At 44.8% G+C, this 67839-nt stretch overlaps 1 protein-coding gene and 1 non-coding gene across 2 annotated transcripts; one reads left to right on the top strand and one right to left on the bottom strand.

The window, feature by feature from the left end:
- Nucleotides 1-39336: 39336 nt before the first annotated feature.
- On the bottom strand, nucleotides 39337-65503 carry VXN (vexin). Its single transcript, NM_001251906.1, has 6 exons — nucleotides 65332-65503; nucleotides 62552-62607; nucleotides 50109-50262; nucleotides 45490-45551; nucleotides 42013-42110; nucleotides 39337-39756 (listed from the first exon to the last, which is right to left on the bottom strand). Exons 1-6 carry the CDS (start codon nucleotides 65399-65401, stop codon nucleotides 39573-39575), a joined length of 624 nt encoding a protein of 207 aa, NP_001238835.1. The 5' UTR covers nucleotides 65402-65503; the 3' UTR covers nucleotides 39337-39572.
- LOC112204225 (U6 spliceosomal RNA) lies at nucleotides 54323-54429 on the top strand. Its single transcript, XR_002937804.3, has one exon. It is a non-coding gene; the product is annotated as a U6 spliceosomal RNA (small nuclear RNA).
- Nucleotides 65504-67839: the final 2336 nt, after the last annotated feature.

Genomic DNA, 67839 nt, shown 5'->3' with positions numbered 1-67839 from the left:
CAGAAGGATTTATAAAAACGAACAACATTTACTAGTCTAAAAATCCATTAAAAGTGACATAAGAAAGGAAGGCATAGATTGTTTGTTGAAAAATGACAATAATATAATGGAAAGAAGCTGGTCTCCATAAGAGCACTGCAGGGCTGGCATTAGGGGAATGATAAACGGCCTGGGTGATGCTCCGTGCTTTCCAGCACTAGTTTCTGCATGGTTTCATTTGGTCTTCACTGTAACTTCTGCAGGTAGCTATTAATATAATGATTCCATTTTACAGAGGAACAAACTGAAGACCAGAGAAGTTATTTGACCTGCCCAAGATCATACTGGCAGAGGTGGATTTATTGTAAAGCAAATGAAGCTTAAACATCAAGGCTTGTATGGACTCCTGTGAGCGCAGGGAGTCACACAGTGTGAGATATAGGAGGGGAAACCAGATTGCAATTGGAAAGCATTTCTATATAAGCATTTCTGGTAAATTGCCTAAAGAGCTCTTAGAAGAAAAGATCGAAATCTCCACATCTCCAGAAATGTGTTGTGATTTCCTTTTTAATTCCAAAGAAACAGTCAATTCTTCTAATTTTGTATTCTTAAAGAAAGGGTCCCCAAATTGTAAAAGCTTTGAGCCCCATAAAACCTGCATGTACTTTTGCAAACAGGTGGTAAGTCATAGAGCTGGGTTTTGAATTTCAGTCTTCTGATTCCAAGACCTATTCTATTTTCAGACTATGTTGAAACACAGAAAAGTATAAATAGGACATCAGAAAAGGCAGGGCATGAGAATTATAATTGTAATAGTGTAAAACCTTACATCTGATAAAAGACTCAAAGGAAACACTTTCAGGCTAAGAACTATGTATTAAAATGTGTAGATTAGTGATTTATCTTCTTTTTTTCCCTAAATTTTCTGAATGCTAAGGTATTTCAATAGTGTAAGATGAAACTGGACATACAGAAGAATTTAAAATTTTTACTGATTTAACAGATTATAATACTAGTTGTTCAAATTTTAAATGTTTATAAAGCAAGGCCAAGTTACCAACAATCAAACTTATAAATTCAGATAAATTCTGGCAAATAGTTTATTTTCTCTGAAGGCATTGATACATCATTTATATTTTCTTGATGGAAGAACTAAGATGGAATTTTATTTCCAAATACCACTAGCTTGCATTTATTTTGCAGTAGATCCTTGACATCCACTGTGCTTACATATTGTTTTTGTTTTGTTTTTTGTTTGTTTGTTTGTTTTGAGACACAGTCTCACTCTGTCCCCCGGGCTGTAGCGCAGTGGTATGATCTCGGCTCACTGCAACCTCTGCCTCCCGGGGTTCAAGCAATTCCACTGCCTCAGCCTCTTGAGTAGCTGGGATTATAGGTGGGCACCACCACGCCTGGCTAATTTTTGTATTTTTAGTAGAGACAGGGTTTCACCATGTTGGCCAGTGTGGTCTGAACTCCTGACCTCAAGTGACGGCCCGCCTTGGCCTCCCAGAGTGCTGGGATTACAGGTGTGAACCACTGTGCCCAGCCGGTTTTTACATACAAAGTAGAACTAATGTTGCTTATCCCTTCTCTAACACCTAGTTTCATTTGTATATAAAGGAGGTGTTGATATTGCACAAAGGGTCAGAAAGAAGGCCAGGATTCTCATCCTAGAGAGAGATCTCTAGAGGAATGATAGATCTGACAGTAGCCTATGTTGGCTACCTTAACCTCTCTGAATTTCAGTCTCCTCTTTTATAGAATGGGAACAGGTATATCTTTGTTACTAACCTCTGAGTTAGGATGAAATGAGCTAATGAGTGTGTATGTGCCTATCAACTACGGAATTGTCTGCAAAGATGAGGCATTTGTATTGGCCAAATGACCAAGTACTGTATTATTATATCAGGAAAACAAGTCATTGTAAATAGAAACCCTGCCTCAAATTTGCAGAAGAGACTGCCCAATTAGCAGAGGTATGGATGATTAAGAGGGCAGCAAATCATTTCTATCTCATTCAATACTGTAATTCAAGCACATAGTACAGTGCCTGGCATATAGTAGATGCTCAATAATTATTTGTGGAATAAATGTATACATGCATATATGCAAGAATGATTGAAATTTTGCCCTACTCCAATATTGGGCTCCAATATTAGAGGGTAATTTTAATCAATGGAGATGGAGGAATTGAATTTTAGGCAGAGAGAACAAAAATGAGCAAAAGGCTGGAGAATGGAAAATTAAGGACATACTTAAGGAATGCCAAGTGGCTCCACTTTGGTTGAAGAAATCATGTTGTAAAAATGCACACTGGGGCCAGACCCTAAGGGGCCTTTAAAATCCTGGTAAGAGATTGAACTTTTATACTGAAGGAGTTTGGGAGCCTATGAGTATGTGTTACAAACAGGAAAGTTTGTGCTGGCAATAGGCAAGACGGGCTACCAAGAAATGGCTCACATAGTGATCATTGGCCCCAAGCTTTAATACAGCTAGTGATTATAACTTATTCCCATCCAATCAATCAACAAGTATTTACTGAGTGCCTCTGTGTGCAAGAGCCTGTGTGGACCATGTGTGGCAATCACAGAAGTACAAGACAAAAGTGAAGATTAACATTGTTCACAGCTCCCCCAGAAAGATGGACATGTGCATGTGAAAAGTTTACCAAAAACACACGGCAGCTCCTGCTGTGGACCAAAGGAAGGGATAGGGACGGAGCGCTTCAAGAGTTTGGGGGAAGATCGGATGCTAGGCCAGAGCAAAAAATTGCCATAAAGGACATTATTGGGACCATGCTTGGGCTGCCATAATAAAATGTTATGAACTGGGTAGCTTAACAACAGACATTTATTTCTCACAGATCTGGAGGCTGGTAGTCCAAGATCAGGGTGCTGGCAAACTTGGTTTCTGGAGAGAGTTCTCTTCCTGCCTTGCAAACAGCCATCTTCTTGATGTGTCCTCACACGGCCTTTCTCCTATGCATGTGTGGACAGGCAGGAGAGAGCTCTGGTGTCTCTTCTTATAAAGATACCAGTCCTATCGGATCAGGGCCCCACGCTCAGGACCTCATTTCACCCTAATTACTTCGTTAGAGGCCCCATCTCCAAATATAGCCATGCTAGGGGTTAGGGTTTCAACATGTGAATTGTAGAAAGACAGATTCAGTCCATGCAATTAGCAACACTTAAATAAAATTAATATATTAGATAATGGTATTGTATCAGAATTAACTTTCATGATTTTGATCTTTGTAGTATGGTTATTTAAATGAATATTTTTGTTTCTAATAAAGGAGCAGTATTTAGGGATAAAGGAGTAACTCTCAGTTCAAGGGAAATGTGTGTGCCTGTGCATATGCATGTATGTGTGCACACGCATGTATGCATGTAAACATACAGAGAGAGAGGGAAAGAGGATAATAAAGCAAACATGGCTAAAACGTCAACAATTGGTGGACCTGGTTTGAAGAACGATTCAGAAATTTCTTGTATTGGCCAGGCACGGTGGCTCATACCTGTAAACTCAGCGTTTTGGGAGGCCAAGGTGGGTGTATCACCTGAGATCAGTTCAAGACCAGCCTGGCCAACATGGTGAAACCCCATCTCTACTAAAAATACAAAATTAGCCAGGTGTGGTGGCATGTGCCTGTAATCCCAGCTACTCAGGAGGCTGAGGCAGGAGAATCGCTTGAAGCCGGGAGGTGGAGGTTGCAGTGAGCCGAGATCACACCACTGCACTCCAGCCTAGGCAACAAGAGTGAAACTCCATCTCAAAAAAAAAAAAAAAAAAAAAAGAAAAGAAATTTCTTGTAGTATTCTTGTTACATTTAGTGTTGAATCATTTCAAAATGAAAAGTTAAACAGGAAATGTTTGAAGAAGCAAAAGAAGTCTGGAGTTCTGGAGGAGGTGGGAAAAAGACTTTCCTCCGTTCTTCCTGGACCTTGTGCCTCCAGCCTGGCCCCGCTACCCACGTCTTTGAAGGCTGCTTTTTGCGTCTGACCTCCCTTCTTTGAGACTAGCCAGTGGGTGATAAACCTCTGAGGTATTTAACCAATTTGAAGTAGTAAATGTAATTTATATATTTATTATTTTGTTTACTGTTCACTTTCCAAAGGAGAAACTATATGAATGGCACCAGGGAGTCATAGTGAGTCTGGGGAATAGATGTGATGATAACATCAAAATTTACCGCAATTTCTGAGCACTTTAGATTTAGTGGTAGCTTCTTTCTGTAGTTTGGGTCCTTTATTTATTGCAATTACCTTTGCACCAACCTAATAGTTTTCTCACTGTAACTTTTTATGATATGGTTTTTATTTTTTAAGACAGGGTCTTGCTGTGTCACCCAGATTGGAGTGTGTGGTGAAATCATGGCTCACTGCAGCCTCGACCTCCCAGGCTCAAGAGATTCTCCCACCTCAGCCTGCTGAGCAGCTTGAACCACAGATGCACACCACCAAGCCTGGCTAATTTTTTTTTTCTCTCTCTCTCTTTTTTTTTTTTTTTTTGTAGAGACAGGGTCTTGCTATGATGTGGTTTTAAAGGTAAATGTTTTCTCAAGCTTGCTGGTGGAGAAAGAATAGCATTGTTTCCCTAGAAAGAATAGCGTGTTTCCCTAGACCATAATACAAATTAAGGGTTGGGAGGTGGGCGAGATAGGAACATAGAGTGAATGGAATTCATTAGATCATTGCAATACCAAATATTGCCTGAATTCTAGAATTCAGTTTGAGATTTTTAAAAATCAATCTTTCAATCTGGGCAAATAATTAGAAATAAATGTTTTTCTTTGTTAAACCATAAATTGTATTGTATATATTTGAGGCTTAAAACATGATATTGGCTGGGCATGGTGGCTCATGCCTGTAATCCCAGCACTTTGGGAGGCTGAGGTGGCCAGATTGCTTGAGTCCAGGAGTTTGAGACTAGCCTGGGCAACATGGCGAAACCCTGTCTCTACTAAAAAAACAAAAAAATTAGCTGGGTGCCTGTAGTCCCAGCTACTCAGGAGGCTGAGGTGGGAGGATCACCTGAGGCCAGGCGGTTGAGACTACAGTGAGCTGAGATTGCGCCACACCACTGCTCTCCAGTGGGGGCTACAGGAGTGAGATCCTGTCTCAAAACAAAACAAAACAAAACAAAGCAAAACAAAACAAAACAAACCGTGATATTAAAGGATATGTATAGATAGTAAAATTGATACTATAGTAAAGCAAATTAACATATACATTATCTCACATAGTTCCTTTTTTGTGTGTGACAAGAGCAGCTAAAAATCTTATTTAACAAAAATTCCCAATACAGTACAATTGTATTAACTTTGGTCCTCACATTGTACTTGCTACATCTCCCTATTTTCTCTCCCTTCCCCTCCTCACTTGTCCCTGTTCTCTATCTTTGTGTATTTGGGTTTTTTTTTTTTTTTTTAAGATTCCACGTGTAAGTAAGATCATGCAGTATTTTTTCTTTCTGTGTCTGGCTTATTTCACTTAACAAGGTGTCATCCAGGTCCTTTCCATCCATGTTGTGGGAAATGGCAGGATCTCTCTCTCTCTCTCTTTTTTAAAGATGGAGTTTTGCTGGAGTGCAGTGGTGTGATCATAGCTCGCTGCAGCCTCAAACTCCTGGGCTCACGTCATGTTTGAACTTTAACCTCCTGAGTAGCTGGGACTACAGTCATGCACCACCACACTCAGCTAATTTTTTTTTTTTGGAAAGATGGGGATCTCGCTATGTTGCCCAGGCTGGTCTCAAACTCCTGGCTTAAAGTGTCTTCTTACCTTGGCCTCCCAAAGCGCTGGAATTATAGGCATGTGTCACCATGCCCATCCAGGATCTCCTTTCTGTAGCTGAGTACAAACAAGCATTTCAAAAATTTTGTTGTCTATATGAAAGGCAATTATATTTTGGGTGAAGCTATACTTTTATTTGAGAAAAGTTGGTGGGCATAATAAGTTTTTAAGTAAAACAAAAGTTAATTAACTTATAGAATGGTCATTCATTCTGAGAACACATTCTTTCTATTTTTGGGGTGTCTGCATAATAATCTTTCTTTCTGAAACAATGAGGATAGTCCTAATTTGGCGATATATGCCAAACCCCAAACCTATTCTCCAAACCCCCAATATTTTTGAAATCTTACAGGCACATGAAATCCAGAATTTGGGGAACCACTCCTGGGGTTCTTGAATAAGAAACCCCCATCCCTAGAAAGATCTCTTTCACTCTCTTCCAGCATTTCCTTGACTGTTCATGTTCTTGAATATGTTCGGTGGCCAGTGAACTATGACACGAAACTTGGTGGGAAGTAAGATTTAGCTCTCATTGCCATTGTTTTGTTGGCATGTTGATATCAGAAACTCTAGTCACGGTAGTTGAGTGGAGTAGTTGATTTTATATTAAATGGATAAGAGCACGGTTAATGGGTACATTTCAGTTAAACTGGGCATTGCAGCCATGATGGGGTCTCTTTGGGTTCTGTGATGAAAGACAGTGAATTAGCAGTTTCAAGCCTGGAATCCTCACACAGAATGTCAAGCCGTGGTAAAGAACAAAGGGGCCCATGGGAAAACAAGCCACTGCATTCTTAGCAGCTGCCTAGATTTTCTTCTCTTATTATAACCCAGTGGCAATGGTTTTAAATGACAACACAGGATATCTATTTAGTAATAACCACAAAAAGAAAGTAGCTGAGGAGGTAGAATGCTTGGTTGGGTGATAGTGATGAGAGGAACCCTGGAGGCAGAATGTCTGTGGGCCATGTAATTAAATCATCAGATGTCAGCTATCGACTTTCTCCCACATTGTAAGGACAGAGCTATCTTCTCACTTATGGTTATTTCTCCTCATTTTTGTGAAAACATAAAATGCAGTGTGTTCTGGAAAAAAAAATACTAAAGTACTATTACAGTGGATAGCTAGTCAGACACGAGCAGGGCAGGAAAGGCCCCCCGCCAACCCTGTGTTCACCAGAAATGTCAGGCAACCATGAGGTGATGGTCAGGTGGTTATTAAACTGTCTCTCTAAAATAATTGTGGCCAGGGGCAGTGGCTCACTCCTGTAATCCCAGCATTTTGAGAGGCCGAGGTGGGAGGATCACTGAGACCAGCCTGGGCAATATAGTGAGACCTCGTCTCTATAAAAAAAAAATTGGTCACAACCAGCACCACGCAAAGGCAGTCTCCCAATAGATAGAAACACCTGAAACTGGTGATTAGCAGCTTCCCAATAAGATCTTAGGAGTTGGGTGAGCAGGCTCCAGCATGAGCACTAAGAGGCAAAATGACGGAGTTTAAGTGCTGTATGACTTTCCTCCAGGAACACTTGACTGGTAAGGCAAAAATGCTTCAAGTAAGCATGTGCAACACCAGTAAACACTGCTCCTGGGGCTCCTCTCAACTGCTGGGAGTCCACTGAGCATGTGGACAGCCCACCCCAGGGGAAGAATCAGGGGAGAAGAGAGCAAAACCCCAGAAGCATGCCAATGTCTAAGACCCCAAGTCAAAGGTCAAACAGGGCACTTGAATCTGTGAAGTCACCACTTGGCCCTCTTCCAAGTGTACTTTACTTTCTTTCCTTCCTACTCCAAAATTTCTTAAAAAAACTTTCACTCCTGCTCTAAAACTTGCCTGGGTCTCTCACTCTGCCTTATGCCCCTCGGTTGAATTCTTCTGAGGAGGCAAGAATTGAGGTTGCTGCAGACCCTTATGGATTTGAGGCTGCTAACAGTACTATTATGCTCAAGAATATGGTCATTATTTTATAATCCCCACTTATTTTCCTAAGGCTTGAGAGGAAGTCATTTCCTGAGACAGATATAAGTTATTACAAAATTGAATTGTTGAGAAAAAGAAAGAGAGAGAGTTAGAGAATATATGTTTGGAGTTTTGTACATTAAATAACTCATATAATAGCTCAAGATATGCATGACTTCCATTATATAAATAAAAATAATCCAATTACTGTGGTGTTGGTTACACAACTCTGTGAGTCTATAAATTTTTTTTTTTTTTTGAGGCAGGGTCTCACTCTGTCTCCCAGGCTGGAGTGCAGTGGCACAATCACAGCTCGTTGCAGCCTTGATCTCCTGAGCTCAAGTCATCCTCCTGCCTCAGCCTCCCGAGCAGCTGGGACTATAGGTCTATACCACCATGCCTAGCTAATTTTTGTATATATTTTTTATAGCAGTGAGGTTTTGCCATGTCATCCAGGCTGGTCTTGAACTCCTGGGCTCAAGCAATTCACCGGCCTCCTAAAATGCTGGAATTATAGGCATGAGCCAGCATACCCAGCCTATCAAAAATTATTGAATTGAATACTCGAGTGAATTTAATGGTATGTAAATTATGCCTCAATAAAGCTGTTAAAAATTAATTGGTTTGTATGGCATGTATAACCAATAAAATGTAACAAAAGAAGATAGGAGCAAAACATTTTTAAAAAGCCATAACTTAGTTCACATCCATGTGTAATATTGTAGGCTATAGAGGGATGGTCAAAAGTGAGAATCTGATATTGAATCACATGAGAAATATGAAAAAATTTGCATTTTTAGTTTGAAGAGTGCTCTGAAAGCTTTGACCCGTGTAACCACCCCAGTTCTGTATTCAGTGTTCAGCAATGACTCCAACAGGTTCTGAGGTACTAACAGGAACCATGGACAAGAAAGAGTTTATGGGGGGGGGGGTGACTCAGAGGGTTTTTGTTGACTTAAGAGTAGCTGTGGCCAGTAATCTCAGCACTTCAGGAGGCTTAGGCAAGAGGATTGCTTGAACGCAGGAGTTTGAGACCAGCCTGGGCAAAAATGTGAGACCCTTTCTCTACAGAAATGTTTAAAAATCAGCCAGGTGTGGTGGTGCACACCTGTAGTCCCAGCTACTTGGGAGGCTGAGGTGGGAGGATTGCTTGAACCCAGGAGGTTGAGGCTGCTGTGAGCCATGATTGCACCACTGCACTCCAGCCTGGGTGATGGAGTAAGAACCTGTCTTAAAAAAAAAAAAAAAAAAAAAAAGAGGAAGAGTAGCTGTAACTGGAATGGTCATATAATTTACTATGTAAACTAAGGACAGTTTGGAACTTGAAATGTGATGCTATCCATAATCATACAGGAACAATAAACATAAGCAAGTCATATGCAAAGTCACTCTACCTCTAATCTTGTGTTTGATAATATAACAAATATTTGGCCCCAGAGAGTGGCTCATGCCTGTAGTCTCAGCACTTTGAGAGACTGAGGAAGGAAGGTCACTTGAGTCCAGGAGTTCAAGGCCAGACTGGGCAACAAGTGAGACTCTGTCTCTACAAAAAATAGAATAAATTACTAGGTGTGGTGGTGTGCACCTGTAGTCCCAGCTACTTAGCTGAGGTGGGAGGATCACTTGAGCCCAAGAGGTTGAGGCTGCAGTAAGCCACAACAACAAGAGGTTGAGGTGTGCAATAAGCACACCACTGCACTCCAGCCTAGGCTACAAAGCAAGACTTTGTCTCAAAAAAAAAAAATTCTATGTAACTCTTGATTGGTTTTATAGGTAGGATTTGGAATTGGAAGGCTTATATAGAAGACTTTCGGGGCTTTGATTTCCTCAATTCTAAAACAGAGAATCTTATTCCGTTTCCCTTCCTTCCTTCCTTCCTTCCCTCCCTCCCTCCCTCTCTCCCTCCCTCCCTCTTTCCTTCCCTCCTTCCTTCCTTCCTTCCATCCTTTCCTCCCTCCCTCTCTCCCTCCCTCCTTCCCTCCCTCCCTCCTTCCTTCCCTCCCTCCCTTCCTCCCTCCCTCCTTCCTTCCTTCCTTTCCTCCTTCCTTCCTTCCTTCCTTCCTTCCATCCTTTCCTCCCTCCCTCTCTCCCTCCCTCCCTCCTTCCCTCCCTCCCTCCTTCCTTCCCTCCCTCCCTTCCTCCCTCCCTCCTTCCTTCCTTCCTTTCCTCCTTCCTTTCCTTCCTTCCTTCCTTCCTTCCTTCCTTCCTTCCTTCCTTCCTTCCTTCCTTCCCTCCTTCCTTCCTTCCTTCCCTCCTTCCTTCCCTCCCTCCCTCCTTCCCTCCATCCCTCCTCTCCTTCCTTCCCTCCCTCCCTTCCTTCCTCCAACATGTATTTATTGAGCTCCTACTATATATTTTTAAAGTTCTGTGCTAGGGATTCAGGAGATAGAAATAATCATTTCTAGCCCCAGTAACTCCTAGTCTACTTTCAGAAACAGAGTCACTGGCTGAGTGCAGTGGCTCACAACTGTAATCCTAGCACTTTGAGAGGCTGAGGCAGGCGGCTCACATGAGGCCAGGAGTTTGAGACCAGCCTGGCCAACATGGGGAAACCCTGTCTCTACTAAAAATACAAAAATCAGCCAGGTGTGATGGCGTGCACCTCTAGTCCCAGCTACTTGGGTGGCTAAGGCAAGAGAATTGTTTGAACCAGGGAGGTGGAGGTTGCAGTGAGCTGAGATCTCACCATTGCACTTCAGTCCAGGTGACAGAACAAGACCTTGTTAAAAAAAAAAAAAAAGGAAGAAGAAGAAACAGAGTCAAAGATATAATTATAATTGATGTGCTTAGTGACAGCCCCTTCTTTAGCTTTTACGGGGTGTAACCCCTAAGTTAAGTCTTAAACTCAGAATAAGTCTAGGCATGGTGGCTCACACCTGTAATCTCAGCACTTTGAGAGGCTGAGGATGGTGGATCTCTTGAGGCCAGGAGTTCGAAACCAGCCTGGCCAACATGGTGTTACTCTGTCTCCACTAAAAATATGAAAATCAGCCTGGCTTGGTGGCACACACCAGTAATCCCAGCTACTTGGGAGGCTGAGGCACAAGAGTAGCTTGAATCGGGGAGGTGGAGGTTGCAGTCAACCGAGATCACACCACTGCACTCCAGCCTGGATGACAGAGCAAGATTCTATCTCAAAAATAAAAAAAATGAAAATAAAAAAGAGTCAGAATAGGCTTAGGCTTTAAGCTGGGGTTGGACAAGCTCTCTCCGGCAAGAGGCTTAAGAACATCACTATCCAATGTTCCAAGGTGACAAACTCTCTGCAGGGCAGCCATCCCCAGTGCCCCTTGTCATCTCTGACATCACCCTGGGCAGGTTTCCTCCATAGGGCTCACCATTCTCTCAGGAGCACCAGCAGGTTGCAAAAGCAAAATGCACAATGGTGCTGACTGGCCTTTTATGAAATGCACTTCATGCCCACAGACCTAAAGCAGTCCCTCAGCATGGCTGCACGATCCTACCCCGTGCCCGTGGGTGGTCAGCTCCTTCCCTCTCAGGAGGGACCTTTCCATCTTCTCCTCTCTCTTCAGATTTGCATTCACTCTTGGTCTCTGCTTTGTGTTTTAGACAAAATAGTGACAACCAGCCAGAAATACCTCATTGCCCCTGCCTGCCAGCACAACCCCCTACTTCCCGCTGGGCCTACACCCACCAAGTTCCCTGCAGAGGTGCCCACCTATACTCTCTACTCTGCTTCCTGAGGGTGCATCATCCATTGCTCTGAGGCCCACCCACCCTGTGAGCTGGACCCTGTCACCCACCGTGACTTGTTGCCCCTACATGCCTTCCTTCTCTCTCCAGCATCCCACACTAGCAGACTATTTCCCCCTCTTTACCTGATTGTGGTCATCATCTACAATAGGGTGGAAATATCTCTCACTTTGAATAAATAACCCTCCCGTGACCCAAGCCTGCTCTGTATCTCCCATTTATTACCCTGCTGCTCTTCACAGCAAAACTCCACTTTTTCACCTTCCCTCTTACTCTGATAAAATCACCTCTTGCCAAACCAGTGCCCAGTTTGCAGTCCTTCTCTTATCTGATCTCTTAGGGGCTCATGGCAGAGCCCACTTGACCCTTTCCTTCATTCGGCCTCTGGGATCTTTCTAGCTCTTCTCCGGTTCTCTGGCTGCCCTCTTGGTTTCCTTTCCTGTCTCCTCCTCGTTGGGTGCCTAACTTCTAAATACTGGAGTCCCCAGGGCTGAGCCAGGGCCCCCTTTTCTTCTCTGTGTATTTGTCCCCTCAGGTGACTTCATCCAGTCCATGGCTTTCAATAACATCTATATGTAAAAAGAGAGCTGTCTCCAGTGTTCATTTTTTTAAATTTCTTTTTTATTATACAAGTGACACATTTAGTTATAGAAAATATGTAAAAGTCAGAAAACGCAGATGATCAAAAATAGGAAGATAAAATCAGCCATAAACACACAACCCAGAAATAATCACTATTATCATCTTGGCGTATATACTTTTTCTTCATCCATTCACACATATGTAAGTATATATATATATATATATATATATATATATACACACACACATATAGTAACAAAATAGAATCATACTGTACATATTATTTTATAACTTGCTTTTTCAATTTAAGAATGTTTTTGTGGATGTCCTTTGATAGTAATATAAACCTGTCTTCAGCACCTTTAATCTTTTTTAAAACATTTATTTTTTATTTTTTTAATAAAAAAACTCTGTGGGTACATAGTAGGTGTATATATTTACGGGGTACATGATGTGTTTTGATACAGGCATGCAATGTGTAATAATCACATCATGGAGATGGGGTATTCATCCCCTCGAGGGTCTATCCTTTTGTTACAAACAATCCAATTACACTCTTAGTTATTTTAAAATGTACAATGAAGTTTTTTTGACTATAGTCACCCCTGCTGTGCTATCAAATACTAGGTCTTATTCTTAGCATCTTTAAATTGCTACATAATATTTTTATAGTATGTATGTTTCTACAATTTATGTAACCTAACTCTTTCTTGTCAGAGTTGTTTCTAAATGTTTTCTATTACACAAAAAAATAGTGGTGCTGGCACTTGGCTTGTCTTTGGACCATTCTGAGTGACACCCCAGGATGTACTTCTAGGAGAGGCGACTTGCTGAGTCGGAGGCGCACACTTTAATGTGCACTGTCAAGGCTTGCTGGGGTCCCAGGGCTCACGCATCCCTTTCTCTAGCTGAGGGCCAGTCCACCCACATCAGCCGTCAGTCCCGGTGCCAGCCCGGAGCGGGAGGGGCCCAAGCCCGCAGCACCCGGCGCCTTTTGTGTGGCCCGAGCCCTGGAGAGGCTGAGGGCGCGGCGGGCATGTAGCCTGCGGATGGCCCTGGCCCGCACCTGCCAGAAGTGTGTCGCGTCGGCCTGGTGCGGGGCGGCCGCTGCGCTGCATAAATGCACAACTCGCTGGAGCGGGCGGCCTTTGTGCACGCCAGACACCAGATGGGACGCGATTAGGGATGTGACAAGCAGGGCCGAGGGCAGGCTCCCCGTGGACCTGCTGCTGCTGCTACTACTACGGACATTTTGGCGGGAAGAGAAAATTATTTAAAAACGAAATAAATAAAAGAACGTCTTCCCTGTGACAGGCCCTTCGGACAAAGGTCTTTTTGACTTTGTGTGTGCTCGGGGGCGGGGTTGCCGCTCAGAACCGGCTCTTTCCTCTGGGATAAAAGGCTTTTGCTCTGTCAGATCTGAGCCAACAAATGACGGGGAGTTTCCATCTGGCCTTTGTGGGCAGAGACTAGAGCCATGTTTGCACTTGGGTGAGCGCGGCTGGCCCCGGGCCATTGTTAGGAGTCTTCAATGCAGGGTGTCAGCCAGGATGGATCTGCGCTGCATCCCTCTGTCCAGGGCCCGCCCCAGGAGCGCCCAGGGTGTGTGCATCTGCAGACAGACAGGACACCGGGACCCCCAGAGAGAGTCTCCCAAGGTACCTCTTGGCCCAGTGTTCCTGGCCAGAGAAAGACTTGGCAACTGGAGGACGTGGGCCGACCCCTGACCAGGTGTGGATGCGTGGTGTGTGTAGGGGAGGAGGGTAGGACACAGGCAAGCAGAGCCATGCTCCAGCTGTAGCCGCAAGTCGCCTGACCTCTGCCACCCCTGGTGGCCGTTTCTTCAGATCTGGCAGCAGAACTGATGATAGTAATCATGATTTATCTAGGGCTGCAGCTTGACCACCGTTTACACAGATTGGGAAATGCCCCGTTTGGATTTGAATGGGGTGTTCTGTTCTAGAACACCACTGTCCTGGGCCAGTAGATGTGAGGGAAGCTGTATGAAGGCCCCTTCTATGTTCTAAGCATCTGCTCCACTGACTTGTCCTCTTCAGGTCTAGGTGCTCTCTCCAGAAGGCCCTGGTTACATCTGTGGTGGTGACCCGAGTCTATTAGCTCACCTCATCCCTTTAGCAGGGACCAGTCATTACATGCAGGCAATGACTCTTGGCCCAAAAGTACACTGAGGCATGAAAATCGGGAGAGGTCTGCAGTTAGGATGAGAGAGAGAGAGGACAGGCAGACCTGGGTGAATGCTCAGCAGAGGGTCCCTGCTGTCAGGGGCGGGGCAAAGAGAGAAGACTCCACAAGGGAACCCCAAAAGCCCCTTCTGACATATTTGCCAACAGCCAGCCTGTTTGGATCTCACCTTCCCACCCAATCCTGCATTTCTAACACATCATCCTGGGTAGTATGCACAGATGTCCATCTGTGTTTGCATGGTGTGTTGTTGCTCTTCTAAAAAGAGAGTGATGGCCAGGTGCAGTGTTGAGCGTCTGTGGTCCCAGCTATTCAGGAGGCTGAGGCTGGTGGATTGCTTGAGCCCAGGAGTTCCAGGCTGCAGTGAGCTATGATCGCACCACTGCACTCCAGCCAGGGTGACAAAGTGAGATTCTGTCTCAAAAAAAAAAAAAAAGGAAACAAGGTAAATCTGCCAATGACCTTTATGCCTTATTTAACTGGCATTTCCTTTTTTCCTTTATATCAAAGCATAAGACAGTTAAGGCCTTAGGAGATATTTTGACATTGTGAGACCTGTGGCCACAACTTGGAGAAAGAGATGTCCTTCTTTCCCTCTTGAGCAAAGGTAAGCCCCAAATACTTCATTAGGAAGGATTTTACTGCCCTATACAGTGATTCTCCACCAGCATTCTGCAAAGAGAAGAATAACTCCTTCTCATGTCCCTGGGAAGCAACTGAGCATGTCTCACTTAGCTCCATTCCTCCCAAGAGAAAGCCATTTCACACCAATCTCTTTGTACTTTCGTGTAGGCCAAGCAGAAGAAGTTGCATTTTCTTAACACAAAGTTCTCTTCTGAACAGTTTAAAGTCCTGTTGCATTTCGGTTTTTATGAGTGAAAACAGGCATCTCAGAACACAGGATGGGAATCAGGATGGGGTGGGGACATCCAGGCTGGGTTGTGCAGGCAGGCGGCCTACTTGTGGTCAGAGGCACTCTCCCTCACCCCCGGTACCCTGTGTGGAGGCCCTTTACCCCTGGCCTGCAGCCCAGAATGAGGCTGGAAATGGCCCTCCCCAGCCTGCAGCAGTCTAGAGGGCATGTGTAACAGAGAAGCCCCCACTTTCAAGAATGGGAGGATGCCAGAGACGCTCCTCCAGCTTCATGTTTGATATGTTTTTTTATTTTTATTTTTCACAAAGGCCCTACTCTAGGCTTGGCCAACTGCAGAGCTAGACAAGTCATTTGGCTTCTCCATTAAATAGGGAAGCTGTGAGCAAAATGGATCCTATAGTTCCATCTAGTTCCCAAGTCTGTGTCTACCATGAGAAAGAAGAAGCAGCAGTGTCAGAGGAATCAGATTCCCAGAAAAGGGAACTGAATATTTCTTCCTAGAACAACACATACCCAGAAACAAACACAGGTACAAAGACACATTTGACTGTCAAATGAGGTTTCTTATCTGATCATCCTTTCCTTTTTGACAACTATGCCCAATGATAACCATTAAAACCCTGGACTTGAGTAAATCAGTGGCTTTCATACTTACCATCTTTCATACTTACCATCCTAGCTTCCCCGGTCTTCTTTGACTGTCTTCCTGGGAACCAAGCTCGGGTCACTTCCCAAGCCTCAGACAAGGCCTTAGTAGGGCCTGGACTCAACTCCAGCCCCTGGTAACTTGGATGCTGCGTACTTGCTGATCACATGGCTGGCAGGAAGGCGGAGGTTAGTGGGCTAGAAGAGAATAATAACTATGTCTTCAACTGGGAGTGGTAGGGGAGGATAGGAGAATTTTTTTTTTCTTTTTTTGAGATGGAGTCTCACTCTGTCACCCAGGCTGGAGTGCAGTGGCATGGTCTAGGCTCACTGCAACCTTCACCTCCAGGGTTCAAGTGATTCTCCTGCCTTAGCTTCCTGAGTAGCTGGGATTACAGACATGTGCCACCACGCCTAGCTAATTTTTGTATTTTTAGTAGATACGGGGTTTCACCCTGTTGACCAGGCTGGTCTCGAATACCTGATCTCCGGTGATCCACCTGCCTTGGCCTCCCAAAGTCCTGGAATTACATGTGTGAGCCACCGTGCCCAGCCAGAGGAGAATTCTTAACCATCCCACTTACTCCCTCACCTGCCAAGAACTCCTGGCATACAAGGCTCCAAAGTCCAGACAAGATCATGTCACTCCTCCACTCAAACTCTTCGGTGACTCCTGCTACTCACATTTGGGCACTTGGGGCCACCGTGAGCTAATCCCAAGCCTTCCTTTCTGGCTTGCTTCCTCACATTCCCCAATCAGATCCTTTCATCTCCTCAGAGAAACCCTTTGTCTTCTCACCTCCATTCTTTTTCTGAGCTAGATGCCCTTATAAAAATGCCCTAACCCCATAGCTTCCTCTTCAAATCCTAATTATCATGCAAGGCTCAAGGCTCAACTGGTTCTGCTGCCTCTTTCATGAAGTCTTCTTGGATCTCCTGAGCCAGAATTTTCTCTCCCTTATCTCAACATTCACAGTCTTTGGTTTGTACCTCTCTTTTGATACTACTTGCTTCCTACCTATTCTTATCATTATTTCTACTCATCTTTGATTATGCCTTTATGTACCTTGGAACATTTAGCTCATGCAATGTATTTAGTAAGTAACTGAACAAGTGTCCCTTGATTGACATATGAAAAGAAGCTGGCACAAACATGCCTGCCCTGATGTTGATGAAGCATGCAGCCGGACAGCTGTGAGGCAGGTGAAATGGAGATCTAAGAGCAAATGACTCCCCAACCACCTCAAAGCACATGGGCTTTATTTTCCAGAACTGAATCTGCTGCTAGCTTGCCAACCCTGTGTGCCTTCCAGAAAGGACCTATTTTCTTTCCTCTTCTCTTTTTTTTTCCTTCTTATTTGAGGCCCACACACCTGTATACCTCTCAGGTGGAACAACAGAAGAGTTGGAAATACAAGACGTATTTAAGGAAAAGAGGTACTAATTTTGAAAGATTATATTGTGGTTAGGTTAATCTCACAACACAAGGAGTGTAGTTTTGATCACTTTCTGCTTATCATTTATTTTTTTTCTTAGACTATTTAAAGCAAGCTTTAAGGCCTCATGGGCTGCAAACCAGTGCTTCTCAAACTTGAATGTGCATATACACCACCAGAGGATCTTATTAAAATGCAGATCCACATTCAAAGTCTGTAATTTTGCATTTCTAATGAGCTCCGGGGTGGTGCCTTTGCTTTGGTTCCATGGGCCATACGTCAAAAAGCAAGGATCTAGAGATAATTTTCCAATTAGTAACTAAGGTTCTCAAATCACCTTTCTCACTTTGAATTCCCTTAATATCTTGTTTGTGTTGTTCTAAAGGCCCATGTAGCAGATTTCATTTTATTATAGCCATGCCATACATTAGAAGTAACCTCCTTGAAGACAGGAGCAATCCCTTTCTTATGTCTCCACATTTCTCCTTACAGCCTTCATACTGCTGGCACAGAGCAGGTCTTCACAAATGTTTGTTAAATGAATGAACAAATGGGTGAATTAATGGGCAAAACAAAACTATAAGACTGTATTCCAAGCTGGGCGCAGTGACTCATGCCTGTAATCTTAGCACTTTGGGAGGCTGAGGCAGGAGGATTGCTTGAGCCCAGGAATTTGAGACCAGCCTGGGCAACATACTGAGATCCTGTCTCTATAAAAATTTAAGAAGTTAGGCTGGATACAGTCTGTAATCCCAGCACTTTGGTGGGAAGTTAGGCTGGACATGTCTGTAATCCCAGCACTTTGGGAGGCTGAGGCGGGCGGATCACCTGAGGTCAGGAGTTTGAGACCAGCTTGGCCAACATGGTGAAACCCTGTCTCTACTAAAAATACAAAAAAATTAGCTGGGCATGGTGGCATGTGCCTGTAGTTCCAGCTACTCAGGAGGCTGAAGCAGGAGAATTGCTTGAACCTGGGAAGCCGAGGTTGCAGTGAGCTGAGATGGTGCCACCGAACTCCAGCTTGGGTGACAGAGTGAGACTCCATCTCAAAAAAAAAAAAAAAAATTTAAGAAATTAGCTGGGTGTGATGGTGTGCATCAGTAATCCCAGCTACTTAGGAGGCTGAGGCAGGAGGATTGCTTGAGTCCAGGAGGTTGAGGCTGCAATGAATTGTGACTATGCCACTGCATTCCAGCCTGGGTGACAGAATAAGACCCTATCTTTAAAAAAAAGAAAAGAAAAAAAAGAAAGAAAAGACTGTATTCTTTATTCCAGGGCATGATTGTGCCCTTCAGAGAAAGCTAAGTCCAGGAAAAGAAAGCAAGATGTTCTATGGAAGCCTCCCTCCCTCAGGAGCTGACCTCACTGCCTAGGAAGAGAGTCCATTCTGGATGGACTGCACTGAATGCCCGTTTGGATGCTGTAGGTTCCTGGTCATACTTTGGAATGTGCCACCGGGGAGGACACATGAATTAGCATATGGCAGTCACCATATATAAGGGGCCTCTGGAGGCTTCTCCCTGTAATCCCTGTACATGGATTCATGTAATTATTCAAGTGCTAATTATAGAACCTATGGAGCATCCAGGCTCTTAGCATTTCTTTTGTTTTTCTCCCTCCTTGTTTTTTTCAGTCACTGTCAACATGTTGGCACTATCCATCATGTCATTCTCAGAGCTGCCAGTGAGGGCTTTTCTGAGAGATCTCCTCAGAGCACCTCACTTTTCTTGTGAGCGTCCTCTGATACCCCACTGCCAGCCAGAGTCAAAATCCTGGGCTTAGCATGGCATTCCAAACCCCTCCCCTTCTCAGGTTCGTCATCCACCCATCCCCATCATGCACTTTTCTCCTGTCAAATGGACCATTTTCCAATCCCTGAACACATTCTCTGTCGTCTGTGGTTTTGTTTATGCTCTTTGCTTTGCCTAAAACACATTTCCTTTGTCCAGCTAGTGACCTCTTACTCCTGGCCCTGCCCAAGCCCAGCTCCCCCGGGTCCTTCTGATGCCCCAGGCAGAACTCATCAGTTCTCCTCCCCAGCCCTGCCTCTTTGCTCCTCTTGGGTTTCTGCACTGATCACATTGCATCATCGCGGGAGCTCAATCCGTCTGCCCACCTGCCTTCTCCTTTGTGTCTTCGGCATTCAGTGAGCGCTCAACTTGTGGTTGTTGAAGAAATGAAGTCAAGAGGAGAGCACTTTAACTGACTGCTGTTTATTATGCTTCTTCCTTTCTCCTGGCAATCAGGAGTTCCCATTGTTCCAGTACCTACTGTGTGCCAATGTCATTACCTCCCTATCTTATTTTGTGCCTCACAATTTCTCTGTGCAGTAGGTGTTATCTTCATTTTACACAAAGACACCGAGAGTTAGGGAAGTTAAAGCACTTGCCCCAGAGGTTTCTGAAATGTTTGATTGCAGACTTGGGGCCCAGAAATCAACCATCCTCTAGAAGTTGGTACTCTGGAAGCCCAAGTTCCATTAAGTGCTCACTGATTGCCTGTGGCTTCTTCATAAGGGCCGGGAGCTGTCAGTGGCTTCTGAGTCACTCATTCCTGAAACAAGACTTCAGATGTTTAATGGAATTTCCCTTCCTTTCCTGTCGCTGGCATATTCATGACTCAAGTGGAGGGCACAGTTAGTAGGGAGCTTGCTGACTTGATAGGTACAGCATTGAGGGTGGGGCAATGTTTCTAAACCACAAGCGGCCAAATTATTTCCCCTTTCAAGAGAGGTTTTTGCTGGCCATGCTGATGTAGTCATCTGGTGCAAACATTTTCAAAAGGTTTTTTTTTTCTGTTAATTTTAAATACAAGTGATTTCATGCTTTCTTGTTTAGAGTTTCAGATAGATTGCAGCTATAGGGTATTGGACGGATACAGGATCAAAGCAGACAGAAACACACTTAGTGTCTGTGTGACCTTGAGCAAGTTATTGAACCTCTCTAAGCCTCCAATTTCTCATTTAGAAAATGAGGTTGCTGGGAGGACTACATGAGAATGTGTATTTGTGAAAACAGGGGATGAGCCGATACCAGCCACTCACAAATGTAAGGTCCCCAATCTTCTAGTTTTCCCTAATATGTATCTCTCATTGCAATCCTGCTCAAGCATTGACTGCTTCAACAATTCCAGAAACAGGCAAGATATAAATTACAAGTAAATATTCAATGATGTGTCTCACTACTTAAATAAGGCTGCCCTTTAGGATTCAGCTTCTTCTCCAGAAAAACATGGGCCATTGTGAAATGAAGTGAAAGTGTGAAATGAAGTGAAAGTGAAAGGAAGTCAAGTGAAACTCACTCACTCACTCACTGACAATTTAGGGCCAATTGGACTGATAGCATCTGAATTCCCTGTGGTTTTTTTTTTTCCTCCACCCTAACCTATGATAATCTAAGATAGGGACCCAGGAATTTGTATTTCTACAAACTCATCAGGTGATTCTTGTAAAGATTAAGGCTTTAGGGTGACTCAATTGCTTTTCCTAATCCTGAAAAACTCACTAACAAAAGGTGCTATAGGCTGGGCATGATGGCTCACATCTGTAATCCCAACACTTTGGGGGGCTGAAGTGGGAGGATTGCTTGAGCCCAGGAGTTTGAGACCAGCTTAGGCAACGTGGTGAGACCTGGCCTCAACAACAACAACAACAACACAAAATTAGCCGATTGTGATGGTTTGTGGCTGTATTTCAAGTTATTTGGGAGGCTGAGTTGAAAGTATTCCTTGAGCCCGAGAGTTCAGGGCTGCAGTGAGCTATGATTGCATCACTGCACTCCAGCCTGGGCAACAGAGCAAAACCCAGTCACACACACACACACACACACACACACACACGCGCGTGTACGCGCGCGCATTATTCCAGAGAGCCAATCTCCTTGTTCTGGTCATGTCACAGCCCTTTCTTTAGGAGACTCCAGACCCACATTTGGCACTTGTCATACCCCTTGCAGGTTTCTGGAGACAAACCTTTCAGTCCTGAAGGGAGTTAACTGACATGTGTTTTGATGGGAAGATCATGGAGCTGTAGAACTGATCTCTAATCACCACGGCTGCCTACAGCACCAGGGTTTTAAAGCACAGCATATAAGTAAAAGCAAGAAAAAGATTGAGTTTGATAATTCTGGTATTGATATCTGGTGTTGATTTTGATAATTCAGAAATTCTGATAGTCTCTAGAGGGAATGCATAATGAGTGAATCTGCTCTGTTGAGGTGAGCATTTAATCCTGTGTGTGTGTAAAATACGACACATATTATGGGGCCACAGTATAACTGAATGTTTGATCCCCTCTGCTGCACGCTGGCTTCCCCCTGTGAAAGGTCCTTCCCCCTGTGCATGCCTCTGTTCCCTCTCCTTGGAGTGACAGGTGGGCTAGCATCTCATTAAGTCTGGGAGGGCACCTGGCATTTTGACATTATCATTTTGGCATAAGCATATTTGATACAGCCTTTTAAAAGAAGCCTAAAAAAGTCATTAAAAAACCCCACACAACACTGATTTTTTCAACTGACTTTATCATCAATAAAGGAAGAGCTTCATCCATCCCAAGCTCCATTTGGTCGCTGAACCTCCCCTCCATGCCAGTGCCCTGGATGCCTCTGAGACAGGGATCGGGAAAGGCGGGGACCAGGGCTGTGTCAGGTCCCCGGGGCAGGCAGTCGCTGATGGAAAACCACGAATAACAACACCATGATTGTGTTTACCACATGCGGGCCCTCAGGAAGTGCATCATTATGCTTGGTGAGGGTTGCTTCTTTTCTGAGAATCTGCTTGAGTCCTGAGAATTCTACATCTCACGTCCTCTGATTTTGCTCTTTGAGTTGCAACACCCATATTTTATGACAGATTTGCAAATCTGTCTATTTTTTCTAAGTTTCTTGAATATGTCAGTGGAATTATTTTTCAGACGCTAGAGGGGGCAGGGGGTAGGAGGCGAGGATACTGGAGACAATGTGATCCTTTTTCCTTAGCAACAGGCTGCCCAGAGAATGCTCAATTACATTTCTAACAGTTTTCTCAACATATTTTGTATTGGCATTAGTTAATAGGTTACATTCCTTTATGATGACGGTTTGGAGGAGGGGCATCCCCTGAAAAGCTAACCTAGTTTGAATGGACTTTTCAAAAATATTCTTAAGATTAAAACAATTTTTTTTAATAAGTAAAAATGCACATGGTTAAAACAAAAATCAAAGGCAAAACTATGGAGACGATAAAAAGACCAGTTGTTACCAGGGGTCCAGTGGAGAGAGAGAGGAAGGGAGAGATGAACAGGCAGAGAGAGCACAGAGGGTATTTATGGCAGTGAAACTAGTCTGTCTGATCCTGAAATGGCAGATACATGTCATTACACATTTGTCGAAACCCACAGAATGTACAACATCAAAGGTGACATAATGTACATTATGGACTTTGTGTGTTTGTTTGTTTTTTGAGACAGGACCTTGCTCTGTTCCCCAGGATGGAGTGTAGTGGTGCTATCATGGCTCACTGCAGCCTCGACCTCTTGGGCTCAAGTGATCCCCCTACCTCAGCCTCCCCAGTAGCTGGGGCTACAGGCTTGTGCCACCACACCTGGCTAATTTTTTTGGTATTTTTTGGTAAATGTACATGTTGCCCAGGTTGTCCTCAAATCCCAATGCCTGCTTTGGCCTTCCAAAGTGTTGGGATTACAGGGGTGAGCGACCTGGCCTAGAGGACTTTAGTTATAATGTATCAATATTGGCTCATCAATTGTAACACATGTACTACACTAATATGCAAGATATTAATAATAGGGTGTGGAGGGGTGAGGGAGTATGTGAGAGCTCTGTGTTCTGCCCATTTTTTCTGTAAATCTAAAACTGCTCACAAATAAATTTTAAAACAAGATTAAAAATCAGATGCATTTGATACAAAAAATATTCAGAGTTCAAAAGGGTGTATCTTGAGCAATACTGTTCTCACTATACCTGTTCCCAAGTCCCTAAGATCCCACGCTAGAAGCAATGAATACTGCCAGTTTAGAAAACATCCGTCTGGGCCGGCCTGTAATCCCAGCATTTGGGAGGCCAAGAGGGGGCGGATCACCTGAGGTCAGGAGTTCGAGACCAGCCTGGCCAACATGGTGAAACCCCGTCTCTACTAAAAGTACAAAAATTAGCCAGGTGTGGTGGCACATGCCTGTAATCCCAGGGAGGCTGAGGCAGGAGAATTGCTTAAACCTGGGATGCGGAGGTTGCAGTGAGCCGAGATTGCGCCATTGCAGTCTGGGTGACAAGAGTAAAACTCTTGTCAAACTCTTGTCAAAAAAAAAAAAAAAAAAAAAAGAAAATATCCATCTAGGGAGTTTCTCTAAGTACACATCAGCATGATAGCCTACATTTTTTTCACACGAATGTTGCATGTTATTTATATATTTCATTAAGAATAAATAAATTAGATGACTAATACGGAACCGAAAGCAATAGAAGGAGCAAAAATTCCCTATAAACCATGGTGGCCAGAGGCAGAGCAAGCATCAGGGATGCTTACAGGGTTCTGTGATACCAGACAGAAGGAGGCTCCATTTCATGGAGCAGTTTCCATGAGGCTCTGCCAAAATAGCTGTCCTGTCAAAATAACTGCACCACAAACACTGTAAACAGCCTGCTCTGTCTCTGATTAGAGAGTCGTATGGGGATTGTATGAAACCTGTGGGGTCTAATGAGGGCTGTTCTCTTTAAAACCGTGGCAAGCAGTCCATTCATTCCGGTGACGTCATCTCCCAAATGTCTTTGGAACCTCTCCTTTGTAATCGCCCTTCAGAGTCTGCAGAACAATTTGTTTTCTTGCAGTTTTTTAAATAGCAAAGCCCTTTTAGACCCTAAGAACGCAAGCCCTGAGACACCTGGTAGATCTGCTTGTGCACCTGAATTTGCCAATGTGGTCATTCTGTTATTTGCTTTTCTTGTTACATAAAAAGCAAACAAATCAACCATCCTAGCCTACTCCCACCACCTGCAATGTGGTATGAAAAATGCAGATTCAGAGGATTGCTTTGCATTTGAGAAAATGAATACAAATATGTCAGCTTGATTTACTTGTGACATTTTTTCCAAATTAATTAAATGAAATCCAGGGAATGAAGACATTAGACCTGTGTTGTCCAATACTATTGCTACCAGTCATGTGAAGCTGTTGACTACACTTAGACAATAGACAATTTACTTATTTATTTGTTTATTAGTCATTATCCGTCTCTCCTTACCCCTACCCCAGCCCCCTACCCCACCCACTAAAATATAAGCTCCAAGAAGTCAGAGATCTTTGTTTTGTTTACTTATGTACTTAGAATAGCATTGGCACGTAGTAAATTCTCAATAAATACTAGTTGAATAAATGAATGAAAGGCCTCACCTCTGTGCATGAAGAGCTTTCATTTTGGTTGGGAAGGGAGTAAATGTACATCCATGAAACGTGCAGGGAAAAACTTGGAACATAAATAAAATTAGGCGGGGTGCGGTGGCTCACGCCTATAATCCCAGCACTTTGGGAGGCCAAGGCGGGTGGATCACTTGAGGTCAGGAGTTTGAGACCAGCCTGGGCAACATGGTGAAACACTGTCTCTACTAAAAATACAAAAATTAGTTGGGCATGGTGGCGGGTGTCTGTAATCCCAGCTACTCTGGAGGCTGAGGCGGGAGAATCGCTTGAACCCAGGAGGCGGAGGTTGCAGTGAGCTGAGATTGCGCCATTGCACTCCAGCCTGGAAGACAGAGTGAGACCCCATCTCAAAAAACTAAACAAACAAATAAAATTAAATTTCAGATTGCATGGTGTAGATTATAAACGCTATTAGAATTCATAGGAGGGAAATAGCGGTGAGGTCTGGAGACACACTTGAGCTGAAACTTGAAGAAAGTGTAAGACTTGAGTCTGGAGTTTGGGTGGGTGTCAAGTAAGGAGACGAAACTTGAGTTAGATAGAGGAAAGGTAGTGGTACAAGGGTTAATTCTCCAAGAGGGTGATTGTAATGCAGGAGGAACAGAGGGCTGAGGCCTCAGTTTTAGGGGGCACCTACAGTCACAGCCTGGAAGCAGGAAGAAACACCAGCCAAGGAGCCAGGAAAGAGGTCAAGGAGATGAGGGGGGACCCAGGAGTGCCCTGCAGCAAGAAGCATGGGAAGAAGAGTTTGAAGAAAGGGAATGTGTGTTCTCAAGGGTCCCATGCAGGAGCGTGCTGGAGTACAGATATTGACTTGAGGGGCAATTTTGACCAGAAGGGAGTTCCTATTTGTTATCACTTCATAGATTTTGGGTTGCCAGGCTGTTTCTTGGTGTAGCGATTACGATTTGGGTAGCGGCCAGTATAGGTGCTGCCTTGCTTATGTTTGATTGATGTATGAATAACAGAGATCACAGATCACCCTACAATTCAGACTCATAACGTTTTCTTCTAAAAATATATCTCTTTTATAAAATAGGCTATTTATGGTTGGGTGCGGTGGCTCATGTCTGTAACCCCAGCACTTTGGGAGGCCGAGGCAGGCAGATCATTTGAGGTCATGAGTTCAAAACCAGCCTGGCCAACATGGTGAAACCCCATCTCTGCTAAAAATACAAAAATTAGCCAGGTGTGGTGGTGGGCACCTGTAATCCCAGCTACTCAGGAGGCTTAAGCAGGAGTATCGCTTGAACCCGGGAGGTGGAGTTTGCAGTGAGCCGAAATGGTGCCACTGCACTCCAGCCTGGGCGACAGAGCGAGACTCCATCTCAAAATAATAAAATAAAATAAAATAAAATAAAATAGGCTATTTATGATTAATTTCTGCTTATAAACAAATACTACATAATTTAAAGTAACTCAACATTAGTTAAAATCCCATTGTTGTTAAACTCAATTATTATTAGTCACCGCTTAGCTAAATTTTGGCTTTCTTTCTAATTTAAAGGAAATGTTAAAATTTCTTTCACTTACTAAGGTAAGATTTTAGGTCCTGGTTTGCTTGGGACAGTCCCTGCTCTGCCTTTTATTCTAACATCCCATCCAGATTAGCCTTTGTCCCAGATTTTCTTTTTAAAAGATGTATTCTTATTACTGGCACAGAGATAAGCAGGGATGGGTTTGGTAGGTTCCTACTTCCAGCTGGTCTTGGCAAACAGTGTGTGAGATGGCATAGCAGCCAGAGCTCTCCCTTCAACGCATGGCTACATCTGAAAGGCAGCTGGGCATGCCTGTCCCTTTTCTTTTCTTTCTTTCTTTCTTTTTTCTTTTCCTTTTTACTCACCAAGCTTGCTCCATCTTTATTTATTTTTTAAAATTTGAGACAGGGTCTTGCTCTGTTGCCAAGGCTGGAGTGCAGTGGTACAATCACGGCTTACTACAGCCTCCAATTCTGGAGCTCAAACAATCCTCCTGCCTCAGCCTCCTCAGTAGCCAGGACTATAGGCATGTATCACCATGGCTGGCTAACTTTTTTTTTTTAGTAGAGATGGGGTCTCACTTTGTTGTCCAGGCTTGTCTTGAACCCCTGGGCTCAAGCAATCCTTCTACCTCAGCCTCCTGAAGTGCTGGGATTACAGGTGTGATCCACCATGCCCAGCCTTCATCCCCCCACCCCTTTTTTTTGAAGCTTTCTAGATGCAGCATAAGTAGCACCTCCTTTTCAAGGACAGCATGCAGGGTGTTTGTTGATGAAATAAAGTGCTTTTGGACAGGAGCTGCTAGGGACAACTAATTCCTTCTGGTCACAGGCAGTGGTAGTGGATGCAGTGGTAGTGGATGCTGCGGTACTGGCTGTTGATTGTTGTTGGTGACTCAGTGTACCAGTCAGTTGTGCTGTGACCCATATTTTGGCCTGTGTGATGCCATATGCTCAAAGTGCCAGGCTGCTAGTCAATGGGGTCAATGTGAAATCTGGAAAAATATAGGCTACGTGTACTTTCAATATGTTTGGGAAATAGAGGCCAAGCAGTTCTAGCTCAGAGTGTATAAGCAGTAGTCGGAAATCTGCTACATTGGTTGTGTCACTTATTGTATCATGTAAAACTACATCTAGTTTTTATATTGCTTATTGTGGTCAGCTGACTGATGCTCCACCATCTCCAATACCCAAAGATGTCCATGTCCTAATCCCTGGAACTTGTGAATACATTACCACACATGGCAAAAAGAATTTGCAGATGTGACTAAATTAAGGATCTTGAGATGAGTAGATTATTGCAGATTATCCACGTGGGCTTTATGTAATCAAGGGTCTTTATAAGAGGGAGACTACTGGAGTTCAGAGTCAGTGGTAGATGTTACAATTAAAGCAAGGGGTTGGAATGATGTGAAGAAGGAGCCATGAATCTAGGAATGCACATGGACTCCAGAAACTATAAGTGGCAAGGGAACAGATTCTTCACTTAGAGTCTCCGAAAGGAACCAGGTTGGCCAGCACCTTGACTTTAGCCTAGTAAGACTGATTTGGGGCTTCTGACCTCCAGAACTGTAACTGTAAGATAATAATTTTGCATTTTTTTTTCCACAGAGCTTCATTCTTGTTGCCCAGGCTAGAGTGCAATGACACAGTCTGGGCTCACTGCAACCTCTGCCTCCTGGGTTCAGGTGATTCTCCTGCCTCAGCCTCCCAAGTAGCCAGGATTACAGACACCACCACGCCTGGCTAATTTTTTTTTGTGTTTTCAGTAGAGACGGGGTTTCACCATGGTGGCCAGGCTGGTCTCGAACTGCTGACCTCGGGTGATCCACCCACTTCGGCCTCCCAAGGTGCTGGTATTACAGGCATGAGCCACTGCGCCCAGCCTGCATTGTTTTAAGCTACTAAATTGGTGGTAATTTGTTATAGCAGCAATGGGAAATGAATACACTTAATGCTTTTTAAATTTTGCAATAAGACTTTCTGCCAACAACCAGCTAAAAAAATAGAAAGTTCTTGTTTAATGAAAAATTAGATACCAGCTTTCCATGTCTCAAGATTGTTGGCAATGAACACGTAACTTGCACAACATTTTGTCAGCATTTATTGTCTGTCCACCATAGGGGAGGGTGGCATAGTGACATCACTGACCAGGAAAAGCAGACAACACCCATCAGCATCTACTTCAAAAGTTTGTTGTAATTTTAAGAAGACTGAGCAGAAAGATGATGCAGCTGCAGGAGCTGCATTTCCATGTGACTTAGTAAAGCATGACTTTTCATTTAGATCAAGTATTATTTCTTCTAAATTAATCTCACTCATTTTTATTTCTAAGTTTTGTTGTTTATATACAAAAAGTAAAGCAATTGATGTTAATGTGATGGTTTCATTATAAGCACAAGAGACTTTTTTTAAAAAACAAGTTCTCAGGCTGCATTTAGGTTAAAATTAGTTGTAAATGTTCTCAGCCTCAGCCTCCCAAAGTTCTGGGATTACAGTCATGAGTCACCATGCCTGGCCAAGTATTTTCATTTTGTTGTGCAAAAGACCTCTAGAACTTTTTCATCTGGTAAAACTGAAACTCTATACCCATTGAATAACAACTCTCCATTTCACCACTTCCCCAGCCCCTGGCTACCACCATTCTATTTTGTGTTTCTATGAGTTTGACTGCTTAAGATACCTCAACCATATGTATATTCTTACTCTAACTTTGCAGAAGGGCAATTATTATCCACATTTTATGGGTGAGTAATCTAAGATGAGAGCCTATATGCAAAGTACAGTCAAAACCATTCTCTCTCTCTTCCCTGGCCCACATCCCCTTGAGTTCTGGCTGACCTGTATTGCCATTTCGCAAGCCCCTTGCCAAAGGGCCCAGGCATTTTGCCCAGGGATGCTCCCTGTTCTCACAGTAAGAGAAATCTTCCCAAACTGGGTTGTTGTCACCTTTTCTTCTAGTGCTTGCTTTCTTTCTTCTTTTTTTTTTTTTTTGTTTTGGTTGAGATGGAGTCTCGCTGTGTTGCCCAGGCTGGAGTGCAGTGGTGCGATCTCAGCTCACTGCAAGCTCCGCTTCTCAGGTTCACGCCGTTCTCCTGCCTCAGCCTCCTGAGTAGCTGGGACTATAGGCGCCTGCCACCGCATCTGGCTAATTTTTTGTATTCTTAGTAGAGATGGGGTTTCACTGTGTTAGCCAGGATGGTCTCGAACTCCTGACCTCGTGAACCTCCCACCTCAGCCTCCCAAAGTGCTGGGATTACAGGTGTGAGCCACTGTGCCCGGCCTCTTCTAGTGCTTTCTAAGTGACTTGTCTTTGGAATGCCCTTAGGCCCTTGCCCTTTCTTTTCTTGGCAAAACTTATACTTATCTTTCAATACCTAGCTCAAATATCCCTGAATCTCCCAGTCAGATACTTACTGTATTTTCCCTTTGCAAGGTAAACATGTCTAACACAGATCATGTGGTTTTCTTGTTTGTTTCTGTCAGTATCTTCCATTAGACTGTTACACTGGCCAGGAGCAGGAGCATTTCATGTTTACATTCCCAATGTGCAGCATGGTTTACTGAATAATGAGTTAATTGTGTCTGAAATCATCTAAGCTGCTTCAAGCTCTTCCCTTTTCTCTTTTTCTTTCTGATTGCCAACTCAAATTCCCACATCTAATTCCCAGCTCACTTCTTCTAGTACATAACTTCCTCTTCCTTTTGGCTGCCCCATAAGTCCAACTTAGGCACTGCTGAATTCTGTGTTTCCTGAGGATGACTTTTGCTTTTTGTTGTAGGAAACACAGGGTTTGCATTTCAAAACACAATATTAAATTGTGGAGGAGGGTGTGTTTCTTAAATCCTTGTCATAAATCTAGGTTTCATGGTGGGGGAAAGGACCTCTCATTGGGGAGGTTCCCAGGACTAAAATAATCACTTGGGTGGGAATTAGGCTCATGGTTTTATTGACTGCACTTTCAGGCAGAGGAAAGAGACTAGAAATGCCCCCAGGCTGGAGAAACTTTCTCACATCAAGAAGCCTACCTGTTTTTTTCCCCTGTGCCCTGCCCCTCCCACTGCACAGGCCGGGGAGATTTTATGTTGGGGAGGCCAGGGCGCTGACCTGTATGGCTCTGCACTGTTGTGCTGTTGCCCCGGACACTGGGATGACAAGTGAGCTACTGTCTTTCGCAAGCAGCTCACCTGCCGAGTAAGGGGCTGGCTGAGGGCCTGCCTGGTCCTCCTGCCTCCCTGAAGCCACAGGCAGCATTTCCTCCTTCTGAACATGAGCTGTAGTTCTGGTCAGGAACACTGAAGTCTCCACCCTTCTTTTGGTCCTTAGAATGAAAAATTGTGCAATAGTAACAGATCATTGAAAATGGGGAAAATATTTGTGGCCTTTGTCCTGAGTCAAGAGAGACCTAAAACAATTCAAGAGCAGGTAGGCACAACCTTCATGATGTGGAAGTTGTGCAGGGACCACACTCTGATAGCCTGGACATTCTTGGGCTGGGGATGCCGCTGTTGGACTTGGCACGTTCTCACCCCTCTATCCCTGCCACATTTCTCCACCACTATTAACCAAGGCCAGAAAAGCCCCTGCATTATGGACAGGGAACCCAGAGTACAGAACCAGTTCTTTTTTAGAGTGGTTTTCTATTGCAATCAATAAAATGTGATGAGACCCTGGCAGGCATTTTTGCCTGGGGGATGATGTGTGGGTGCAGGGCGGTGAGTGTCTAGGAGGTAGAGAATCTGCAGTTGGAACTTCAAGGTGCAGGGCTGGGGGAGGAAGGAGACCTGGGGGTGGACCCCACCACTCCCAGGGAGCTCAGAGCATAAATAGGGATTGGAGCGTTTCCAGGCAGCTTGGCTTGGGCACACTTCCCACACATTTTTACTTTAGTGCCTCTAACAGCAGAGAAGATATACCCTGGAGGGTTCAACCTAGGAGCAACTTTTCTTTGAAGACTTTTTTTTTTTTCTGATTTGTTTTCTTGTTAACTTAAAAAAAAGGCTAACTTTGAAGCAATCCTAAGCTTACAGATAAATTGAAAGTATAGTTCAAATAACTTTTTCCCATCTGAACCATTTGAAAGTCAATCATATACGTGTTTGTATTCTATAAAAATACCACTTTGATAGTAGCGGTGACCTTTGAGAAAGGGGCTGAAATTGAAGGCGTTAACACAAAAACTTTAGACAAATTCAATTTAACAGAGTTTAATTGAGCAAAAAACTGTTTGTGAATCGGGCAGTCCTCCACACCAGAATAGGTTTGGAGAGACTCTATTGGTATTGCCGTGTGGTCGGAGGGCATTTATGGAGAGAAAAAAGGAAAGTGATATACAGAAAGTGGGAGTGAGGACCAGACACAGCTGGATTCTTGCCTGGTATAGCTGCACAGGGTACAGCTGGGCTTTTGCCTTACTTGAACACAGTACGAACAGTTGGCCATCTGTGACTGGCTGAAACAAGAGTAGGTTACAGTCTGTTTATACGTCCAGTTTAGGGTACAGTTCACTGTGTAGGGAGAAACCTTTAGGAAGATGTAAAGAGGCAGCTTTAGGCTAAACTCAATTTAACTCAATTTAACAGAATATTAAATTAGTACCAAGACACCAATAACTATATGTAATTATATGACTACATAACAATTACATATAGTTATAGAGTGTATGTATATAACTAGTTACATATAGTTACATAGTTACATATAGCTATTGGTGTTTCGGTACTAACACTGCCAAAGAGAACTCAACCTTTAACTGAAATATTCAAGTAAAGTTTGCCACTTTAGGAAGCTGACCCCTCGAAGCAAGTGGACAGTGCTGTCTTTGAGTGGAGGCAGTGCCCATGCACACAGCACTTGTCGCTAGCAGGGCACCTTCGGGCAGTGTACAAATTGGACATCTACCTGCAGTGGGCTCTGCAGTCCAACTGCCTGAGTCCATCTCTGGGCCGCCACCCATAGCTATGTGACCTCAAGCAACCTCATGAACTCTCTAAGCCTCTGTAAACCAATAGGGTAAATGAAAGAGCCATCCCATGGCGTTGTTAGGAGGATTGCATGAGCTAAGGCACTTGATGCACTTAGCACAGTGTGCGGCACATGTAAAGCATAAATGTTAGCTTCTGTTAATATAGTTGTATTTGTCTTAATGTGATAAAGTCCACCACGGCCCAACTGGAGGGCCCAGGAAAATGTGTGGGTTTAGCCTGTAGCTTCAAGTAGCCTCCAGCACACAGGTGGGTACCTGGGGGGTGCATTTACCTAGGTTCAGAGACAGGGTGGCTTTCTGCCCTCTCTCTTCTCAGGGTGGAGGATCAGGGAATAAACAGCCAGGACTTCCAGGCCTCTCTTCTTCCTACTTCCTTCCCCAGTCTCCACCTCTCACCACATCCTGAGGAAGAACAAAGCAGCAGATGGGGGAAATGAAACAGGACCAGGCTGAGTGGTTTCACAACAGGGCCCAGCGCTTAGCTCCCAGCTCCCAGCTCCAGCTCCAGCTCCCAGTGGCTGCCGAGGCAGCATGCTGTCACAGAGCCTGGCCAGGACCTGAAAGAGCCAAAATGACAAATAGTTTCGGCTTTGTTCTGCTTTCTTTCTGTGGTGGCAAGAGGGCAGGACCCACAGAGGGCAGAGACCCTCTGCACTGCCCACTCCTTGCTCCTGGGATGGTGGTATCTCTAGGCAGCTGGAAAAAAGCTCCCTCCCTGCTCCCAGCCTGCTTCTCAACTGGCTACCTGCTCCCTTTACAGGGGAGTGCCTCTTGGGGATTTTTCATGACACACTGAGTCCGGGATATATGGGGATGTGGGATTTGTGTGTGAGACGGAGGAGCCTGCTTTCCTGGTGAGGTCACTGTTCCTTGAGTTATTACCTTGCTTTCCTTGGCCTGAGCTAGCAGCAGAAATGCCTTGAAGGAATGTTTGTTTATGAAACATCAAGTCTGTGCCTAGTTACACCCACACAGGCCAGCTTGCCCCGGACCTTGATGGCTTAGTAGTGCTTAGTCCTGTGGGTACCGGCCCTGTTACCTGCCTCAAAATAGGAGGGCTGGGGCTCAGCTGAGGCAGGATGGGCAGGGGACACTTCCCTCATGGGGCTGGAGCATGCAGGCAGGGCCTCTGGTCTCCTGGGCCAATGTGCTTTGTAGGTTTCATCCGTGGGCTAATTTTGCTGGTAGGAATGCAGGCAAGAAGCCAAAAGCTGCACTTGGCAGCAGGCAGGCGGCTCCAGGAGAGAGAGTCATTTGAATTCAAAAAACTGGTCCTCATCCTCCACTTCTTGCTTGTGAGCAGAGGTCGCTGGACTGCACTGACCAGGTGGGGCGTCTGGCCACCTCGGGCTGCAGCACTGGGGAGCAGGTAGCTGAGGCCTGGCCAGCCTGGAGCCCCTGCCTGCCAGCTGCTGGCGAGCCTGGTCCCAGGAACCTGGCACGGGAGCTCTGAAAACGGTTCTATTTTCAGTCACCGCCTAGCTTTTCAGCCCTCACTCCTGTCTTGAGCTGCCTGAGTCACTTCTCCCCACGCCCAGCTCTGCTTCTTTCTGAATGGAGTGGATTAGCATAACACCATATGTTAGAAGTGCAATTCACAATTTACAAAGTCCTTTTATACACCAGCTCTCTTCTGATCTTTCATCAGCCTGTGAGGTTGGCTGGGCAGGTAATTTAATCCACATTTCACAGATGAGGGGAAATAGAGACTCAAAGAAACTCAGGCAGCTTGACCAATGACACACACACACACACACACACACACACACACACACTCTCTCTCTCTCTCTCTCTCTCCAGTAAGTGTGGGGCTGAGTCTTGGGGCCAGGCATTCTGCCTTGAATCTGGTGCTCCTTCACCATCCAGGGTCCACTGTCCCACCCGTCTACACTGCCCTGGGTGTCCGTGGTGTCTGTGGCTGGCGAGTGGGACTCTGCAGCACCACCTGTGGGGCCCATTTCCCTTCTTCTTCATGGAGTACATCTGCTTCCAGGGAGTATTGCACCTTGAATCCAAGGAATTTAAAATGCTGGTGGGGAACATGTAGGGCTTGGAGGATAAGTAGGGCTCTAGGCAGTGAGGAGAAATAGCCTGAAGTTGTTTCCCCATTTGGGCTCCTAACACTTCCTTCCCTTGGTATTACACCTCCTTCCTTTCACCTTACCTGCCAGTCCCTACAAAAACCTCCGCTCCATTCCTTCATTCACTTACTCTAAGGTATAAATGACTGATGACAGTTTAAGGGGTGATCCCTCTCTACCTTAGCCTGCCTGTTACTTATGTGGTCTATAATTCAACTTACAAGACAGGTGCACCCAAATGCATTGCTTCCAGAGGACAGTCCAAATTTTTAACAGGAAGAGCATGGACAAACGACCAATGAGGATAAATGCCAGCCACCATGCTGGGCAGGTCCTGAAACCACCCTCACCCTGCTGCTGCCCACCCCCCCAATATTGTGTCAGGCATTACCCACAGCTGCTGATCCCTGGGGAGGTCAGCGAAGAGTCCTGGGGAGGGCTTGGGTAATCAGGCCAATAGGGGACAGGGGATGCTTCAGGGAGCTCTGGGATTGGCTGGTACCAGACAGTGTTGAGGCATACGGACATTTTCACACATGTGCAGTTGTCCTGGTGCATACCAGCTGCATGTCAGCATTGATTATTTTATTTAATCTTTCCTAGGACATTTAGAGAAAGATACAACATTTTCTTTTCAACACCTGAGGGCTGGGTGTGGTGGCTCACACCTGTAATCCCAGCACTTTGGGATGCCAAGGCGGACGGATCACTTGAAGCCAGGAGTTCAAGACCAGCCTGGTCAACATGGTGAAACCCCGTCTCTACTAAAAATATAAAAATTAACTGGGCATGGTGGCGGGCACCTATAATTCCAGTTACTCAGGAGGCTGGAGCAGGAGAATCGCTTGAACCTGGGAGGTGGAGGTTGCAGCGAGCTGAGATAACGCCATTGCACTCCAGCATGGGTGACAGAGTGAGACACCGTCTCAAAAAAAAAAAAAAAATCATTCTTTTCAACTACTGAGGAAACTGGGTTTCCATGAGGTTCAACAGCATCTGAACCTCTTAGAGCCAGTGAGTGTTTCTGGCAGTTGGAAGAAAGGTCAGAGCCTGGGGCACCCAGGACGGAGGCCCCGAGTGGGAAGGAGGAGGTGGGAGCCCTGGCAGGCAGAGGACATGGTGAGGGCTCAGGCCCTGCCAGAGGTCAAGGAGCAGAATATGGGGGAAACCAGGGAAAGGAACAGAAAGAAAAGGGGTGTGTGTGTGTTTTGAACAGGGAAGATGGGGGACTGTGGGGTGTGGGTGAAGACACTGAGAAACTGAGAGCAAGCCTACCCTCAACAGGGTTTGTTGTGGCCAAACTAGTCCTGGCGAGGCAATAAAACCATTCCCACTGTTTGCTTTCCTGCTTGCCTTTATCTGAATGTTGTCACCTGGGAAGTGTGGTCACACTTGGAACAGTCACTGGGGCATTTGTGATTTTAGAAATAGCTGTGTCTTGTCCACTGGGGGCTGCTGATTAACTCCTGATGTCCCCAGACCCTGTGCCAATCATTCAATTGCCTGACTGAGGTGAATCCTGAGCTCGGAGGAGTCTGGTTGAAGATGAACTGGGGCCTCTCTCTGAAGAATGCCCAGGGCTCAGGCAGCTGAATAGAAAACTCTGTGCTTCTCTGTGGATCCAGTCCAAAGCGTTGGTCAGCATTTGCTCAGAACTCTGGGTACTCCTGCCTAATTGGGGCCAGGCAGGGTCCAGATCCTGGTCCTTCCTGGAAAAGTGAGGCCCCTCCTATCCCCCTTTGGGCTCCTCTGGGCAACTTTTCTGGGGAAGGCAGATGAGCCTTATGGCAACTGTGCTCCAAGGGGCCAGCCCAGGCCTGGGGAGATGGCACTTGGATCTCCAGAACTGCCCAGGTCCTGAGAAGTCTGAGGGGTGTGGGAAGGGCCCACAATGGGGGCAGTGGGATCCTCTTGGCTTGGCTCCCTGACGAGGACATAGGGACGTGGCTGGTGCAGCTCGGCTACCCAACGGATGACCTGCTGCATGTCAGGCTCCTTCTGCTGCCATTTCTCACCCTCCCTGCTCCCTCCCGACCAAGGGTATTAAAAGGTATGAATTTTGTCCCAGGTCCAAAGTAACAAAAATTTTAAATAAATTTCTAGGCTTGTGGCCTGGTCTGCAGAACGAGAGCCTTCTTGCTGTGCATTGTGGTGATGGATTCAATCACAAAGCTCTCAGTGGTTTGCAAAACTCAATGCAAATTCTAATCCTTAGGAGAGTCATCTTTCTGCCTGTGTTTTTTCCTTGCTTGTCCTTCGGTCTCTGCCAATTTCAAGGCGACAACATGTCACATGATTCCTTTTAAAGTCAGGCTCTGGCTGGTGCTGCTTTTCCTACCCACTGCCCATCTGCCAGCTCAAAAGACAACCTGAGTGCTGGGTGGGGTGGGGGAACCGCCACAGTGAGTGCTCAAGAACAGAAATATTTGACTGGACTGGGTCCTAACAGAGGCGATTTTATTACCCTAAATGTCCTGGAAACCCTGTTGCCTCTGGCTCGAGAAGACTCCAGGCTTGGTCATTCCCGGATGGCCTGCTGCAGCGAGCCTTGGCGTCCTTCTGCAAGTGGCTGTGACATGAGTCATGGGGGCAGTCTCTAGCGAGGCTGAACAAGAGGTGGGCACAGAGCAGGAAGGTTGCATCTTCCTCCCATCAAGGGTGAGAGACTAGCAGGCTGGCAATAACCACTGGATCCCCTGGGGCTTATGGTGGGGACCAAGGAGTCAGCATCAGCAGGAGGAGGTTGAGCCCAGGGGGGACAGGTCAGGCCAGTCCAGGCCCTGACAGAAGTGACCCTCCTGTTAACTGCTGAGCAGTGCCCGTAATATCAAAACCAGACTTTGCCTTAGGATGGAAAAAACACGCTGGGTTCTTTCTTACCATCCCTCTCATTTAAAGGAGCAGTGAGGTACAGGCTCCTAATTCTTTCCCTTCGTGAAAGTCGCCTCTTTTATTCAACAAGGGAGCCTCAGGCATGCTCTTACGGTGGTGCATGAATGTCACAAACAAAGCTGACTTTATTTTTATTTGAATTGGCCAAGTAAAATGTTCCATACAAGGCAAACAGTTCAACATGAAATATTTAAATTAAAAATAAATTACTTCCATCCTATATAAATCTCTAGCTGCCACATACAAATGAAAGATACCAGTTATAAATGAAATAAGTTAAAATAAATGGTTGTAAGGAGCTAGGTGTGGTGGCATGTGCCTGTCATCCCAGCTTTCAGGAGACTGAGGTGGGAGGATGGATCTCCTGAACCCAGGAGTTTGAGACCAGTCTGGGCAACACAGCAAAATCCTGTCTTAAAAACAAACATAATTCTAGGATCCTCTGTTACGACCAGCATAGGTTACTGGTTTGCTCCCTAACTTTGTTCTGGACTCCAACATCTCTATTGAATAAGACGTTTGAACAGTCCTCTGGGATAGCCCCTTCTTAAAAGAGCACTTGATGCCCAGGTCTCCAAATCACTTTCAGATATGAGGATCTGGTGTTCAGAGTCTAAAACAATGGTTGAAGAGCAGAGATAGCAAGGTGGAATCCCAGAGGCCCAGGCCTCTCAGCCACCCTCTGCCTTCTTATGGTTCACCTGGAGATATGGAAACAGGGAACTCAGCAAAAAAGCAAGACATAGGCACAGAGCGGCAGTCACACATAGCAGTTGAGTCTGAGACCTGTAATGTGGCCAAACACTTCTTTGTATCAACATATGGCAATTTCCAGCACTGTCTTAGGCTAAATTTCCCATAGGATCTCTGGTTTTATTAAGTGGGCTAGATTAATTTAAACCTCTGAATTAGAAAACAAACCTTCAGGGGCAGAGTTTAGGCCACAGATGACAAATATACAAGGCATGTGTCACTAATCCCTCCATGGGCAAGCATTACTAATTGACCACTGCATTCTTCTATCTCAGATTCCATCTTTACACAGTACTTCGGGCAGCCTCTACCCATCAATCATGTTTAGTGTTTGGGATGAAAATCATTTATTAACCTTGGTCCTTCTCTATGTTCTGGACTATTTTGTGTGAATGAGTAGCTCTAACACAGGCATTGAAGCCTGACACTCACATAAGTTAGGTGCCTTAGTCTAATCATTTAACCTCTTTGAATTGGCATCTATTAAGTGGATAGGGCCACCTAATAGAGTTTTTAGAAAGATTAGGGTGATATATGTAAATTGCCTAGTATCATGCCTGAAACATAGGCATTTAATAGATGATAGCTATAAGTATCATTATCATCATTATTATTATGTTATTGTTTTAAGGCTACTAATGTTGACAATGGAATTGATGATGACATTTTCATTGATAGAAGAAAAGCATAGTATCATATATGAGGTTGAACCATATGAAATTGATGCTCAATTGTTTTTGACCTACAAAAATGTCAACTTTTTCTGGTTCAAGCTAACATATAAGATATAATAGTGTATTTCATTCAAATCCCTTACTTGTTCCAACATATCAGAGTCTTCTTTTCAATGGTTGCCCCCAGAGACACACTCTCACCATTTAAAAACTTCCCCAAGTCAGTTGCTAGAGAGTAGGCAAAGCAGGGAGTCCACTGGAGAGAAGTTAAGGACCTGCTGTCTGGTTCCACTACCTGGTATCTGGTCCTGTAATCTCTGAAGGCCTCCATTTCCCCCTCTGCAGATTGGGAATAATTGTGCTTTCTTCCACAGGGGTTTTGTGAAGATAAGAGATAACGGATGAGAAAGCACTTTCAAAAGTTCAAATTATTATACCAAAGCAAGGGATTATTTATTCCACTAGACTATGCCACTTCAGAAAACATTAGCAGTCAACATTTAACTTTTAATGTTTTTCTATAGAAAAACTGCACATAAAAGAATAGAGAATTCATGCAATCATGCCAAATGGCCATGAAAATCAATCTTGAGTATACTCTCAAGTGGATATTAGAACTACTAACTTTATATATAGTGCTTTGTCCTTGAAAATTGTACCTTGTCAAGGTGAAGTAAATGCAGTAATGGAAACAGTAAGAACCATTGTGTTTACAAGTGCCTCAAAGTCAATTTACACTAGAAAATCACACACTTTAGAGCAACTCACAAGGAAGACAGAGGAATTGCTTTTTTCCTTCCTTGGAGGTCTTTAAAATGAGCTGGGAAAGTTTAATTTTTTGCTTAAAGATAGAGATACCAACTTTATGACCTCCCAAAGTCACTTTCAGACCAATCGCTTTAGCAATTCTAAGAAGGGGCAGTTTTATATTGCCTTCGAGGGACATTTCTTTCCTGTGCCCTATCCCAGGGTAATCAATGAGTGAGGGAGGATAATGGGTTTGGACCAGCTACTAGCAGAGGTGCGTGTGGCTCAGTTTCAATCCTGAAGGTTTTTCCTCTTGTCCGGGGAACCTTGGCCAACACACGGCACTTGAAGAGGGTCACCTTTAGTCGGCCTCAAAGGCGCTGTTGGTGGCTCCCACATATTCAGACTTCTTCTTGTGCCTTGTCCACATTTTCCGGAGGATGCCGGGGACGCCGCAGGAAGCACTGCCCGTCAGTGGTAGAGAGGCTTCCGCTCCTTGGGGAAGGGCTGGATACTCTTCAGTCATCTTCTTGAGATGTCTGGATCTAAAGAAAAGCCAGGAGTGGGTGGGGAGGGTGGTCCGCTCACAAGCCAAACTTCATTTTTGCCCTCGAGAAGAGTGGCCAGAGCTCTCTCTCCTCTGCTCCTCCTCCGTGACCGGGATCCACATAGCTGTCAGGTCACTGTTGGGACCCTCACAGGAATGTCTTCCCTTGGGCAAAGCTTCCCATGGCATGAATGGAGGAGGTGACCCTGAACACACTGGTTCATGGGATTTCAAGTTCTGCTCCTGTCCCCCTGCTCTGGGTCTGGTCTTGCCAAAGGCTCTGCATCCCTACCCCTTCAGCCTCTATGTGAACAAACTTGCTGGAAAGGACAGGTCCCCAAACAGTAGCTATTGAAAGAGCATGAGGTCTGGGATGGAATCCTGCTTCCCATCTGCTGTGTGACCTCAGGCAAATGACTTAACCTTTACCAGCCTCAGTTTCTTCATGTGCAAAATGGGGATAATCTCATCTAACTCATGGGGCTTTTTGGAGGAGGAAAATGAGAGAGTGAAGCATCTGGCACATTGTGGGCCTCGACATGTGTTCATGCCTTAACCCCTGCTCCCCTTAGGTGAAAGAAATGGTGGGCTTAATTTTCTTTTCTGTAACTAGGGTCCAGGAACAAATTGAAATGACAATGACTGAGTTTAGAGAGAAGGGAGCCATTTAGAACCCTTTGCAACGCAGCCACGTGGACTGAAAGGTTGGCCTCTGTCACGGCACAGTGAAGTTTTTGCTGGTTTACACCGGCAGCCAGCAACAGCTATTGCCACTTAAAAATTGTACCTCATCAAGGTAAAATAAATATGATCCAATCTTTTTGGATATTTATTGGATATAATAGAATCAAAGAAAATTTTTTTTGTTTGTTTTCTTCAATTAAGTCCCCATACATTGAGTAACACATGACTTGGTTTTTATAATTCTTTCTAGCCAATCTTCTGTCATTCAGAAGTGCTCCCCACTAGCCTGTTCTTGCTCTGACCTCCCAGTGCTTTCAAAGTGTGCAGCGCTCAGGCTGACAGTGTAGTCTGGAGCCCCGCCTGCTTGCATCCAACATGTTCCCAAGTGCATAGCTTCCCAACTACTAGGTAAGTCTCCTGAAACACGTTGACAACAGCTTGTGCTAAGCTCTCCACATATTATCTCTTTCAATTCTCAGGCCAGGTGTGGAGGCTCATGCCTGTAATCCCAGCACTTTGGGAGGTCAAGGCAGGCGGATCACTTGAGGTCAGGAGTTTGAGACCAGCCTGTCCAACATGGCAAAAACCCATCTCTACTAAAAATACAAAAATTGGCTGGGCGTGGTGGCGGGCGCCTATAGCTCCAGCTACTTGGGAGGCTGGATAATTGTTTGAACCCCGGAGGAAGAGGTTGCAGTGAGCCAAAATTGCGCCACTGCACTCCAGCCTGGTGACAGAGTGAGACCCCCTCTCAAAACAAAACAAAACAAAAACAAAAAAATGAATTCTCACCACAACCCCCTAAGATGGGTACCCCCTGTGATTCCTGTTTTACCTTTTTGTTTTTGAACAGATGGGGACAGGAAGGCTGAATAACTTGCCTGAAGTCATGGTGGGTTGGTGGCAGTTCCAGGCTAGAAAGCAGATCTGAGAAAATAACCCAACCCTTCGCCACCCTGAAACGCCTTTTCTGCTGCCTGCGGTGTGGAGGATGTAGTCCGGGGCATACAGGTATGTGCTGAATCGAGTTGAAGACTCACTGTCTTGGTACAAGGCAGAAGGCAGTGTCACTGAGGGGTGTCGGGGGTTATCCGCTCCTGCCTCCCTAGCTGCCGGTTCTGGATGAAAGCGAGCAGTCACACTGCAGTTTCAAGTGTGGTTTGAAACCTTTGTACTTGACACACTTCTTAACCGGTGGGCAGGGGATCTTGAACTTACTCAAGAGATATTTCTGACACCTGCATGCCTATGGGAGGTTCTGAATATGGCTCGTGATTACATTCATCTAATTAACCAAAAAACCTCCCAAATGACTTCTCCAAGCCTAAAGAGTGGCGTTAATGAAGTGGAAACCATGAAAAACCCTCCTGCTTAATCCTAGGGAAACAGTTGATGAGGTGCTGCAGAGACCCAGGATTATTGGCCTCATTAAAAGATAATTTGCAGCTGGCATGGGTTTGTGTTGGCCTCTCGAGGGTCTGTCAACCAGGCGGCCTGGTGCTCTTCTGGGGAAGGAAGGATCAGGACAGTGGGAGGCCACAGGCGGTGGGGCCAGAGACGCAGCACTTACCCTCTCATCAGAACAGCTCCCTTCTCTGTGCCCATGGCTGTCGCCTCCAATGAGGCAGAGGCCGAAGTTTTCACTGAGATCCGGGGCACTGGCGGTATCTGTCATGAGGAAGCGGGAGGGAGTGTGAGGATGCATCTGCCTTCCCACTCTGGCTCTGACTGAGGCTGTCTGCAAGTGGGGGTGACTGAATGGAACCACCACCACCTGGGCATAGTTCTCATCATTCAGCAGGTGTGGGACTGCCCTGGAGGGCTTGATAAACAGTGCCAGGCCCCACCCCAGCTTCTGAGTCCGCGGGTCTGCTGTGGGCCTGAGAATCTGCATTGCTAACAATTCCCCAGGTGTGCTGGTGCTGCTAGCCCTGGGACTCCACTTTGAGCCACTGACCTAGAGAAACTCAGGAGAGAGAAACGAGAAACTGGAGACCGCGCAGCTCAGTCTTATATGGCCACTGCCACCCTCACACCTCCATCATCACTGGTGTCCAGTTTGTTACTAAATCCTGCAGACTCTTGCTTTGATTAGGCTACGTAGGGTAGGGCCAGCCCAGCCTCTCCATTTCCTCCGCTGCAGCCTTCAAGGGACAGTGACCTCGGACATCCTTGCTTCCGACCAGATCCACCACATTCCTCATGCCCCTCCTTGGACTGTAGAAGCATAAGGTACTCCAACCCCGCCCACCCACCTTGCAGGGCAGATTGACTCTGCAGCTGCTCCTCCAGGCTCCTCAGCACAGGACGCCCTCTATCTATGCAGCTCGGCCTCCCATTGGTCCCGTGTGTGTCAGTAGCTCCACTCCCAGAAGCGGGTGCTCCCTTCTCTGATGCTGGCACAGCAACATCTCCTCCTTCACCCTCTGACTTGAGGCCTCATCTGTCTCCCCTTCAAGGCTGTTTCCTCTAGGAAGCCTTCCCTGAGGCTGGTGGCCCAAGTTGATCTTTCTCTGTCCTCAGGTCCCCACAGCACTGAGTGTCTATGTGGGTAACAGGGTCTGGGACTGGACCCCTTGGCAGCCCTCCTCAGCCCTCCCAAAGGAGTGACAAGTACTCAGGAACATGGAGAGTTAACTGAAAATTAACCAATGGCCTAAACAGGGCTAAGTCCAGAGGCCGCTTAGACAATAGACACACTCTGTGCTGTGTTCTTCCCCCTAAGCCCTATCCAAGGCTTCAAGTCACCACATTCCTAAAATTGCTGGAAATTCCCGGTCAAGGGCACCTTCTTCACCCCTCCTCCCACCCCAAGCTGGCCGACTGTGGGCAGAGCTGCTGTGCCACCTTGTGGTCCGTCCAAACGCTTCCTTCCCATTATGCCATGGGCCGGTGAACTCTTGCACCCCCTTATCTCTGGGTGAAAGGACTTGTTCCCACTCTTTTCCCCTTTCCTTAGGCCAATCTCACCCAGCACACTTCGCACTGACTTGGATTTAGCTGTGTGGGCCCTGGATTGCTCTCCCATGCTGGGGTCACAGATTTCTGATAAGCTGTGAGACCCTAGCCCCACTGTCTCCAGGCCTGAGGAAGGGTCTGTTGTGCTGCCTCCTCTTCCTCTTCATTCTTTTTTTTTTTTGAAACTGAGTTTCGCTCTTGTTGCCCAGGCTGGAGTGCAGTGGCAGATTTTGGCTCACTGCAAACTCTGCCTCCTGTGTTCAAGTGATTCTCTTGCCTCAGCCTCCCGAGTAGCTGGGATCACAGGCATGGCTCACCACGCCCGGCTAATTTTTGTATTTTTAGTAGAGATGGGGTTTCGCCATGTTGGCCAGGCTGGTCTCAAACTCTTGACCTCAGGTGACCACCTGCCTCTGCCTCCCAAAGTGCTGGGATTACAGCTGTGAGCCACTGTGCCTGGCCTCTTCCTCTTCATTCTTATTCCCCCCCTTTGTAACTACATCCCCATCACCACCCTATCCCCTCCCAGCTTCCTCTGGACTCCTGCTGTCACTGCCTGTCTGCCAAGGGCACTGTCTGAGGCCAGCTTAAGGGCTGGGGCCAGGCAGTCAAAGATCATAAGCTACCTGCCTCCTCTTGACCTTGCTTTTTCTCTGGCTCAGGTGAGGGCAGCTGTTGGAGCTGTCATAGCCTGATAATCTTCCCTTGACATCAACTGCCCAGACCTCCTGGTTTCCCCTAAGTACCAGGTTGGGGAAGGGGAAACAGCCCTGTGTGTGGTTTTCCTAGAATAGTGATGACCTAAATGAGATTCCCTGGATTAGGTCTCCTGCCCAGACCAGGAGCGAAGCACCCATATCTCTGTCCAATTTGTTTGTGACGATGAGGGCCTGGCACAATAACTTGGGTCTCTTCCGGTTCTCACATTGCACCACCTATGGATCTTGACAGCGGATACTCAAAGAGTCTAGGATGCCTGAGCTGACCTCACCTCCAGCCACTGCTGACTCTGCTAACCGAGAGGGAACCCGACATTCCTGCCCAGAGATGAGGGAGATGTACTGATAGGCCTGAAAATGTGCCACCCCATCCCCTTCAAGGAAGGACAGCTGCCCAGCTGTGGGAGGGAGGACAGCAGGGTGGGTAGCAGAAAGCTCTTAGGTCCTTCAGGTGGGCTTGGCTGTAGAGGGCCACCTTGTCAAGCTCACACCCTTCCTGGGACAGCCCACATGCCTTGATGGAGTGAGAAGGGAACATAAAAGCTTGGTCATTTCGGCCTGACTCAGACCAGTCTGAGTGGGTAATGCTTGTTCCGGAGCCCCCTACAAGGTGTTGAAACCCTAGTCCTGGATGTATGGTATTGGGAGCAGGGCCTTTGGGAGGTGATTAGGTTTAGATGAGGTCACGATGGTGGAGACTCTATGATAAGATCAGTGCCCTTATAAGAAAAGGAAGAGATGCCAGGTATCTCCCTCTCCCCACATGCACAGAGGGAAGGCCATGTGAACCCACAGTGAGAAGGTGGTCATCTGCAAGCCAGAAAGAGAGCCGTCGCCAGTCACTGAATCTGCTGGCACCTTGATCTTGGACTTCCCAGCCTCCAGAACTGTGAGAAATTGTTGTTTTAGCCACCCAGTCTATGGTATTTTCTTACAGCAGCCTGTGCTAACTAAGACACTGGTGTTTTGTGTTTCATAGTGCTTGAGAACCTCACCTCTCTTTTCCCCTGTGGCTGTGCCTGGGAATTAGTCAGGCATTTCCACCTGGCGGGGTCCTGTGATAGAAACCACTCCCTCCTGCCCCCACCCCTCACCATGTATAAGATGTCTATTGGATAATAGCTTCTTTTGTTTGCCTAAGAGCGGAATTTCTCACAAGAAAGAGAGAAGCAGCCAGGGATATTCCACAAGGGTACAAATTAGGGCCAACCGAGAGCTTTTGGGAGCAAAGAACTGCCAGTTATGCTTTTCTAATAATCCTCAGGCCTGGAACAAAGAACACTGAGTCTCTCTTCATGGCACAGGAGAATCAGACATGACCAGAAGTTTAATGCACAACAGATACAACTAAGCAGGCTTATTTTACTTACCAGAGATTTTCCATATGCTCGATTCCCACACAGATTTGATGTTTTGGGTTCAGAAATCCCCACTGCAATGTTGAACAGAGGAGATATTACTCAGTGGTACTCTGTGTTCTGCCTCCCACTGGCCCTGCATCAATTACCTTGTTAGCCAATCAACCACGCCAGGGAATTTCTAAAGGCCTTTGTACCAAGCAGCAAAACCAGGCAGGAGGGTCAGGCCACAAGGCAACTGTCACTCTTCTAGGGGAGCTGGAACTAAGGCCTAAATAAGATCAGTGTGTCTATGTAGTTTCATTGACTATCACAAACATATCCCTCTGGTAGGGGATGTTGATGGGGGGAGGCTGTGCTTGTGTGTGGGGGCAGGAGATATATGGGAAACCTCTGTACCTTCAGCTCAATTTTGCTGTATACCTAAAACTGCTCTAAAAATAAAGTCTATTTAAAAATAAGATCACACATGTGGATCATTTAGCACTGTGTCTGCATGCAGTAGGTGCTCAGAATGTGCCTTCAGCTCTTCCTTCCTTCCCAAGGCCTCAGATCACAAGAGGTTAAACAGGTTCTTGGAATTAAGTCTTTATAGCTGGGATCAGTTATTTAACACGGTGCTGTGGAGACCTCTCTAAAAATGAGCAGAGAAGTCATGCCTGTGCTGGGAAGGAAGTGCAGCCCCATAACATGGAAGGACTGGAGTGTATCAGATCAGAATCCTGGGACACTGGCTTTACGAGATGTATGGGTGGAGAACCTTAGAGAACTTTCTTTCTAATGCCTTTATTCCTGATGCCCCAACCTAATTCTGGGTACTTTTTACTCTGAAGCTTCTAAGGATTCAAGTGTTGAGCTGAGGTAGCTGATAAAACGTAGGGGAAAGCTGGCTTTCAGCACAGGTCTCTCTGGGGGCAGATGTCCCAGGACAAGCCCCATCTGATTGTACTACAGCATCTAGAAATAACTCCCCTTCCACAAGAAAACACCTCAATGCAAATAAAATCAAGTATTACAAGACTACCAAGATTAAACTATAATGAATGGAGCCCTGGCGTAACTAATAATAATAGCAGCTCACATTTTTGTCTGTACGCCAGGCACTGTGCTGAGCATAAACCGTAAAAGTATTATCTCATTTAATCCTCACCACAATCTTTCTTTTCTTTTGAGATGGGGTCTCACTCTGTCATTCAGGCTGGAGTGCAGTGGCATGCGTAATCTCTGGCTCACTGCAGCCTTGACCTCCTGAGCTCAATCAATTCTCCTACCTCAGCTTTCAGAGTAGCTGGGACCACAGGTGCACACCACCACGCCTGGCTAATTTTTGTTTGTGGAGATAGGGTTTCGCCATGTTGCCCAGGCTGGTTTGGAATAGTCTGCACTTTCTAGTCAAGGAAACGAGGCTTTAGAGATACATAACAGTTATGATGAAGCCAGGTAAGGGTGATTTAGGGAGTAGCGAACTGACTTTGGGTGGTCTTGCAGGGTTAAGGAGGCTTGACTGAGTAACCCTCTACCCCGGCTAGGAGAAGGTGGAGTTTGCCAGGTGGAGAGACACAGGGAAGGCAATCTGCTGAGAGAACAGTGTCAGGGAAAGTGCTGGGAAGCAGGATATCATGGAGCTGTCACAGAACTACCCCCAGCTCAGGGCTGTTCTACGTGATAGAACGGTGGGGACAGGGGTGTCATAGGAGGTAGCCTTGGAGAGGTCAGTGTGGTCTGGAGGGCAGGGGCCAGGAACGGACACAGCACTTAAAGCTGAGGGAGCACAGGGGCAGATTTCTGCTCCAAGTGGACCTCTCTGGTAGCCTGGTGGGAGGGGCTGGAGGCTGGGCCCTTCACTGACGATGTTCTCTACACAGCTGAGATGAAGGGAGTGGGAGCCAGGGTGGCTCAAGGTAGGTACCAAGAGGGCTAGGAGAGAAATACCTAGGAGTGGATGCCATCAGTGTTTCATGTCGAAGGTGTGGGGAGGACAAGGAGGCATTAGGGGAAACATCCCGGGGACTTGCTGGGACGGTGGATAATGGCCCCCACTGAGAAAAGAGGAAAGGCTTGAACAAGTTGGTTCTGAGGTGCCTGAGGACATCTCTGAAGAAGTCCTGGAGGCAGCCACTTCTCCCAGGCCCAGGACTGGGGACTGCCCCATTTCCAGGCACCTGAGAGTTTCTCAGTCAGGTCTCTGCATTTAGAGTTCCTACAATTCCCAAGATTCCCCAGGGCATCTTTCTCCCAGGTGAGACGGCTACTGCGTCCAGGTGCCTTCTATGGCCCAGGAAAAAAGCAGTTCCAAAATCTGAGCTCCCTGGAAACAGGCACCTTTCTTGACAGGAGGATGGTCTGGCTTTGACTCAGAAACATTCCCTCCCTCCCACCCACTCTGGAATCTATCAGATTGGAGGAGGTGAAGGAATTGAACCAATCCCCAGCTCAGTCTCTCTCTCTCTCTTTTTTTGAAACCTCGCTGGCATATTTCCTGCATGAGCTGACTGTCACGTGCTGGGCAGATTCTCTCCATATCATAACTTATTGCTCTTGTCTTTCAGAATAAAAGACTGACTCAGGCAGCCCAAGCTTCCACAAACTACTTAGAAAGGAATGAAAGTGATCCTTAAAACTAGACAGTTGGAAAGACATTCCCTGTGGGGAAGAGGCACTAGCTAGGGAATCAAAAGACCTGAGATTCAATCTTGGCTCTGTTGCTCACAAGCAATGCGACCTTGGGTAGGTCAAACAGTTTCTATGGTTTCGGTTTCTTCTGGAAATTGGCAGAGGGGCAGTTACAGTAAATCAGAGGCTCTCTACGTTCAGGGTGCATTAGAATCACGTGGGGCGGAGGCAGTGCGGGATGGTGGGGAGAGGGTTGTTAAAATACAGATTAATGTTCCCTAAACCTGGAGTTTCTAATTCAATAAAATTTGCATTTCCAACAATTTTCCAGAGACTGCTGCTGCTGCTCCTGGGACTCCACTTTGAGAACCACCACATTAGATCCTCTCTAAATCCTTGCTGCTCAATATGTTGTGCCCAGAGCAGCAGCATCTGGAAGCTTGTTAGAAACATAAAATCTTGGGGCCTACCCAGTCCTACTAAATTTGAATCTGCATAAAAATAAGATTCCTAGGTGATTCTTTTGCATATTAAAATTTGAGAAGCATGGCTCTAAATTCACTTTATGATTTTATAGAAAAGATAAATATTCTGTCTCTTCTTTCCACACACACATGCACCCACCCACCCACCCACCCACCTATATATAGACACAGAGAAAAATCTATCTCGTCTTAATTTGCAAGGCAGATTGTGGTTTTCCTAATGCTTTCAAACTCTGCATACATATACGTGTATGTAACCACTTAATAGAGAATATAGCTTGATGTATGAGTTCTTACGCAAAGGATCAGAGGAGCAGGATTAGGTTCTTAGCAATCAAAGAAATCTTGGTGGCCTGGTCTAGCATCTACAAATGGAAAACTCAAAGATGGATGGAGGAAGGGACTATACGCAGTAGAGTCTTATTTCAGTCCTTATAATATGCAAAGTTGCCAACGCCCGAAGGCTTTCAGAAGGACACCCTGGACTTTCTATTGTGTATTTTTGGAGTTAAAATATGAATAACTTTAGGTTGTGGGCATAATAGAAATAACCTAAACCAGCAATTAAAGGCACAATACCACCATAGACTTGGGTGGGCTGGAGGCAGATTCCTGGTTATCTGCTTGGGGTGGAAGCCATTAAAAAAAAATAGCATCCAAGGTAAAACTATAATGTTTCCAGTTTTCAAGACAAACTTACTTCTACATTCTTGTTATAGATTGTTGTTTAGGTTATTCAAATTTAGAATGGTAAGATTTTATGATGGCAGTTTATGAAGAGCCTGTACAATTTTACACACACACACACACACACACACACACACACACACACACACACACACAGTCTCTCTCTGTTAAATAAATCATGTGATCCTCCTTTGCTTCATGGGTCATGATTTTCTCTCCCCCACAGCATTCTGATTTACACTCTCTCTAGAATACAGTAGGGCCTCTTGTGGAGCAAGACAGCAGATAAGAGCCCATCTCAGTGGGTCATGCCTGTAATCCCAGCACTTTGGGAGGCCTCAGCCAGTGGATCACTTGTGTTCAGAAGTTCGAGACCAGCCTGGGCAACACAGCAAGACCCCGTCTTTTAAAGATAAAAAAAAATTGGTTGGCCATGGTGGCTGTGCACCTATAGTCCCAGGGAGGCTAAGGCGGGAGGATGGCTTGAGCCCAGGGCAGTGAGCCGTGATTGCTGCCACTGCACTCCAGCCTAGGTAACACAGTGAGACCCTGTCTCAATGAAAGAAAAGAAAAAAAAGATTAGATAAGAGCATCTTTGCTCATTACGCACACCTAGGAGTGACTGTTTTATAGGTGGAAGATGCTGTGTGAGGCTAAGGTGAGGCCTGAGAGCAGGTGCTTTTGTGGTGGAAACAGCATTTACTTGGGAAAGCACAGGTGCTTGGTCACCTGGCGCGATTGAGGCCGCAGCCACCGCCAACGCTGCCCTGACCTGGGCTTGTGGTGGCTCTGAGTGGGTCTCTGCGCCCAGGGAGGTGCGGGGAGCTGGGGCCGGGACTCACGTACCGGGTCTGGCAGAGGCTTTGGCCGGGTGGGCTGTGGGCGGCCGCGCGGTCTGGAGCCGCCCAAACCTGCGGCGGTCGCCAGGGTCCCTGCGGTCTCCGCGGTGGGGCAGCAGCTCCAGGGGCTGGTGCGTGTACAGGTCCGACTCGATCACCACCTGCCGGGCGGGGGAAACGCGGTTAGCCCACTCCTCTGCTCGGGCCTAGGGACCCATGGAACCCCAGGGCAGGAGCTTTGCAGATGGAGCTCGCGTCGAGGGAGTTTCTGGATCCTTCCTGATTCCAGTGAATTCTAGGAACAGCGACAAAATCTGGGCAGGAAACCGGCCAGAAGTGACTGTTTTATTTGACTTCAGACTGCCAAATGGTGCCATGGGGCAAGCAAATGAGGGTTCTGGAGCGGGCAGGGGTGTTCCTCAACAGCAGGCCCTTCACAGGGTCAGGAGCCTGGGCCATCAGGCCAGAGATACGGGCAGGCCAGCTGCCCGGTCGCCTGACGTGTTTTGACAACAGGACAGGCAATGAAACAGGACAGTTCTGGAGATCGAGGTCTTACAGTCTTTGTAGCTGAGTGGACAACGCCCTTGTTCATGCAGAGGACAACTTTTTGGATGCTCTAGCAGAGCGAAGACCTAGGGAGAGGGCTCAGGCCCAACTTAGTCTCAGATTTTTAAAAATAAAGAAGCTGCTGGCAAAATGGAGCAGGGGGCACGGGGTGCTCTCCTACCCGCGTCCCCACTTCCCAGTGTAGAGTGCCTGGGTCAGGGTGGGGCTGGGAGATGAATTTCCACTGTGTGTGGTTCTGTGCACGGAAATCTTGATAAGCCGGAACAAAGGTCCCAATGCTAAAATGTTTTCAGTCATCACCACCTGCTGAGTAGTTATACTGGGAAATTACTCTGTTAGAGTCCACCAAAATGGGCCTTAAAAATGGTATTTTTTGGAAAAAATTGTAATAAAAATACTTAAATCATTGAGATAATTTAAGTGTAAAAACTTGAGACAAATAGTAGCCATTTTATCTTACTATGGAGAGTCGTGAAGGGGAATCTTGGTAGTTTGGGCTTCGATCCTGCATGTTTATACATAGGCAGGACACTGGGTCATTCATTCTGGGGGTGGGGGGGCGGTGGTGGGCAGCCCTTTCATCACAGCTGTTCCTGATTTTATTTTCATTCTCTCAGCATCGCTCTCGGAGAGGAGGAGTGAGGGCTGCTGTGGAGTTTTCAGACCCACTTTGTAGAAGGAGGAAGTAAGGCAGGATGTGAAGCCTGGAGTCCACAGGAAGACTGCCGCTGCCTTCCAATATTTCCTTCTCTGAAAGGGAGACAAATGTTCCCTTTCAGGAACAAGAACCACCACCTCCCCATCTCTTCTCTGCACAGTGGGGAGGGAGAATGGGGAGGGAGAGAGTGGAGTGGCATTAGCTGCTCAGCCCAGCAGCCAGATGGATGTAGGAGGTTTCCTGGGGGTGGCAAGGAGGCCAGTTATTTCCCAGGTCGCGACTGGGGACAGTGCCTCCTCTTCTCCAGCCCACCAAAGGATGCCAGTAGCAGGAAATGAAAGAGGAGAAGAGCCCAGCTCTGAGCCTTCCTGTTTCTTAGCTGGGCCTGATACTTGGTTCTCATTTTCCACAATAATGGAGGCTCTGAGATGGTTGCAGCTCAGTGTGTTAGGCCCGTCCCAGGGAACAGACAGCTGAATGGATGGGATGTGGCCTCCTGAGAGGCTCCTGACAGCCTGGTTTATTTTCTGGTCTATAGGACACAGTCTGGGCTTGCTGCTGATGGTCTTAGAACACACTGGTCTGAGTAGAGGCTCTTTAGCATCCTGAGTATAGGAGCAAGATTAGAGAATTAGGATGGTGGTATGGGATGTTAATGAGCAGGGAGGAGGAGAGATAAGGGTTGAATGCTGGAATTTTCCTTTCTTAGGTCAGCAAACTGCCAGCTGAAGTTGGGGAATGTATTAGAGTAACAAGCATTACCACAATAAAGTAATACTTCCTTGCTGGTCATAGAGAGGTCAAGATAGGAAAAGCAGAAGACACGGGCTAACACACAAGCCTCAGGATCCCATCTGCTGACGTCATTGATTCACACTTCTCCTTATTTGTCACCTAGATCGCTGATAGACAGTTAGAAAGACAGTCAAGAAGACGGAGATAATAGAGAATCACAATGCTTTGGGGCTGAGGGGATTCACAGAAATGTTCTAGCCCAATTCTAGCCTAATTTTATACATAGGGAAACTGAGGCCAAGAGAGGCCATGTGTCTTACTCAAGACCACAGAACTGTAAGGGACAGAGCCAGGATGAGAACCATGGTTTCATGCCTCCTAAGTGGGTGCTCTTGGTAAACCTGAATATAGAAGTGCCTACATTCAGGCTGGGCGCAGTGGCTTATGCCTGTAATCCCAGCACTTTGGGAGGATGAGGTGGTGGATCATTGAACCCAGGAGTTCAAGACCAGCCTGGGCAACATGGCAAAACCCTGTCTCTACAAAAAAATACAAAAACTAGCTGGGTGTGGTGCCACATGCCTGTAGTCCCACCTACTTGGGAGGCTGAAATGGGAGGATCACCTGAGCCCAGGAGGTGGGGGCTGTAGTGAGCTTTGATCATGCCACTGCACTCCAGCATGGGGGACAGAGTGAGACCCCGTCTTAAAAAAAAAAAGGAAGAAGAACAGCCTACATCCAGATAGGAATTTACAAGTGCAAGTGCAATTGGTTGCTCTGTGCATTTCTTTTCTTTTTCTTTTTCTTTTTTTGTTTATTTTGAGATGGAGTCTCACTCTGTCGCCCAGGCTGGAGTGCAGTGTGGCATGATCTTGGCTCACCACAACCTCTGCCTCCTGGGTTCAGGCAATTCTCCTGCCTCAGCCTCTCAAGTAGCTGGGACTACAGGCGCCTGCCACCACGCCTGGCTAATTTTTGTATTTTTAGTAGAGATGGGGTTTCACTATGTTGGTCAGGCTGATCTCAAACTCTGACCTCAGGCAATCCACCTGCCTCGGCCTCCCAAAGTGCTAGGATTACAGGTGCGAGCCACTGTGCACGGCGCTCTGTGCATTTCAAAAAATCAGGAGAACCCCACATATATTCCTCCTTACAAGCTTGAAATCTGAGAAGAATGTGACCTTTGCAATCTCATTTATCCATCTTTTCTAATGGCTGACCGCCTGCTTATTCTGAAGGGGCCACGAATCTTCATTGTCGTGGCTCCATGCCAGAAGGCTTAACTGACCCACACCTTTGTGTAAGTTTATCCCCTTGAGTTACTCCTATGATAGTGGGCATCAGGATGGTCAAAATGTCCATAAAATTGTCTAAGAATTAAAAAAATTAAAGACTGGAGAGGCCGTCTAGAGAAGGAACAGTGTGAGGCTTTGCCTTGAATTTGGAAGAAATACAATTCAAGAGGAGTCAGAGAGGAAGGAAAGCTGACATTAAGGATTGCTCAGGGAGGAAAGAGGTATTTGAGAAGAAGGAAGCTGACATCCATTCACATGGTAGTCTAAGGGATAAGAAGAGATAGAAATACAAATTTGAGGACATAGGAAGTTGTAAATATGGTACAGTTGCAAAATAAGAATTATTTTCCTCACCAAGATAATCAATCACAATTGCTTTTAGATCACCAAGTTGGAGAAGACAAAGACTCAAAGGGAAGCCAAGGGTCAGTTGGTTGGGGACACAAGAGACCAGAGACAATTCTTTCCTTTTTGGGACTCACTTTTACCATCTGCAAAAGTAGGAGGTGGACTAAGAGACCTTGCCTCTCTTCTAATTTGAATGGTCTGTGTGGCTGGGGCTGAGTTTTACAAGCAGAGGCTGGGCTAAGCTAAACTGTTAGGGGAAATTAGAAATTCAGAGGAAAGTGCAAAAAGCCAGAGAGCACTCCTGTGCTGTCCACCTGGAGGAAGACTGAATATGGGAAGACAAGAGCCAAACTTCTTGACCAAAAGACTGAAAGATCTGTGGTGAAACTTTCTTAAACTCCAAATTACCCACAGACAACCCCTTCTCTTTCCATTTTTGAGAACACCTCACCCATTGCTCCTTGAAAGTTGGGAGCATTTTCCTTCTGGACTCTGGGATTGAGTTTTCAGGGACCATGAGAAGGATCAGAATCAGTTGCCCTACAATCAAATTTTCCATCCATTAAAAACCCTTCTCTTTCTTAACATACAAAAGGTTCTCGAAAAAGGCATACAGTGCTTGCCTCAGCAACACATACACTAAAATTGAAATGATACAGAGAAGATTAGCATGGCCACTGTGCAAGGGTAACACGCAAATTCACGAAGTATTCTGTATTTTTACTACACGGCCATAAAAAAGAACAAAATTGGCTGGGTGTGGTGGCTCACACCTGTAATACCAGCACTTTGGGAGGTAGAGGCGGGCGGATCATTTGAGGTCAGGAGTTTGGGACCAGCCTGACCAACATGGTGAAACCCCGTCTCTACTAAAAATACAAAAAAAATTAGCCGGGCCTGATGGCGGGCACCTGTAGTCCCAGCTACTCGGAGGCTGAGGCAGGAGAATCGCTTGAACCTAGGAGGCGGAGGTTGCAGTGAGCTGAGATCACGCCATGGCACTCCAGCCTGGGCAATGAAGTGAGACTCTGTTTCAAAAAAAAAAAAAAAAATCATGTCCTTTGCATCAACATGGATGCAATGCAGCTGGAGGATATTATCCTAAGCAAATTAACACAGAACAGAAACTGAAAACTGTATACTACATGCTCTCACTTATAAGTGGGAGCTAAATATTGGGTACAGGCAGACACAAAGATGGGACTAATAGTCACTGGGGACTCCGAAAAGGAGGAGGAAGGGAAGAGGGAAAGGGTGGAAACACTACCTATTGGGTATGATGTTCACTACTTGGGCGATGCTATCATTAGAAGCCCAAACCTCAGCATCATGCAATATACTCATCTAAAAAACCTGCACACATACCCCCTAAATCTAAAATAAGAAAAAGGCATATAACTGAGAGAAATATAGGCAAAAGTCATGAGTAAGAAACCGTAGGGGAAAAAAATGTTGAAATGATCAATACATCTATGAAAAGATGAAGAATCACATCAATAATTATAGAAATAAAATTAAACAGGATATGTTTACCTATCTGATTGTCAAAGACTAACAACAATGATGCCACACAGTATAGGCTCAGCTGTTCTGGAAAAGGTATTTTAAAATGTAATTGCTAGGAATTTGTCAGTGGCTATAAAATTGTTTCAACGTGTATCTCCTTTGGCCTAGGATTTTCATATCTATGAATTTATCCTTGGAATCATTTCAGAACATAAAAATATGTTCAAGAATTTGTTGTGGCATTGTTTAATAGAAAAAGTGGGGAACCCTATTTATCGATAATTTGGTTAAATAATGAATCTAAGACACAACATACCAGAATCTCTGGGACGCATTCAAAGCAGTGTGCAGAGGGAAATTTATAGCACTAAATGCCCACAAGAGAAAGCAGGAAAGATCCAAAATTGACACCCTAACATCACAATTAAAAGAACTAGAAAAGCAAGAGCAAACACATTCAAAAGCTAGCAGAAGGCAAGAAATAACTAAAATCAGAGCAGAACTGAAGGAAATAGAGACACAAAAAACCCTTCAAAAAATTAATGAATCCAGGAGCTGGTTTTTTGAAAGGATCAACAAAATTGATAGACCGCTAGCAAGACTAATAAAGAAAAAAAGAGAGAAGAATCAAATAGACGCAATAAAAAATGATAAAGGGGATATCACCACCGATCCCACAGAAATACAAACTACCATCAGAGAATACTACAAACACCTCTACGCAAATAAACTAGAAAATCTAGAAGAAATGGATACATTCCTCGACACATACACTCTCCCAAGACTAAACCAGGAAGAAGTTGAATCTCTGAATAGACCAATAACAGGAGCTGAAATTGTGGCAATAATCAATAGTTTACCAACCAAAAAGAGTCCAGGACCAGATGGATTCACAGCCGAATTCTACCAGAGGTACAAGGAGGAACTGGTACCATTCCTTCTGAAACTATTCCAATCAATAGAAAAAGAGGGAATCCTCCCTAACTCATTTTATGAGGCCAGCATCATTCTGATACCAAAGCCTGGCAGAGACACAACCAAAAAAGAGAATTTTAGACCAATATCCTTGATGAACATTGATGCAAAAATCCTCAATAAAATACTGGCAAACCGAATCCAGCAGCACATCAAAAAGCTTATCCACCATGATCAAGTGGGCTTCATCCCTGGGATGCAAGGCTGGTTCAACATACGCAAATCAATAAATGTAATCCAGCATATAAACAGAGCCAAAGACAACAACCACATGATTATCTCAATAGATGCAGAAAAAGCCTTTGACAAAATTCAACAACCCTTCATGCTAAAAACTCTCAATAAATTAGGTATTGATGGGACATATTTCAAAATAATAAGAGCTATCTATGACAAACCCACAGCCAATATCATACTGAATGGGCAAAAACTGGAAGCATTCCCTTTGAAAACTGGCACAAGACAGGGATGCCCTCTCTCACCACTCCTATTCAACATAGTGTTGGAAGTTCTGGCCAGGGCAATCAGGCAGGAGAAGGAAATAAAGGGTATTCAATTAGGAAAAGAGGAAGTCAAATTGTCCCTGTTTGCAGACGACATGATTGTTTATCTAGAAAACCCCATCGTCTCAGCCCAAAATCTCCTTAAGCTGATAAGCAACTTCAGCAAAGTCTCAGGATACAAAATCAATGTACAAAAATCACAAGCATTCTTATACACCAACAACAGACAAACAGAGAGCCAAATCATGAGTGAACTCCCATTCACAATTGCTTCAAAGAGAATAAAATACCTAGGAATCCAACTTACAAGGGATGTGAAGCACCTCTTCAAGGAGAACTACAAACCACTGCTCAAGGAAATAAAAGAGGATACAAACAAATGGAAGAACATTCCTTGCTCATGGGTAGGAAGAATCAATATCGTGAAAATGGCCATACTGCCCAAGGTAATTTACAGATTCAATGCCATCCCCATCAAGCTACCAATGACTTTCTTCACAGAATTGGAAAAAACTACTTCAAAGTTCATATGGAACCAAAAGAGAGCCCGCATCGCCAAGTCAATCCTAAGCCAAAAGAACAAAGCTGGAGGCATCACACTACCTGACTTCAAACTATACTACAAGGCTACAGTAACCAAAACAGCATGGTACTGGTACCAAAACAGAAATATAGATCAATGGAACAGAACAGAGCCCTCAGAAATAACGCTGCTTACCTACAACTATCTGATCTTTGACAAACCTGAGAAAAACAAGCAATGGGGAAAGGATTCCCTATTTAATAAATGGTGCTGGGAAAACTGGCTAGCCATATGTAGAAAGCTGAAACTGGATCCCTTCCTTACACCTTATACAAAAATCAATTCAAGATGGATTAAAGATTTAAACGTTAGACCTAAAACCATAAAAACCCTAGAAGAAAACCTAGGCATTACCATTCAGGACATAGGCGTGGGCAAGGACTTCATGTCCAAAACACCAAAAGCAATGGCAACAAAAGACAAAATTGACAAATGGGATCTAATTAAACTAAAGAGCTTCTGCACAGCAAAAGAAACTACCATCAGAGTGAATAGGCAACCTACAACATGGGAGAAAATTTTCGCAACCCACTCATCTGACAAAGGGCTAATATCCAGAATCTACAGTGAACTCAAACAAATTTACAAGAAAAAAACAAACAACCCCATCAAAAAGTGGGCGAAGGACATGAACAGGCACTTCTCAAAAGAAGACATTTATGCAGCCAAAAAACACATGAAAAAATGCTCATTATCACTGGCCATCAGAGAAATGCAAATCAAAACCACTATGAGATATCATCTCACCCCAGTTAAAATGGCAATCATTAAAAAGTCAGGAAACAACAGGTGCTGGAGAGGATGTGGAGAAATAGGAACACTTTTACACTGTTCGTGGGACTGTAAACTAGTTCAACCATTGTGGAAGTCAGTGTGGCGATTCCTCAGGGATCTAGAACTAGAAATACCATTAGACCCAGCCATCCCATTACTGGGTATATACCCAAAGGACTATAAATCATGCTGCTATAAAGACACATGCACACGTATGTTTATTGCGGCATTATTCACAATAGCAAAGACTTGGAACCAACCCAAATGTCCAACAATGATAGACTGGATTAAGAAAATGTGGCACATATACACCATGGAATACTATGCAGCCATAAAAAATGATGAGTTCATATCCTTTGTAGGGACATGGATGAAATTGGAAACCATCATTCTCAGTAAACTATCGCAAGAACAAAAAACCAAACACCGCATATTCTCACTCATAGGTGGGAATTGAACAATGAGATCACATGGACACAGGAAGGGGAATATCATACTCTGGGGACTGTGGTGGGGAGGGGGGAGGGGGGAGGGATAGCATTGGGAGATATACCTAATGCTAGATGACGAGTTAGTGGGTGCAGCGCACCAGCATGGCACATGTATACATATATAACTAACCTGCACAATGTGCACATGTACCCTAAAACTTAAAGTATAATTAAAAAAAAAAAAAAAAAAAAATGAATCTAGAAAACTTCAGGTTTGGTTTGGGTAAAAAAAATTATAGAGCATTCATACAATGTTGTATTATACAGCCGCTATAAAGAATGAGGTAGGCCAGGCACAGTGGCTCAGGCCTGTAATCTCAGCACTTTGGGAGGCTGAGACAGTAGGTTTGCTTGAGCCCAAGAGTTCAACACCAGCCTGGGCAACATGACAAAACCCTATCAATAATAATAATAATAATAAATAAAGATTTAAAAATGTTCGTGTATATAAAAGAAGAATAAGGTAGAGCTATACAGATGAATTGGCATAGAAAGATATTCAAGATTTATTAAGAGAAAAAAGCAAATTGCAAAGCAGTACATTATCAGACAATAAGGCATAATATAGGTTAATATATGGAAATTTTTCACTTAAAAACAAACAAACAAAAAAAAACAAAAAAACCTGGGCCAGGCGCAGTGGCTCACACCTGTAATCCCAGCACTTTGGGAGGCCGAGGTGGGTGGATCACCTGAAGTCAGGAGTTCGAGACCAGCCTGGCCAACATGGTGAAACTCCGTCTCTAATAAAAATATTTTAAAAAATAGCTGGGCATGGCGGTGGGTGCCTGTAATCCCAGCTACTCGGGAGGCTGAGGCAGAAGAATTGCTTGAACCCAGGAGACGGAGGTTGCAGTGAGCTGACATGGTGCCACTGCACTCCAGCCTGGGCGACAGAGTGAGACTGTGTCTCAAACAAACAAAAAAACAAACAAAAAACAAAAAAACAAAACTGGCTGGGCACAGTGGCTCACACCTGCAAATTCCAGCACTTTGGGAGGAGGCAGAGGCAGGTGGATCACTTGAGTCCAAGAGTTTGAGACTAACCTGGGTGACATAGTGAAACCCTGTCTCTACTAAAAGTACAAAAATTACCTGGGTGTGGTGGCTCATGACTGTAGTCCCAGATACTTGGGAGGCTAAGAAGGGAGGATCACTTGAGCCCTGGGGGTCGAGACTGTGGTGAGCTGAGACCACGCCACTGCACTCCAGTCTGGGTGACAGAGTGAGACCCTGTACCCCCCCCCCCGCCAAAAAAAAAACAAACCAAAAAAAAAAAACCAACCCAATACTTATTGAATGCTTATATGTGTCAGGCTCTGGACTAAATATTTTATATGCATTAAATCATTTGCCAAAAAAAAAGAGAAAAAAATAAAACAATAAATATGGCTTTTGTTGCAGAAGAAAAAAAATCATTTGCTCCTTCCCATGGTCCTTGAGAAATGTTCTCTTATTATCCTCATTTAATGCTAAGGAAGTTGAGTTCCACAATAGCTAAACAACTTGCTCAAGGTCACATAGCTAGAAATGGATAGAACTGGGATTTAAACCCAGGCCATTTGACTCTGAAGTCTACATACCTAACCCCTGTCTTCTGCAGCTTCTCAGGATTTGCTGATAGTATACAGTAGTCCCTTTCATCTATGGTTTCAGTTACCCTTGGTCAAGTAGAGTCTGAAAATATTAAATGGAAAATTCCAGAAATATTTCATAGGTTTTAAATTTTGCACCATTCTGAGCAGTGTGATGAAATCTCACACCAATCCGCATGGCCCCTCCTGGGGCATGAATCATCCCTTTGTCCAGGGTCTCCATTCTGTGGACAACCCCCACCTGTTAGTCACTTAGTAGCCATCTTGGTTATTAGATTTAAAGGACACACACACACACACAAAAGATTTAAAGGACATAGTGATACAGGGTTCAGTACTATCCGTGGTTTCAGGCATCTGCTGGAGGTTTTGGAACATATTTCCTGCAGATAAGGGGGGGACTACTGTATTGTATAAAATTTTATATAGCATATACTGCTTTTGGAAATAAAAAGGTAATACATTTATATACATGTATACATTTACATGTATAGTATATGTACAAGTTATATAGAAACAACAACTAGTAAAACTCCATCTCATTCAAAGGACATTATTATTATTTTTTTATTTGAGGCAGGGTCTCACTGTTTGCCCAGGCTGGAGTACAGTAGCATGACCATGGCTCACTGTAGCCTCGAACTCCCTGGCTCACATGATCCTTCCACTTCAGCCTCCCAAGTAGCTAGGACAACAGGAGCATAGCTCTATGCCTGGCTAATTTTTTTTTTTTTTTTTTGAGACGGAGTCTTGCTCTGTTGCCCAGGCTGGAATGCAGTGGCATAATCTTGGCTCACTGCAACCTCTGCCTCTCAGGTTCAAGCGATTCTCCTGCCTCAGCCTCCTGAGTAGCTGGGATTACAGGCATGCGCCACCATGCCCAACTAATTTTTGTATTTTTAGTAGAGATGGGGTTTCTCCATGTTGGCCAGGCTGATCTTGAACTCCTGACCTCGGGTGATCCGCTCGCCTCAGCCTCCCAAAGTGCTAGGATTACAGGCGTGAGCCACTGTGCCTGGCCGCCTGGCTAATTTTTTGACTTTTTTGTAGAGTCGGGTTCTCATGTTGCCCAGGCTGGCCTCGAATTCTTGGGCTCTAGCTAACCTCCTGCTTCAACCTCCCAAAGTGCTGGGATTATAGGTGTAAGCCACAGTGCCCAGTTGGAAAAATTCTTAATGGAGAATAGGCTTTTGAAAATTGAGATACTTCAAAAATTGAAATGCTATCCTATGAAAAATTGTCATAGAAATAGAAACTCCAGTACAATCAAGAGGAGACTACTCAGTTTCAACTTTAAAGAAGTGCAAAGATGTATTGCCAGTTTTATGTAAAGAAATTTATATATAAAATGGGAATTGCACAGCATTATTAGGCTCTAAAGACATGTAAACTAATTTTAGAGTAATGCATATGCATGTTAAAGCAGCAAAACATAATACAAAAAGAGGAAAGCCAATGCTGGTGATGTTGGTGGTAAATGGACAAGCATTACTGGAAGCCCCCAAATTGTTCAGAATTCCTGACAGTATGTGACAAAACTGTAAAAAGAACTAGTTTGAGCAAATCACAATTCTCTACATCTAGCACAATGTTTGTCACACACAGTAGGAATGCAAATATTTGATGAAGGAGTAGATGGATGGTTGAAATCGTTCTTATCCTTTTACCTGTTTTTTCTACTTTGAGGCCTATGCTCTGAGGAATTAATCCGAAAGAATAGTATTTTGGCCAGGAGCAGTGGCTCATGCCTGTAATCCCAGCACTTTGGAAGGCCAAGGCAGATGGATCATGAGGTCAGGAGATCGAGACCATCCTGGCCAACATGGTGAAACCCCGTCTCTACTAAAATACAAAAAATTAGCCAGGCGTGCTGGCGTGCGCCTGTAGTCCCAGCTACTTGGGAGGCTGAGGCAGGGGAATCCCTTGAACCCTGGAGGCGGAGGTTGCAGTGAGCAGAGATTGTGCCATTGCACTCCAGCCTGGCGACAGAGAGAGACTCCATCTCAAAAAAAAAATAGTATTTTATATAAATACATTCATTGCTGTGCTATTAATAATAGTAAAAAAATGGAACATTATGAATGCCAACAATAGGAAAACACCTAGATCAGGAATGCTATGTCCACATCGTGAACTCTGTTTAAACAAGAAAAAAAAAAGTGTGCATAAAACAAGGCTTACTCTCTGTGCCTGGAGAAAATGGCAGAATAAGTGGTCCAGTTCAGGGTCACTTGGTGTCTGGTTGACATTTGTCAATTATTTTGGTTAAGTGGAGAACGGAGAGTGCAGCATCCACCACATGGAACACTGAAACCCTCCTGGCCACTGAGAGCTGGGGAGGGAGAGTGAAGAAGAAGCCTGGCATTGCTTTCTAAATGAAAGTCAACCAAAGAACATCAAAACTAAAGTTTCCTTACATTCTTGGTCAAGAGGTGCTGAGAGCTTTTGGCTCTTCTTCTGGCTGGACTGGATACTGCAAAGACAGAGAGAAAGAAATGGTTTTAGACAACACCAGCGAGGCTGACGTAGCTACAGTAATAACACTGAGAAGGTTTGAATCTGTGGCGAGGCAGGGGCATAGAGGAGGGGATGGGAAAAAGAGACAGGGTTGTTGCGATTGAAGATGTTACTTGGCTTGAGTACAAAGTTCATAGCTGCATTACTCACAAGAGCTGAAGTTTGGGAACAACCCAAATGTCCACCAACAGATGAATGAATAAACAAAATATGGTGTCTGTATGTGACGGAATATTGCTCAGCCTTGAAAAGGAATGGAATTCTGATACATGCCACACATGGATGAACCTTGACAACATGGTATTAAGTGAAATAAGCCGGACACAAAAGGTCACATAGTCTACAATTCCTCTTAATATGGGGTTCCTAGAGTAGTCAAATTCATAGAGACAGAAAAACAAACAAACAAAAGGACAAAAAACCAAATTTGTAGGACAGAAAGTAGAATGGTGGTTACTGGTGGCTGGAAGAGTGGGGGAATGAGTTAGTGTTCAAGGGATTCAGAGTTTTAGTTTGGGATAATGAAGAAGTGCTAGGATGGATGGGGGTGATGGTTGCACAACAGTGTGAATAGACTTAATGCCACTGACCTGTACACTTAAAATAGTTTTTAAAATGGTACATTTTGTTATGCATATTTTACCACAATTATAAAAAATCTTAAAGAAATTAACCATTAAACATGTTACTTGGTTGGGAAAAGGTTTTACAGCAACTTCACAAGGTAGCTACTCTTGTACCACAAGGAAGTGGCCATGAATGAAAATGGGAAGGAAAAAAAGATAAGATTAAATATTTATCTTTGACTGATCATGTTGATTATTCTAAATACAAAATAAAATTGGAAATCACTTTGTAAGTGATGTATTTAATGGTGCTTACTACATGCCAGCTACTATTCTACATGCTTTATATATTTACTCATTTATTCCCCATATGATCCTGGAAGATAAGTTGTTTCTCCCATTTACAGCAGTGGAAACTCAGGCCCAGAGAGGTTAAGTAGCTTGCCCAAGGTCACACAGTGCAGAAGTGGCAGCAGTCTCTTAACCACTTCATTTTGACTTTTTCTTCCTTTAAAAAGTTTGTAAATGGAACTAAATGATAGAAAATAAACACATGTAACATTTTCATATTTCCTTCTACTTTGTTTTCTTCTCATATACAAGAAATACAAAATCAGAGGCGATGTTTTGGTTCTCTTTCTACCCTTCCCTAATTCTCCTTCCCTACCTTCCCAAGACTACTGAGATCACTAATTTTATCTGTATCTTTCTGGTCTATGTTTTTGTATTTTTCTCTAGATACATATCCATAAACAATATATAGTATTGGTTTATATTTTCAAATTTACAGAAATGCTATCTTACATATATAATTTTTCAGCCTGTTTGTTTGGCACTCAGCATTATGCTTAGATCTACCTATGTTCACACGCATACATCTAGTTAATTCCTGTTGACATTGTATAGTATTCCACAGCATGACAGCACCACATTTTAACCATTCCCCTCTTCATGGACACTCAGGTTATTTTCAGTAGTGCCCTCTTAGAATCAATGCCACCGTGAACATCCAGGGGTAAGAGGAGTTCCACCCAAAAGCGAAACTGCTGATTCCGAGGGTCAACTTGGACTTTCAGAGTTTCCAGAGGGAATTCCAACTCCTGCACGTGGGCAGCAGACTCCCAGCTCTTTTCCCTCTCTCTGGATCTGGCAGTAAATGTCTAAAGCTTAATTTATGTCCTGCAGGCTGTCTCTTTGTGGCCAAACGGAATCTCTCCCTGCCCCACTGTGCAATGGCCCTGTCAGCGGCTGACACAGGGGAAGAAAGGAATTGTTTGAATGTGGACTCACAACACCAGCAAACACCCAGCCTACTTCATTCAAGGCTGACAATGAGACCAGGGGCTAAGCCTGAGTCATGGAGGTGGATGGGAGGGGGCAAGACAGGAGCGCAGGCAGAGAACAGAGGCGGCAGGAGAGGGGGCCATGCTTAGGAGAGGCTGAGGGAACTCCTCAGGAACCAGACACTTGGAGTCATCAGAACCCTAACACAAAGCCCTTAACACCGTTCACTGAGGACCACAAGAGCTTATAAAGTCAAGATTCTCGTGTCGCATTCTCTGGCAGCATTAGTTCCAGGTTAAGTTTGCAAGGTGGCCCTGGGTTCTGTGGACAAGCCAGCCCAGGGTCAGGGCGCTCTCTGACGGCTTCACTGGACTTCAAGCAGCCACCGGAAGTATTTCTCCGCACTTTGCATGGCACAGTTAGAAATCATACTTTTAAGCCAGCTGTTCTCATTTCAGAACCCACTTGCTCACTGGAAAAAATGAAAGTCTCTAGCTACCCTGGGATTTTGTTGGTGAAAACAACATAAGACATAAGATAGCAATAGCTTGCTGTCGCTTCCATTGGTGTACTGGACTGTTGGTACTGAATTAAATGAGACAGGGAGTATTTAGCTGCTCTCCCCTTCCCTCTGATGGATTGTTTCTCAGTGATTGATGTTTATCCTTGTGCCTCTTTCCCCCCTCCAAAAAATCAAATACCATCAAAACCGAGAGTCCACCAGACCCCAGAGACCTGAGGATAAACTGTAGTAAGGCAGCACGTGACTGTCCTTCCCCTCCTGCCTAAGATGCCACGTTAAGGAAACAGTCAAGGGCAATTTCACTCACCCTTGGAAGGAATCACGGTGGTGAAAACTTCTATGTTCTCGTCACTGCAGCTGTAAATCTGATGCATCATTTCAGCCTCCTCTTCCCGAAGTGCCTGGGAACTGGAGGCCTCTGTCTCTGGACCCCTAGTCGCGAGGCATCCTAATCCAGTCTGGCTCAGGGATCATTGTGCGGGTCCACAAAAGACAGGCTGGTGCTATGAGCTCATCTCGTTCCAGTCTTCACTGCAACATTTTCTAAACCCATCTGTCCTTTTTTTTTTTTTTTTTTTTTTAAATGAATCCTATTATTGCAAACCTTTGATTGAGCCTGGAGGCTTCAATCCCCTCCCAGCTAGGATGTATTTAACATTTTTATTTTGCGGTGTCTGCCGCAGTGAATTTGGAAGCCTTTTGTGAGGTGACGACGAAGTGAAATCGCCTACTCTGTTAGCGCCAAGCTTGGCTGGAGAATTTCCACCAAAAAGGAAACGTGAATTTTGGTACCAGCAATTCCCTTTCTCATTTCAGAAATGAAGGGGCTTTTTTTTTTTTTTCTCCCCTCCAGGAGAACGGGATATTCAGTAATTTGTCATGTGCTAACTTGGCTCTCTTAGAAGTTTCTATTTTAAACAAAAGGACTGTTTCTCCAGTGTTTTCCCCTCATGCCATTACATGACAAGGCTGACATTTCTCAAGGGTCCTGTGTTTGGTACCTCCGCGTATGACCCTTAGGTGCTCACAGAGACATGGCAACAGGCAGTGCCCCATGTTCAAGGAGCAAATTATAGAAAGTTATATTTGTATTACCCTATATATCCTAATATATTATATAAACCCTATTATGCTACATATACAGGTTACAGATTATATACTGTCCCATATATCATATTTATTATATATGTATGTATATCATATGTATATATGTATGTGTATATATATATCATATATATTTGTGTATGTATATATATCATATATATTTGTATATATGATATATGTATATATAGCATATGTATATATTTGTATTACCCTATATATATTTGTATTACCCTATATATCCTAATACATTTATCCTATATATTTATTATCTTATAAATCCTATTATGCTACATATAGAGGTCACAGGTTATATACTGTTCCATATATCATATATATCATGTGTATATATGAGATATCATATATATCATGTGTATATAATATCATATATATCATGTGTATATATCATATATATCATGTGTATATATATATCATATATATCATGTGTTTATATGATATCATATATATCATCTGTATATATGATATCATATATGTGATATATGTACAATGATCCCTGAGCCAGACTGGATTAGGATGCCTCGCGACTAGGGGTCCAGAGACAGAGGCCTCCAGTTCCCAGGCACTTCGGGAAGAGGAGGCTGAAATGATGCATCAGATTTACAGCTGCAGTGACGAGAACATAGAAGTTTTCACCACCGTGATTCCTTTCAAGGGTGAGTGAAATTGTCCTTGACTGTTTCCTTAACGTGGCATCTTAGGCAGGAGGGGAAGGACAGTCACGTGCTGCCTTACTACGGTTTATCCTCAGGTCTCTGGGGTCTGATGGACTCTTGGTTTTGATGGTATTTGATTTTTTTGGAGGGGGGAAAGAGGCACAAGGATAAACATCAATCACTGAGAAACAATCCATCAGAGGGAAGGGGAGAGCAGCTAAATACTCCCTGTCTCATTTAATTCAGTACCAACAGTCCAGTACACCAATGGAAGTGACAGCAAGCCATTGCTACAGACAGAGGTGAAAACAAAATCTCAGGGCAGCTAGATATACGATATCATATGCATATGATATCCTATGTATGCCCTGTATTTTATATATTCTCTATGTATATACACACAAATAAGGTTATGGTTGAAACATATGTATCATGCCAAACCCACTGCATTTTATTACACTGTTACAGCTTCATTTCTTCATACTAATACTGATGGTGATGAAATAATAATAATGAGAGTTGCCACTTATTAAATGCTTGCTATAAGTTAGGTAGTCTGATATATAATTTCATTTAATATCTACGAATACCCAATAAGACTAGCTATTATATTTGCCATCTTATAGGTGAGAAAACTGAGGCATAAAGCCACTGAGTAACTCTTGTGAGATTAAAATATCTAGTTTGTGGTAGAATTAGGATTTAATCCCTAGTTCGACTCCAAAGTCAAATGTACTTAACCGGGCCAGCCTCAGTGGCTCACGCCTATAATCCCAATACTTTGAGAGGCCAAGGCAGGAGGATCACTTGAGCTCAGGAGTTTGAGAGCAGCCTGGGCCACGTGACGAAACCCCATCTCTACCAAAAATACAAAAAATTAGCCGGGCGTGGTGGTGTGTGCCTGTGGTCCCAGCTACTCGGGAGGCTGGGGTGGGAGGATTGCTTGAGCTCAGGAGGCAGAGGTTGCAAAGAGCCAAGATTGCACCACAGCACTCCAGCCTGGGCGACAGAGCCAGACCCCATCTCAAAAAGAAAAAGTA

The sequence above is a fragment of the Pan troglodytes genome, chromosome 7 (assembly GCF_028858775.2).
Source record: "Pan troglodytes isolate AG18354 chromosome 7, NHGRI_mPanTro3-v2.0_pri, whole genome shotgun sequence".
Classification (NCBI taxonomy): Eukaryota; Metazoa; Chordata; class Mammalia; order Primates; family Hominidae; genus Pan; species Pan troglodytes.
Note: the sequence above shows the minus strand (reverse complement) of the source record. Positions and strands in the feature narration are given on the sequence as shown.

Excerpts from the sequence above, each read along its gene's own strand:
- VXN (NM_001251906.1), bottom strand. The coding sequence starts at position 65,401 with ATGATGCATCAGATTTACAGCTGCAGTGACGAGAACATAGAAGTTTTC. Across the intron at positions 62,608-65,331 it reads CACCGTGATTCCTTCCAAGG|TATCCAGTCCAGCCAGAAGA; the intron begins GTGAGTGAAATT and ends CTGTCTTTGCAG. Across the intron at positions 45,552-50,108 it reads CAAAGCCTCTGCCAGACCCG|TGGGGATTTCTGAACCCAAA; the intron begins GTACGTGAGTCC and ends TCAACATTGCAG.